General features: G+C 40.2%; 2 protein-coding genes across 3 annotated transcripts; both read left to right on the forward strand.

Moving 5' to 3' along the window:
• The first annotated feature begins 13,556 nt into the window (after positions 1–13,556).
• LOC114457986 (homeodomain-interacting protein kinase 2-like) lies at positions 13,557–15,857 on the forward strand. Its single transcript, XM_028440191.1, has 6 exons — positions 13,557–13,630; positions 14,326–14,449; positions 14,588–14,707; positions 14,796–14,888; positions 15,082–15,251; positions 15,354–15,857. Exons 1-6 carry the CDS (start codon positions 13,605–13,607, stop codon positions 15,805–15,807), a joined length of 987 nt encoding a protein of 328 aa, XP_028295992.1. The 5' UTR covers positions 13,557–13,604; the 3' UTR covers positions 15,808–15,857.
• A 14,952-nt stretch (positions 15,858–30,809) lies between these two features.
• On the forward strand, positions 30,810–46,667 carry LOC114457988 (uncharacterized). 2 transcript variants are annotated; one of them, XM_028440196.1, is made up of 7 exons: positions 30,810–30,883; positions 38,613–38,927; positions 41,302–41,583; positions 41,654–41,797; positions 42,010–42,035; positions 45,112–45,178; positions 46,222–46,667. In XM_028440196.1, the coding sequence occupies exons 1-7, from the start codon at positions 30,838–30,840 to the stop codon at positions 46,299–46,301; spliced, it is 960 nt and encodes a 319-aa protein (XP_028295997.1). In that variant the 5' UTR covers positions 30,810–30,837; the 3' UTR covers positions 46,302–46,667. The 2 variants fall into 2 exon arrangements, with proteins under 2 accessions (XP_028295997.1, XP_028295998.1); XM_028440197.1 differs by lacking the exons at positions 45,112–45,178; positions 46,222–46,667 and adding an exon at positions 43,022–43,240.
• Positions 46,668–52,758: the final 6,091 nt, after the last annotated feature.

The following is a 52,758-nucleotide window of genomic DNA, read 5'->3' on the forward strand; positions in this document are numbered from 1 at the left end:
TTTTTTTTTTTTTTGTCCCTTTTTTTTTTTTTTTTGTGATGTGTTCTCGTCTGCAGTCATTGTTCCTGTTGTTACTCTTCCTCACAGTCTTTTTCTTCCGTATTTCCTCGGGCTTTCTTTTCCAGTCGTTGTTTACGTTCCTCCAACTCTCCAAATGTGAAGTTCTTCTTCTCTCTGAGAACCTTCATATCCTCTGAAAGTCGCCTCTGCTTACGATCCATCCGGAAGGCACATGCACAGACACATACCCCCATCATTAGCAGGCCAAAGATCATGACTCCTAGCAGATAGATGTCCTCCACATCTTCCACTGTCAGCAGGGAGAGACAGAGCATCTGGCTTCTCCCTCGTGCGTCCACGACATATCCACTTGGGTATGTGTCCTTTGGACACGGTATTTCGTGCTGAAGCAATTGCCTCCTTGAGAAGATTTTGTCAATGGTGCTCAATGACCAGTTGATGAGTTCCATGTCGTTGCTGTAGCTTTCAATGAAGAGTTGACTTGAGATCTGTATGTGTGTAAAAATCTCCTCCTCGTTTTCTCCTTAAATTGTTTCAGATTATCTGACTGTTGTGTCTCTGCGTCAAGGCTGTTCCAGAGGTTCATGGCTCTATACACAGTACTATGTTTGCCAACGTTTGATATGATCCTATTTGGTCTAAACACATTATTATGTCTGAATTCATAGGGATTTTGATTGTAAGTGAAACGTTTTTGTATTCGATGTGGTAGTTTTTTAGATGCAGCCCTAAATGCGTGTATTTGTGTGTTATAGTGTATTATTTCTTGCAGTTTTAGGTATTTTGACTTCTCAAATAAATCGTTTGTGTGTGTGTTGTATGGTACTTTATGTAAAATTCTTATAGCTTTTTTTTGTTGTTTAAATAGTGGTTCAAGATACGTTTTGTAGTTATTACCCCATATTTCGGAGCAGTAGTTTAAGTGCGATGCTATGAGTGAAAATAGATTGTTTTAAGTGATTTGGTATGTAGGATTTGTTGAAGCTTCCATAGGATGTAACTGCTTTTGGCAACTTTGTTTTTAACTATTTGTATATGTTTTTTCCAGGTCAACTTGTCGTCCATCCACACTCCTAGTACCCTATATTCTTTTACTTCTTCTATTATTTCCATGTTTAGTTTCAGTCTTATATCTACCATTTTATTTCTCTTTTCGAAATTAATGAATTTTGTTTTACTGACGTTTAGGGCTAATTTGTTTACATCTAACCAAGTTTGAATTTTTAATAGTTCCTCATTTGTTGACTCTATTAGAGTTTTAATGTCTTTGCCTGTGCATAGAATGGTTGTGTCATCTGCAAACAACGTTAGTTTGAGGCTATGTGAGACTTTGAAAATGTCGTTTATGTATAGAATGAACAGTTTTGGCCCTAAAATTGAACCCTGTGGAACACCACATTGTATAGTTTGGCATTTTGATATGTGTTCTTCAAAGTCAACATATTGTTTCCTATTTGTCATATAGCCTTTAATCCATTTTAAGGCATTGTACTTTATTCCGTAATTTTGAAGTTTTTGTTCAAGAATATCGTGATTAATTGTGTCAAAGGCTTTTTTTAGGTCCAGAAAAATTCCGAATACAAATAGTTTTTTTTCCAATGCTTCTCTTATATTCTCCGTGATGTCAATTATAGCCATTGCTGTTGAACGTCCTTTTCTAAATCCATATTGTCCTTCATGTAGTATATTATTGTCTTCTATAAATTTATCGAGTCTGTTCATGAACAGTTTTTCCAGAATTTTTGATAATTGTGGTAATATTGATATAGGTCGATAATTAGTAAAATTCCATTTTTCTCCACCCTTGTAAATCGGTTTGATTTTTGCAATTTTCATCTTTTCTGGGAAAACACCATTCTTGAATGAGAGATTACTTATATGTGTTAATGGCGGGGTTATTTCAGCTGTTATGGTTTTTATTAGACTCATAGTTAGATTATTAACGTCTCTGGATTTTTTTGAGGTACAGGTTGTGATTATTCTGTCCACCTCTGCTTCTGTTACTTCTTCAAGTACAAGATACTTATCAATGTCTTTCTTCTCATTGTCAAAATGATTCCATTTAAGTGTTGGGTGTTTATTTATTCCTTTCTCTGTGTTTTTTCCAGTATTTATGAAAAAACTGTTGAGTTCTTGTGCTATTATGTTTTTATTGTATTCTTTCACATTGTTTATTATAAAGTGGTCTGCATTTTTTTCTTTGCATTTGCGCATGGTTATATTGTTTATTATTTCCCACAATTTTTTGTTTTTGTTTTTATTCTCTTTTAATTGTTTTTCATAATATTCTCTTTTTTTTTCTCTTAGTAAATTATTAACTTTGTTTCTGTATTTTTTGTAACGTAGTTCTGCTTTTGATGTTTTTTCTGTTATATATTTTTTATATAATATGTTTTTCTTTTTGCATACGTTGGCTATTTTTTTTATTAATCCATGGTACATTGTTTATTTTACTTTTGGTTGTTATGTGTTTCAAAGGGCAGCATTTATCGTATATTGTCGTTATTGTGTCTGTAAATGTGTCACATGCTACGTTCACGTCTTCTTCCTTGAAAACACTCTGCCACGTCTCTCTTTTTATCTGTTGTTTAAAGTTTTCTAGTTGTTTTTCTCCTTCCAGTCTCCTGTATGTCTGTGTGTTATGATTTTCACGGTTCATCTTCTCTTTTGTGTTTAGTATCATAAATATTGGTAAATGATCTGAAATGTCATTTATTAATATACCACTCTTTACATCTGTGTTTTGTATGTTTGTGAAGATGTTATCTATCAGTGTTGAGCTGTGTTTATTAATTCTGGTTGGTTGCGTTATGAGAGGTTTTAATCCATTTGTGTACATGTAGTTAGTAAAGTCTTCAATGTGTGTATTTTTTAAAGGATTTAAAATGTTTATATTGAAGTCTCCACATATCAGTAGTCTCTTATTTTTAATTTCTTCTATCATTTTAGTTAATTTCTCATTAAATATGTCTATTTTACAGTCAGGTGCACGATATAAACAACAGATTATTATCTTACGTCCCTCTGGACTTGTAATTTTCACTGTTATACATTCCATTACTTCTTCCACAGTTAACCTCAAAGACTCTATAATCTCCATCTCAATATTTTCTTTTATGAATAGTGCTACCCCTCCTCCTGGCTTATGTAATCTGTTCTTATAGAAAAATTTATATCCTTTTATCATAAAATCCATGCCTTTTTTTTCTGTCATCCAAGTTTCTGATAGTGCTATTATATCAAACCTATACAAAGTAGAGATGTAATCCTTAATGTCTTCAAAATTTGCATACATACTGCGACAATTACAGTGAACAAGTGACAGACCTTTTTCCTTCTTATTTTCCACTTTGAAGTCATTCTCTGTGTAGTAATGGCTGTTCGTGTATTGTTTCCAATGTGAAAAGTTATTTGGGTCCACTTCGTCTACTTGATTAATCTCCCGTTGTTGATGTTGATGATGTTGTGGATGATTTTTAGTGGTTCTGTCCATATCCATGATTTTTATCAGTGTTCTTGACTTTTAGGCACCTCATTCGTATTTTTCCAGGTCTTCCATCCTTTGGAGTAGAACGGGTTTTCCATTTTCTCCTCCTAGGGGTGTAATGTAAATCCTGCAGCCTCTGGTCCAAGTTTTCACAATTTTCCCTCCTTTCTTCAGTTGGCGTGCTTTCCATGTGATACTTGCATTCTGCTTCGTCAGGTTCTCGTTCATAAACACCATCGTTCCCGCCAGTTTTCTTCCTTGTTTCATTATTTCAGCTTTATATTTCACGTTGGTGAATGTAATTTTCACATCTCTGGTGTCTTTGCGTTTTGGCAGCAGCTGGCAGTAATTGATGTTGTCTGGGTTCACTTCAATACCTTTCGAGTCCAGGTAATCTGTTTTTACAGTCTAATTCCACTTCAGGGTTGTAGTACAAGACCCCATAGTGTGACCCAATAAATTCCAAGATCTCTCTCTACCTGCACAGATGACATTGTCTCATTTTTCATTTTCATTTTATTATTTATTTCATTCATTAAAAAAAAATGCAACAACAGCATTTACACGAATGAAAAGGAGCAGAAAGAAGTAAAAACTTATAATGTCTGCCCCCTATCAACACAAAATTATTTACAGTTCCATTTCCTTTGAGCTGTCTCATGCAGCCGTCTTATTAATTACAAGACATCGAAACACAAAATACAAAATGAAGTTGATCTGCTACTCTGCAGATCAACATACTTTTTAAACACATAAATGGACTTAGAAGTTTTAATTTTACAATCAGACTGTTCCACAGGGCGATTCCTTTGATTGAGATACATCTTTCCTTTACAAGCCGATTGAAACCTGGGTTTTGTAAAAACCTCAGTACCTTTTAGTTCATATCTACTTTTCTCTTGGTGATCTGTTTTGCAAATTGTTTGGTAAACTTTCCAGATGAGCTTTATAGATGGTTTTTAGAATATTATACTCTACTAGTTCATTAAATTTCAGTGTTTTTAGTTGTATGAATAAGGGATTAGTGTGGTCTCTGTATCCACTTCCACTGGTGACTCTAATCGCTCTTTTCTGTAAAAGAAAAATTGGATTGATGTATGTTTTGCAGGCACTTCCCCACACTTCAATGCAATAGCTCAGATGTGGGACAATCAATGAGTTATACAACAGAAAAAATGCATTATTATTTAGAGAATCTTTGACTTTATGCAGTACAGCTATTATTTGGGAGAAATTTACTTTGACATCATCAATATGTGATTTCCATGTCAAGTCTTCGTCAATCATAATAACTAGAAACTTAAACTCATGTGCCCTTTCAATTTCTAATCCGTTAATCAATAATGATGCTTTGGCATATTTCCTTTTACTACAAAAAATCATGAATTTAGTTTTGCTATAATTAAGGGACAATTTATTGGCACTGAACCACCTCATAATTTTCTGGAATTCATTCTCTACAATTTGTAGGACATCTTTTAAATGTTTTCCTGAATGTAATAAAGTGGTGTCATCCGCAAATAGAATACACCTAAGTAACTGAGACACAGACACAATGTCATTTACATATAGAAGAAAAAGTATAGGTCCTAGGACCGATCCTTGTGGTACCCCACAAGTTATGTTACAATTTTTAGACTTTACGTTGTTAATTTGGACAAACAGACTTCTGTTTTTTAAGTAGCTGGTAACCCATTGGTGTGCCACACCTCTTATACCATATTTATGTAATTTATGCAACAATATCTTGTGGTCCAGCGTATCAAACGCTTTTTGAAGATCTACAAAGATGCTTACTAAATATTGCCTTTTGTCTATAGCATTGGCGATTTCTTCATTTAGTTCCATAATTGCTGTAGCCGTTGAGTGATTAGGACGAAACCCATATTGGCTATTACTTAAAATCTTAAATTTAGAAATTTATTCAGTCTAATCGCAAATAACTTCTCCAGAATTTTAGAGGACTGTGGAAGTAATGATATTGGTCTATAATTAGAAAATTCAGATTTATTTCCTTTTTAAAGAGTGGAATAACTATTTTCATGTGGTCTGGAAATATCCCTGAAGTAAATGACAATTACAGATATAGGTAAAAGGCTCAATAATTACATCTATAATTGCTTTATCAATACCATCTTCATATAAGTATAATCATTTGATTTTTTGTTGGCATACTTCTGGACAATTGTCAATATGTCACTCGCTTGTACACTTTCAAGAAAAATAAACATTAGTTAACATTATCTGTACTGTTCCATCATTGATGTTTCCATCTGGAATTTGTTGTGACAAAGTAGGGCCAATATTTTACAAAATAATTATTGAATTCATTTACAATTTCAGTTTTATTGTAAATGTCAACATTATTCTTTGTCTAGATAAATAGGAAATTTGTTTTTATTTTGACTTTTTGCATGACAGTATTTATTACACTCCATGTGTCTTTGTACTATTTTTATTTTTGTCTAACAATTTAGTATAGTAATCCTTTTTTTGCCTTATGATTCCAAACTAATTTGTTTCTTATGTTTTATAGCTAACTTCATCATCTTTGGTTCTGTTCTTAGAAACGTCTATACAAATAGTTTTTTTTTCTTGCAGGCATTTTTCAGTCCATTGACATCCATGGATTGTTTAACAGCATTTTTCTTGGTATGAGCGCTCGTTTTGGACATTTTACAATTTTTATCATATAGATTAATTGGCGTTAAGGTGGCGGTTCCTCCATGAACCGCCACCTTAACGTGGTGGAGGGGTTTGAGTACCCGAATGATCCTGGGAGCTATGTTGTCGGGGCTTAATGTCCCTGGTAGGGTCTCCCAAGGCAAACAGGTCCCCAGGTGACGGGTCCGACTAAGAGCGTTCAATAGCCATATATGTACATGAAACAACAAAGGCAGTTCACGTCGCCCGGATTGGCGCTACCGGGGCCCCACCTTGGAGCCAGGCCGTGGTTGGGGCTCGAGTGTGAGCGCCTGGTGGCCGGGGCTTTGCCCACGGGCCCCGGCCGGGCAGAGCACCGAAGGACGACGTGGGCCCGCCCTCCCGTAGGCCCACCACCCGCAGGAGGGATCTATGAGGCTGGTGCAATGTGGATCGGGCAGTCGTCCAGGGCGGGGGCCTTGGCGATCTGATCCCGCTAAGAAGCTAGTGTTATGGACGTGGAATGTCACCTCTCTGGCGGGGAAGGAGCCTGAGCTTGTGTGCGTGGTGGAGAAGTTCGGACAGATATAGTCGGTCTCACCTCGACACATAACAAGGGCTCTGGAACAGCCTTCTCGACAGGGGTTTGGACTCTCTTCTACTCTGAGTCGCCAATGGTGAGAGGCGCCGGGCCAGGGGTGGCTATACTTGCCCCCCCGACTTAGTGCCTTTACGTTGGAGTTGTAACCCAGTAGACGAGAGGGTAGCCTCCCTCCGCCTCGGGTGGGGGGATGGATCATGAGTGTTGTTTGTGCCTATGGGACAAACAGCAGCTCGGAGTAATCCACCCTTCTTGGATTCCTTAGAGGGAGTACTGGAGAGTGGCTCCTTCTGGGATTCCCTCGTTCTGCTGGGGGACTTCAATGCGCACGTTGGCAGCGACAGTGAGACCTGGAGGGGCGTGATTGGGAGGAACGGCCCCCCTGATCGGAACCCGAGCGGTGTTTTGTTGTTGGACTTCTGTGCTCGTCACAGATTGTCCATAACAAACACCATGTTTCAAGCATAAGGGTGTCCATATGTGCACTTGGCAACAGGACACCCTAGGCCGCAGTTTGATGATCGACTTCATAGTCATGTCATCGGACTTGCGGCCGCATGTCTTGGACACTCGGGTAAAGAGAGGGGTCGGAGCTGTCAACTGATCACCACCTGGTGGTGAGTTGGCTCTGATGGCGAGGGAGGATGCCGGTTAGACCTGGCAGACCCAAACGTATTGTGAGGGTCTGCTGGGAACGCCTGGCAGAGTCTCCCGTCAGAAGGAGCTTCAACTCCCACCTCTGGGAAACTTCAACCATGTCTCAGATGAGGCGGGGGACATTGAGTCCGAGTACGCCATGTTCCGTGCCTCTGTTGCTGAGGCGGCTGATCGGTGCTGTGGCCGCAAGGTAGTCGGTGCCTGTCGTGGCGGCAATACCCGAACCCGTTGGTGGACACCGGGGGTGAGGGATGCCGTCAAGCTGAAGAAAGAGTCCTACCGGGCCTTTTTGGCCTGTGGGACTCCGGAGGCAGCAGACAGGTACCGACGGGCCAAGCGGAGTCGCCGAGGCAAAAGCCCGGACATGGGAGGAGTTTGGTGAGGCCATGGAGAACAACTTCCGGACGGCTTCGAAGGGATTCTGGACCACCATCCGGCGTCTCAGAAGGGGGAAGCAGTGCACCGTCAACACTATGTATGGTGCGGATGGTGCGCTGCTGACCTCGACTCGAGACGTTGTGGATCGGTGGGGGGAATACTTCGAAGACCTCCTCAATCCCACCGACACGCCTTCCAATCAGGAAGCAAGGCCCAGGGACCTGAGATTGGGCTCTCCTATCTCTGGGGCTGAGGTTGCCGAGGTGGTTAAAAAGCTCCTCGGTGGCAGGGCTCCAGGGGTGGATTAGATCCGCCCAGAGTTCCTCAAGGCCCTGGATGTTGTGGGGCTGTCATGGCTGACATGACTCTGCAACATCGCGTGGACATCGGGGACAGTGCCTCTGGATTGGCAGACCGGGGTGGTGGTCCCCTTTTTTAAGAAGGGGGACCGGAGGGTGTGTTCCAATTATAGAGGGATCACACTCCTCAGCCTCCCCGGTAAGGTCTATTGAGGGGTACTGGAGAGGAGGGTCCGCCGGATAGTTGAACCTCGGATTCAGGAGGAGCAATGTGGTTTTTGTCCTGGCCGTGGAACTGTGGACCAGCTCTACACCCTCAGCAGGTCCTTGAGGGGTCATGGGAATTTGCCCAACCAGTCCACATGTGTTTTGTGGACCTGGAAAAGGCATTTGACCGTGTCCATTGGGGATTCCTGTGGGGGGTCCTCCGGGAGTATGGGGTATCGAACCTCCTGATAGGAGCTGTTCGTTCCCTGTATGACCGAAGTCAGAGTCTGGTCCGCATTGCCGGCAGTAAGTCGAAACCGTTTTCGGTGAGGGTTGGACTCCGCCAGGGCTGCCCTTTGTCACCGATTCTGTTCATAACTTTTATGGACAGAATTTCTAGGCGCAGTCAGGGCGTTGAGGGGGTCCGGTTCGGGAGCCTCAGTATTGCATCACTGCTTTTTGCAGATGATGTGGTCCTGTTGGCTCCAACATACCGTGACCTTCAACTCTCACTGGATCGGTTCGCAGCCGAGTGTGAAGCGGCCGGAATGAGAATCAGCACCTCCAAATCCGAGTCCATGGTTCTCGACCGGAAAAAGGTGGAGTGCCTTCTCTGGGTTGGAGATGAGGTTCTGCCCCAGGTGGAGGAGTTCAAGTACCTCGGGGTCTTGTTCACGAGTGAGGGAAGGATGGAGCGAGAGATCGACAGGCGGATTGGTGCGGCGTCTGCAGTGATGCGGAGTCTGCACCGGTCCATCATTGTAAAAAGGGAGCTGAGCCAAAAAGCGAAGCTCTCGATTTACAGGTCGGTCTACGTTCCAACCCTCACCTATGGTCATGAACTTTGGGTCCTGACCGAAAGAACAAGATCACGGGTACAAGCGGCCGAAATGAGTTTCCTCAGTAAGGTGGCTGGGCTCTCCCTAGAGATAGGGTGAGAAGCTCAGTCATTCGGGAGGGGCTCAAAGTAGAGTCGCTGCTCCTCCGCATCGAGAAGAGCCAGATGAGGTGGCTCGGGCACCTAATTAGGATGACCCCTGAACACCTCGGCGTTCAGGGGTCATCCTAATTAGGTGCCCGCCTCCCTAGTGAGGCGTTCAGGGCACGTCCCTCCGGAAGGAGTCCCCGGGGAAGACCCAGGACATACTGGAGAGACTATGTCTCTCGGCTGGCCTGGGAACGTCTCGGGTTCCCCCCGGAAGAGCTGGAGGAAGTGGCCGGGGAGAGGGAAGTCTGGGCCTCCCTACTGAGGATGCTGCCCCCCGCGACCCGGAAACGGCTAAGCGGGAGAAAATGGTTGGATGGATGGATGGATTAATTAATGTTGTCATGAAAGCCTCATAGGCGGAATTAACATTATCTGTGTACACCCTATTCCAGTTCTGTTTCTTCAGATCTTCTCTGAAGGCCTCTATGTCTTACTTGATTTATCTCGAAAGAATGTTGTAATTTCATCTTGTACAATGTCATAACAGGTTTTCTCATAAATTATAAATATAGGGAGATGATCACTCACGTCTGTCATTAAGACACCACTAATTAATTTACCACGTACATTTGTAAATATATTGTCAATGATAGCTGCACTATGAGTGGTCACCCTTGTTGGTTTAGTTATCATTAGGTATAGGTCCGTACTTTTCATGTCATTCTTAAATTCATTTGATGCTGAAGGGTTTCCCAGATCTATATTGAAGTCACCACACAAAATTAATGATTTGTTATTAATTTTTTCAAACATCTCAAGGATTTTGTCTGTAAATAATTCAACACAAGGCCCTGGTGCTCTATACACACAACAGATCAACATATTTTTACCACTATCATTTGTTATTTCTACAGTAAGCATTTCCATCAAATTTTCCACAGCAACATGAACTAAGGGGTACTTGTAATGAGAAATAAAGGCTAGGGGGTACATGGGGCAATAAAGTTTGGGAAACAGTGTCATATACAAATTTCATGGTATATAATATCAGCCATTTTAATTAATTCTTAAAACTTTTCTAATCCTACCCACTTGTATTATCCATTTAATAGTGGAGTAAAAATGTATGCAATACAGTTTGATGTCATCATCAAGTATGGTTGCCGTGGCTCCAAGATGACCTGAGTGAGAAATGGCAGCTGTAGGTAAGAGACTGTACAGACAAAAGAAGAGGATGAACTCTCACTGCTAAGATGAAAAAAAACTTTAGTAAATCACAATATTTACTTAAAAAATGTTACAAATATTTTAGAAAAATGTTTTAATCTGGTTTAAGGGCCGATGGCGCACTACGGCAGCCTCGCTTCCATCAATATTCCCCAGGGCAGCTGTGGCCACAATAGTAGCTGACCACCACTTAGTGGGGAGTGAAAGAATAATGCCTTAATCCTGTAAAGCGCTTTGAGTGTCTATGATAAAGCGCTGTATAAAATCCAATGCATGAATATTACCATTATTAGAACAGTTTGAGAGTCTTTCAGAGCCAAAGTGTGTGTACATATAATATGTATTTATTTACATTTTTATCAGAAATAAAGCATGACAAAAAACCTAAGCTGACGGGATAGAAACAAGGTGTTGATTGAAATGTAGATCACAACTTATTTATTGAAAATATATATATATCAAAGGCAAAAAACCTCCTGCAAAATAATAAGTTTAAAATTTTTAAAGTCCTGCATCCTTATATCATTTATTCAATAGTGGAGTAAAAGTACAAAAAATGCAACCTAAGTACATTTACTTCATTATCAACACTTAATTTATGTATTTACAATACAGGAAACAGTTTGATGTCATCATCAACGGAACAATAACGAAACCAACTCCAGCTTCTCTCATTGCTAATGGTTCAATTAAATTTATTTAATCTGGTTTTATATATTTAAAATATTATTTCTTGAAGAAAAAAAACAGTTTGATTTTTTTTTGTAAAGATATTGTTTAGAACAGTTTGAGAGTCTTTCAGAGCCAATGTAATAAATAAAATAGAGTGTTTGACTTCAATGTTCACATAATGTATGTGATATAGCAGGAGGAGAATTTTTTATTACTATTTAATACCTGTAAGTAAAGTAACATGATACATACTGTGAGTGTATTAACAGAAGATCAAGATGTCCTACACATGCAGTCAGTGCAGAGTCAAGACTTCACATGTGAAGTGGATTTACGACTGTTTTTTGGGGGGGTTTTTAACCCCAATTTCAAAATGACAAGACAGGACAAGATTTCCTTGTTTATGTGAGTTTTAGTGTTGAAATACTGAATACTAACCTTGGTGTCCTTTCTATCCACTTTGACAGTGTCTCAACTATCAGTAGGGCAGGTTCTGTGCAGCAGCTCAACCGAATACACTATCATTGAGTTCATGGGAGAAGGTTCCTTGTAAAGTGGCCAAGTGCCAGTATTAACATCCACCTGTAAAATAGTGGCAGTGAAAATCCTGAGACGAGGTTGTGCAAAACGTGCAGCATGAGGTGAGTGTTTGGATCTCTCCTATAGTTTTGGTGCCTCCAACAGGACTGTAACTATGAACTGTTTAGAGAATAGTGACAGAAAGATGATCTAATTCTCCTTTTTTCCCCTCCAGCTGTCTATGTTGAGTAGAATCAGCACACTGGATCCAGACCACTTTAACGTGGTCAAATTCTACGAGAAGTTTGAATACTTTGGCTGTACCTGCCTCGTCTTTGAGCTGCTTGCCATGGACTTATTACAGTTCATCAGGACTGAGCTGCATTTTTGTTCCATGTATGTGCACCAAATCCGCCCCATTGCAAAGCAGGTATGATCCTCTGTATAATTTGACTAAAATGGCGGCGGTGCCGTGTGTTGAAGTCTAGTTTGTGTGTGACACAATGTGGTGCGCGGAGCTGCATGGATGTTGCTGATGTTTTGACCGTTAAACTCTCGTGTCGCGTTGATGGAAGGAGCATCAGGCCAGAATCAGCTGATCAGATGCGTAGTTTACACAGTGATGGCACAATGTTCACATATGAGAGTGTGGTGACACAGCGCTACTCAGGACCTCAGACCTGCTTGATGCTCAGTAGATCATTCTTCAAATGATGCTGATCGACTGATTGACAGACTGTGTTGCTGCATTAACTCAGATCAATGGCATCAACAGATCAATAGGACGGTTTCTGTCAAAATCTGCCTATTTTTCATGGACTGATCAGAGCAAAGTTACAGGACCTATCAGAGCAGCCACATTAAAATAGGGGAGAAAAAATCATCAGGTTTTAAAGTTGTTAAAGAGAATTAAAAAAACACTTTTTTATCTGTTTATTTAGTTTTCTACATTATTAAATGTTTGTGCAAAAGACAGAGAAGTCCATCTGCCTCCAATTTAACTTCCTCAAATGTCTGTGTGCGTCTGTGCACCTCACGTCTCCACACTGAATGAGAAAAATGCTCATTTAAATAGGGCGGTCTGCACCAGTTCTGCACGTGCACTAGTCATTGCTGCAATCTTAGTGAATTCCTCGCAACAGGTGAGGAAACTACGTCACCAAAGGATTTAGGGACGCAACTGATTTACCACCCTTTATTTCAGATCTTAGTGAATCCACCCCTGAGTGTTTACAAAGATGGTTTAAAGAAGATTTTACTTTTATTCTGAATTAAAAATGAATTAAAGCTCCCATGTAAATAATCCATGAAAAAGCTACTTAACCTCCCACTTTTCTGTAGCAAGACATACTTCCTACGTGCACTGCACTATTCTTTATAAAATAAAAGGTTTGTAAAAATGTACTATTCTTTCTTAAATAAAATATCACCAATGATTTAAATTCAAAATAAAATATATCAGACTGAAAACTCCGACATTCAATGCTGTTTTGGTGCGGTGCATTACGTTCAATCTGGTTGGTTGCATTTGATTGTTGTCTGGTTATTAAGTTTTTTTGTAGTTTTACAATCAAAAAATAGTAATTTACTCAATAACGGTTGGGTGTAGAAATCTAACAAATTACTGTACAAATGCCTCTAATTCTTTTAAAATGTACTTAAGTATAAGTAAAATGACTGATGTAGAAATATACTTAAAAAAAGTAAAAGTACCCATAAAGGCAACTAAATTACAGTAACGTGATTACTTGTGATCCCTTACTTTCACCTCTGATTATAATCCTGTCTTTTCTCATTGTGTTCCTGCAGATGTTGGTTGCATTACAGGGACTCCAATCTCATTGGATCATCCATACTGACATCAAGCTTGACAATGTCATGCTGGCAAACCATGAGAAGACTCCATACAAAGTCAAGCTTATTGACTTTGGACTGGCTATTCCATCCTCTGCTGCCAGGTGTGGGATGCAGCTTCAGCCCATCGGCTCCAGGTATGAGGGTGTCAGCCTGAATGACTTCTGTGTGACTGAAATAAATACCTGAATATTGTACAGTACAGGTAATTAGGATTTATTGATTCCTGGTGTTTATTGTTGGGGAATCATCTAAAAATTAATTATGGTCATTAACAAACAAGTAAACAACATTTCATGACAAATGTATTCACATTTAATTTGACTAAGGTCCAACCTACACTTCAGTTTATATTAACAGAATGTTAACTTTTCTGCTCTCATTTTCACTACTCAATATATTTTCAATAAAAACTACATATTAGGTTCATCAGACTTTTCTGGTTGTTTTTTTCAATGTAAAAACTACATAACATTGATATTAAAAATGAAGTGTAAACAAGATCTGTTCAGGATCAATGAGCAGTGGTTAAACCTGATACTTTTTATTTTACCTTAATGGTGAGCTCGAGGCTTTCTGCAGAGCTAATGCTAACGCTATGTTTCCTTGTATCGACACAACTGATTGATTACTTTTTAGAACAATTTTATATCAATTGATGTCATCCGGAAGGCCACTTGCCGAGCACCAAATCGATGTAGTTGGATCGTAGGAATATAAATCGATGAATTGATTCTAATGATGAATTGTTACATGTTTAGTCATTATAGTGTTGGCACTTAGTGCTAAGCAACAGATTTCTAAAGCGTATCTCATTCATTTTGCTTCACAGGGCCCCAGAGATTTGTCTTGGTCTACCATTCACAGAGGCCATTGACATGTGGGGGCTGGGCTGTATGCTGGCCGACCTGTACCTGGATCAGAGCCTCTTCCCTGTCAACTGTGAATATCTCATGGTAATTCACCTTTTTTTATACACCATCCCACCATCCATTTAGTGACCCACGTGCTCTTTCTCAGGCTGTTTTATATGCATGTATATAAAGTCTTGAAGAAATGCCCCTAATGTGTGTAATTGTGTGTTCTTTCTGCAGATGAAAGCCATGGTGGAGTTTCTTGGCATGCCGCCGGACTACCAGCTCTGTTGTGGCGTGTATACCAAGAAATTCTTCTGTCAGGAAGAGGATGAGTTTGGTTCAAGATGGAGGCTCCTGGTAAAAACATTATTTTTATTGTTGTTGAACCTTGATTGTTGTCTTAAACTTATCTTTAACCCTTGTCATTGTCGATGTGTTTCCTCAGACACCGGAAGAATATTCCGCTAATAATGACAAAAAAGCTGAAGAATGGCCCGCATGGCGCTGTCATTTCAAATCATGGGATGACCTGCTCTATGTAAGTGTTCTCTACAATATTTGAGTTCAAATACTTAGCAGCGGTCTCTTCTTTAAAATGTAACATACTTTATACATGCGTTTATAAGATGAAAATACTCACAGTTTATTTTTTGTTAACACTTATCATATGTTATGAGCTAGAGAGGTTTGAACTTGTGCGAGGACCTAACTCTTTTTTGTTTTAAATCCAGATCTTTAATGAAGAGGATGCTGAGGAGTTGGAGGACAGGAGGGCATTCATAGACTTCCTCAAGCAGGTACTGCATCAGGATGGGGGGAAGCGAATCTCTCCCACTGAGGCCCTTCAGCATCCATTCATAACAATGTCCCACCTGAGCCAGGATCCAGGCAGCAATGGCTAGTGAGTAACTGCACTGAGGAGACAATCATGCACATGGAGATCAGCTTGTTGTTTAATTGACTTTTTTTTAAATTAATCTTTGTTTTTTAATTTTTCCTCTAGTCTAACCGAGGCACAGAGTCTCATGTCAATGAAGTGTACCAATGAGGACATTGACGAGGAACATAAGGTTCAGCTGTCTCCTGGCCAGGTTCTTCTTGCAAATAGCTGGGAATCTGATGAGGTGCATGGACGTGAGCCATTTGATCAGATCCTGACTCCTGCATCCAGCCAAATCGAACCACTTTCTGATGTGAATAATGACAATGGAAGTGTTAAGGAGCCAAGTCTCGATTGGGGAGAAGAATTCAATCATAATTCATCAGTGGATGATTCAGGAATCTTCACCCTTCCTCATTGTGGTGATGAAAATCTTGAATCATTTTCCTCAGTGAATGGACCTGTGGTGGAAGACGTCCCCATCCCCGCCCCCAAGAGATTTAGGAATGTTCGGAAGTTCTTTTCCAGAATTCGTAAAACGTTTTTTGGCTGCTTCTGTTGCTCCGTGCAGGAGTAATTCCATGTATTCCATCAATTCTATTCTATCTATACACCCTCCCGTCCACTCAGGTCCTCTGTTCTCTCCATTCGTCTTGTTCTCCTATCCAATCCAACCAGGGACAACTGTCATTCAGTCACTCTGTTTATCTGTCTGTGTATGTGTAAATAAACACACTATATAACTTATCTGTTTTGTTAATGTTTTTGTAGTTTTGACTCCTTTTTCCAAAATATTTTGAAGCTTTTCGTGGAAGTCCCTGATATTGTAGTGTTCTAAAAGTTCTGCAGAGCTGCTGAATGTCCTGGATCAGAATGAAAAGAAACTGTGTTTATTTTTCATAAGTCAGTAGTGATGATGGCATTGCCCAATACCATGTCAGCACCTAAAACTAATACCAAACTCCTACTTGGCAGCATGATCTCAGTTTCCTCCTATGGTCATAAAAAATAATAATAAAAGTCATGCCACTGATACAATAATAGATAATATTTGGATATATACTTAGAATTGGGGAAACATTTGTGATGACAGATAATATGACAAAAATAATATTAATTTATTAATAGTGTAGGGAACCAAACCACATCAAGCCTAAAGACCATTTCTAACAGGAATTAACCAAGGAGCCTGTTTTTTTATCACAACTGTTTACAACATAACTGCCCCAGCAACTTTGAGGTGCATAGCTAACCCCACTATGCGGCCTTTTGAACCCAATAACGCAGTTGAAAAGGCTGGCCCAACACTTTGAAATGTTCAGTACAAACTTTTTTTACAACTCCACACGGAGGAAGAACATCCGTCTTCTCCCTCCTTTTCAAACAGATATATTTGGGATGCTGTAAGATCATAGCACTGTCCCACTGACCCCTGACCCCCTGTGTTGAGCTGTCACACAAGGACACTTTGCAGGCCCCTTCTCTGAGATGTGTCCACAGTGAAAAAGGGAGAACAAAGAAATTGCATTATGTTTGAAAAGTCACAAATGAAAACATTATTGGAATGGTTTCTGGAAAAATTGCAAATATTGTCTGTCCTATTCCACTCTTTTCAGATAATTTTATACCCACAGATTATTATAAATGTTTCATCATTTAAAAAGTGCTTAAGATATACTGTGGTCTGCCAAGTGGAACTTAACTGGAACAATAAACTAATTGTGGTGAGACAGGTTAGTGTTATTCTACTGATGATGTGGTGTTGCAGTAGCAGTGGTGGGCCGTCAGGGCCAGCAATGCCTTCTCTGCTGGCCTAAACATAATCAGAAAATAAATTTCATTTTAACATATTTTTTTTATAAATATGTATTAAATTATTCCTCATAGTCTTTTCTCTTCATTTCATAGCCTTCCTCTTGGTTGCGCTACTTCCAGGATTGTATATTTATCTTATAGCTTTCATCCAATCATATTTGAGCTATCACGTGTTGCCAGGCTCCACGAAATCTTCTCGAGGCCTTCAGAATTAAAAGTGGGGATGCCTGTACACTTAAATGAACTGAAACAGACAGATTGTGATAACCAATCAGATTTTGAGTTGGCGACATCAGGGCCAGCTAGCAGGTATCACGTTGAACGTGACACGTTCTGACGTTCACGTCCTCTGATTGGATACGCACTAGTGAGAGGCAGCGCTATGCAAAGTAGAGTGACGTTAACCAAATGGAAGCTGGTGTCCCGTTAGGTCGTCCAAACCCCCGCGCTAGCTAACCTATCCCAGCCGGGAAAAGGGTTTGTGCGCCACTTTCAAAGCAGCAGCTACGAGCAGTATCCCTGGCTCACAGGTTCAGAGAGACTCGGCTTTCAGCACTAGCCTCCATGTTGATAGAAAAGGACTTATTGGTGGAACTGAGACAGACAGATAAACTGTACAACAGTCATTGAAGTCTTCTTGAGGAAAGAAAGGAGGATGGATTTTGTGTTCAAATAAGCGGGGATAGTCGTTTGGTGAGTACAAAGCTTTTCTTTCTTCTTTTTTTTTCTTTATTTTGTGATTTTATTTCGCAAGCCCTGTCTTGACGGTCTGGCGGGGCGGTCCGCGCCGTGCCGCACCGGGCGCAGCCTGCGCTTTGCCGTCGAGACAGAGCCCATAATGTGCCGGTACCTGGCGCACCTGTGACTTCAGTAAAGGGACTGAATTGTTTCGCTTTCCGACAGTGGTGAAATGGTGTAGCCTACTCCTTGAACGTTTGATGGGTGGACACTAGCCACCATATCCACCACCACCACCTTTAAGCTCGCACCCGAGTGTAAAGCGAGGCAGTAGCAGTGAGAAGCTGCTGGAGAGACATTCTGAAAAGATAATATAGAATAAGTTACCATCATGTTTTTGACAAAAACAGAGACATATTTCAATTTTAATACATGGATAAAATCAGGGGGACAGCTGCAGAGAAATAGCTTTGAACCAGTGACTTGTAATGATGTCCATGACTGGTGAGGAAATGACTTCTCTGGAGTGGGATCTACACATTAATGGACCAAAATAGAAGCTTATATTTGTTTTTTGATCCTAATTGAAATATTTCATTGGAAGGTTTTAAAGTTTTAAAAATTACAATTTAATAAATTAATACTGTTCAACAATATACATAAGAACATTTAATATGAAGTGAAATATTTAAAATCAAATATACAGTAGAAGAGTGATTATTGCTGCATGCGTCAACATTCCAGGCATCAGAACCACAATGTACACCAGACGCCAGCCATCAAACTATTATCAGATGCACAGAAAGACCAGCACCAGTGCACAGTGGTTGTCCTTGTAAAATGGCTGAATAAGACACAATGAATGAGTGCCATCCTGAGCACAAAGCTCTCACCTTCAGGGAGAACTTATCTCCTGTCCACACCCTGTTGTATTATTCTACTGGATTAACACATAATGTAGCTAAATTAGGCGTGCAGTATAGAAGAACAGTGGTCTCTAACCTTTTCAAGCAGCAAATCCCTGACCTCCACCTTGGTGACGCCAACGAACAGTAAAAAAAAAAAAAAAAAGATTTTACTTCCACTTTACATTAAATGCTTTGGTCCAACATTAAAAAATTATGAACCCAAAATGCTATCTGTAACTAACATATTGAACGTATTGGTCAATTTAATGAGCCTGTTACGCTGAAAAAGGACTGGATCGACAGAAACATTAATCAGCCATAATGTATTTGTGTTTTATTTATTATTTTGCGATCATTATGAATTTCCTATGTTTCATTTGTGTGTTCAGGTGGATTTGTTCAGGCATCTAAATGGGCAGCTATTGTTTTTTGTACCGTTGTATTCTGGATCGACAGAAAAAGAGAGAAAAAGTGCGCTAGCAAAAGTGAATCAGCCATAATGTATTTGTGTGATTTTTTTAATTTATTTTTGCGAGTATTATAAATTTCCTGTTTCATTTGTGTTCTGGTGGTTTTGTTCAGGCATCTAAATGGGCAGCTATTGTTTTCATTAGATTCACAATCAGAATTTCTAATAAGTTTAAATTTACCAGTTTTAGACGGGACAACATGTGTTACATTTAATTATATTTGATCCTTGCTGTCCACTCCTTTTCTTGGAAGGATGGTAGCAGCAAATCAGCTGTGTGCTGTAGTACGCACGTCAGCTGCAACTTATGAAATGAAACTCTATCAGACGTCAAAATGACACTGTGTCCATTGTAAAGCCACAGTTTGATCACACTACAGAGTAAATAACAAGTGAAACACTGATGATGATGATGATGATGATGGCTTTCTACACAAACAAACATAATTCTGTCGTTAGTATGAGGAGAAAGAAGAGATAATTTAACTGTGGCACGGACAGAAAAATGAATCCTATCTTCACACTGCAAAACATTGTGACTTCTCTTTTGGAGCAGCACAACTACCAGCATGTTGAACAGCTCTTGTTCATACACAAAAACCTAGACACTCCAAAGCACGAGCTTGATGAACATTAAAAGTTTCAGTTGACTACCTTCAAAAAGTTATGTACACATTTGATTTTTTTGTACATGTTTACCTCAGTTCTAATGGAGGTTTAATTTTATTTATTTCAGTATAAATAATAAATCACTGAATAAATAATGATAAATCAGTGAATGACTTGATGTGATGTGTACAACAACTAACACTGAATACCTTTGAAATGGACCTTGAACCCTGTGGATGACCTGAAACATGACAATGTACCAGTAGAACCCTGTCTCTTATGGACCCCATAGGCCTCAGACATCCTGCATTGGTCAAGTAGTATAGCAAAGGTGTATTTGACTTCTAAACAGTTACTAATAACTTCTTGTGATGCTAGATATCTGAAAATGCAACTATTAGTATCTTATTAGTAAAAAAAACCCAGACACTAGTGGTCTGTACGTTACAGAATGTCTAGAGGTTCCCTAATAGTTCATGGCAGTGCAGGTTTTATTCCACACATTGTTCTGGACAGATTGTCAAAGGTTTTCTGAGGACCAATCAGGAGCTATTGGCTGCACCTGTGATGTTCTCCCTCAGCTGACTCCAATCAGTAGCTCAGAGTCTATATAAGGGGGTGGCAGGTCTTTTGCTCAGTTGAGTGTGTGCTATCAGAGAGTCAACACCATCAGTTCACTTTCTGTTCAGAGGGTATTCCATAAAGTGGGTTATGTTTAAACTCAAATGAGGGAAACTCTGAGTATCCCATTCCTAAACATGAGGTATGTTCTTCTCTGAGTATGTTACCCTGGCAACATTGTCAGTGAACTAAACCTGGTTGCTGGCAGGTTTTATCAAAGAAACCCTGGGTTTCTACCTGGCTCCGCCCACCTGGACAAGAGTGAAGTCATGGATTGTTTGTTCATTGCTAATCCCATTGACATAGAAGCTCAAATGATTAAAATGCTTTACGCTGCGAGAGCTTTTTCGGCCAAGACAGGATATGTTTTATTTTCCTGAGGAGTATCTTTGGGAATGCTACCAGTTTAGTTTATTCTTTATGATCATCTGGGACCACACATTAGGAACCTCATACCGTGGACGAGCGCTCACATCCAAACAAATCTTGTGTGACGCTTTACGTTTTTTCGCTAACGGTAGTTTCCTTTATAATATTGAGGATGCTGAGCACCTGGGAAAGGCAACTGTATGCAGATCAATAAGGAAGGTTGCTCTGGCATTAAAAGGCCGACTTCCTTCGTTTGTCACGTTCCCAGGATACAAGCCAGTGGCTAATATAAAGGCTGTATTCTACAGGATTGCAGGTGAGTGATGTACACATTATTTACTGTATTATTAAAATGACATGCATTGTGCTGCAACCACACAGGTGGGTGAGTAGTTTAATGTGCTCTAATTCAGCAGGAGTCCCAAATGTTTTAAGCTGAGTGGATGGGACACAAATCCCACAATTGCTCCAAAATGAGGCGGACTATGTGAATAGGAAATCATTTCACAGCATCAATGTCCAGGTCGAACAGCTATCACACTCGTACATAGAAATGTATTTGTAATTCATTGAACATGTCATCCTCTGAACTGTGAAGATCATGTGATCCCTCCTACCTCATCACCAATGTGGAAGCAAAGTGGCCTGGCTCTGTGCACGACTCCAGAATTTATGGGGAGTGTAGTCTGAGCAACAGATTTGCAAGTGTTAAGGAAGAACGTTTTTTGCACTGTTCATCTCCAGTTTAATTGAAGTTCTGTATATCCTCTTATTACAGGCCACTTTGATACCTATTGGGAGATCGAGGCTACCCATGCCTGCCAATGTTACTGACTCCATATCCTGACCCTGAGCCTGGTCCCCAACTACATTTTAATGTGGCCTACAGCAGGACTAGAGCCCGGGTTGAGAATACCATAGGCATTCTCAAAGCTCGGTTCCAGTGCCTGAAAAAGCTCAGGGTCACTCCAGCAAGGTCATGTGACATTATTGTGGCATGTGTTGTTCTCAATAATATTGCAATTATTAGAGGGGAGCCACACCCTGCTGTACAACTGATTCCTGAGGATGACCATCCCTTCATCCTGCTGCTGATGCCCAGGATGGAAGGGCCATAAGGGACATTGTCTGCAGGAATCTATGTTAAACTCTTTCCTTAACCCCCCCCATCAAAACATTATATAAAACAACATTGCTTTTGAAAAAAGCCCCAGAAATGTTTGTGAAAAAGAAATACAGAAATACAGAAACAAGTAATTTTGTGCTATTCTTATTCCCTAAAAGTTCAAAAGCATCTATTAAAATCTCTACAGATAGTACCATCATTCACATATACTATGCACCCACATTAACTATCGTTGAAGTAACAGGATTTCAAGATCCGTCTTTATCTTTTGTAGGTAAATTTGTTCCAGTTTATTTTGGTTATTTGTCTAATGAGGTTGATCCTGTATAATTCTTTGGCTGGTAACTGGGAAACAATGGCCAACATTTAATTATTGCTGTTGGTTAAGCAGAGATATTATTTCAACCTCATATGCACCTATTACACCTATTTTAAATAGGAGTAATGGTGGAAACTCTCCCCCCTGCAGCACACAATGCTGACCCTGAGGGGATCATAGAGCATGGGGGCCAGAGGCTCCCACAGGTCGGTGCCACGACAACATTTTCCGAGAGAATGTACTCCTCTTCCTCTGATGGCAGACAGGACAGTACCTCCACCTCCTGGGCTGCAGATATCACTGACTGTTAGGAGAAAGATGAATGAATATATACATAGGGGAAGAGAACCAATCATCCTATTGAAAACAAAAATGAATATTTACATGTACTGCAGTACTGTTAGTACTCTGCAGCTGAAAGCCATAGTGGTTAGTGACACCCTTTAGGTGGGTCACTTTAATCCTGCTGTGCTGCAGGATGGGGAACAGGACAGCTTCTCTCCAGAGGTTCATGATGACTCTGGTCCCATCCTATAAAAGAGGGTGACAGCAGTAGTAAATGTATTGGTCAGTTAATGATATTTTTTAAATTGTAAATGTACATTAAACACAGTTAGTTCCAAACAAGTCATTTGATTATCTCAGCACTCATGGAATGTGTTTGGTCCAGAGTAACAACAGCACTGGGACTTTTTACACACGTTATCACTCCTCTTTCAGGCTTTCTAATAGAAAATGTTTGTGTTGCCTGGCAACAGCCTCGTCTCCCTTCCAGTTGTGGATCTATTTTGTTTGGAGGAGCCAAATAAATGAGACCAAAACAACAGCTTCAATTTTTTGCTATCATTGTCGATTTTATTCACATTTAATTGTTCTATATCATTAAAAATTAAAGTACATGAGGTGTCAAAATCATTGTATCTCAGGGGCACCTAAGTGCAGCTTGATCTCAAGTGGGATAGACCTGTATAATACTGATCTACAAATTTAAATGTCTAAATTATATTTAGTGCAAGAATTTTGGTGCATTAAGATAATGACTTTTATGAACTGTCCTTTACCAATACAACTTGTAAAGAATACTAAGATTCTAATAAAATAACTGCAAATTCTTATGTCATAGTTTATAATTACAACCTTTCATTCCAACCGGACTAGTTTTACTTCATTTATTCAGACAATAAAATAAAAAATAAAATAACCAAGGGAAGTGATGTTATTCACTTCATGAACATTGTTTTATCACTACTCTCACTAACTGTGTGGCCCTTGGTCAAATGTTGTAGCCACTACACTTATAGTGCACCATCTGGTGTTTGAATAAAGACATTGCAGTTAATTTGTCATCTGGCAAATGTGATTTCAGCACAACAGCGCAACCTTTTTGTGTAATATTGCTAAGTAATAAATAAAACAAATAAATAAGGACAACTGTACTTTTAATCTTAACACACGAGAGCAGGACTGTGCTGGGTGGTGTGCATAATGTGTGGCTTTTGACCTAAAGGGTGAATGTTCTGTGATGTGGTCGAACATGCTTTGAATTTTTAGTTAATGCCTTGCTTTTGGTGTCTAACAGTGAGTGTTGATATAGGCATTAAATATACAATCTAATTTGGACCTCCTACAAAGTCAAGCAGAAGATCTCACCTGCTCCAGGTCAGCTTTTGATGAGGCACTCCTCATCTCACCTCATCCTCCAGTGCTCTTGAAACCTGCATCTGAGGAGCAGTGAAGCCGTGTTCCTCTCACTATCCTAAGGTGGCAGGGGGCCTCATTCCCCACTGTGCTGTGGCCCTTCATGTAGAAGGTATTCTCAGCAGTTACCTGCTGGGAATATTCTTCAAAAAGGTGGTCTTCACCACTGTCACTCCATCGCTGATGCTACACTCTGTTTTTCTTTTGGTCCAAGGGGACCACATTATCATTGTCTTTCTTTCCAAGAATTACCCTGACCTCCTCCTTTAATTTCACCACCTTCACCTTCAGGGGCAGCAGCCATTAAAGGGGCCAGAGCGTCGGCCCATTCAGACAAATCTTGCAAAGCCATTCTAAAATAAAAAAAGAAGGTAGTTGAGTTGTAAAAGTTACAAGTTCATGATTTACCCAATTACACAGTCATAAAATAAAGTCACATCAATGAACTGACAGCTTAGTGCAGTGGTTCTCATTTTATATCATAAATTTCTGGTGAACCCAGAGACTTTTTCTCTAAAATTTTGTGTTTTAGTAATTTTTGTTTTACAAATACAGTAGCAAGTATCAGTGCACAAGTAATAATAAGTGTAGGATCAGATATTTATATACTGCATTTTATTTGAACTAATTTGACAGTGAAATATAGAAGTTGTTTGAGATTGTGTGTAAGGTGTTTTATATTTTGACTTTTTCTTGAATGAAAATGACACAGGTGGGTCTCACAGAAAAAAAAGACAATGTACAAGAGACATCATTGTGAAAAAAAAAAAAAAAAAAAAATCCTAGCTTTTATTTACATTTAAACAAAAGTTGTCTTTTTTCTAGCTAGTTTTCAGAGCAGTGTAAAAAGTCTGCGCTATTGTGCTTTCAGTTTCAGTCACTGCCCATCTTCTCATGGCCCCCAGCACAATTCCTCCTTCCTACTCCAGAGTCCACAAGATGGTCTTTCTGCTGCCTCACCCACCCTGTGGACAGTCGTCTTACTCCCAGAACTGTGAGTGTCTTCCACACAGACTGTGCCTTGAAACTCCTGCACCCAACCTCAACTAGGAATAGCCAGGCCTACAAACCCTTGTCCCTGCACTGCTCGACAAGGTCCTGGTAGTTAGAATCTTTCCTCTCTTATGCCTCCTCGCATCCCTCTTCCCACAGGATGGTCAGTTCTATCAGGATGATTTTTTTTTACTCCTCTGAGCACAAGAACAAGTCAAGCCTCAGTGGTGTTTGTATAAACTGGGGTTTAGATAAGTCTCCTGCCGAGGTCCACTCTCATCTCCCATGATTGTGCTGCTTGGAGAAGGCCCTTCTTGATTTTCTTGGAAACTGGTGGTTTCTGTTGGTGATGGAATGGTGTCGTACACTGCATGGAGCAGGAATGAGATGCAAAACAGCTCCAGCCTCCAAAATCCCACTGCCATCCTGGGTCGACAGCGCTGCAAAGTTTGCTGCAAGAGAACTCCTAGGAAGTGTTTGTGTTTGTGATGTAGGCCTTGTGTCTGCAGCCACACAGGAACTGCTTCCTTCAGTTCCATTGATGCCATTAGGGCCAAAAACGCCTGTAATTAGTTTCCATAAAATGCCCTGTTTTTGGAGATGTTAATATTACAGGTGTTAAAGGGTTAAAACTCTGATTAAATTACAAGGGTGTGAAACACCATGAAGGTGGAGACAAATGCTTCCTTGTTGACATATGCTGCTATCCTCTTTTAAACACATACAATCAATCAAAACTCCCGTATTGTTTCCTGTAGGTCAGAAAAAAAGAGGAGGAAGAGGAAGAAGAAGTGATGTCTTCAACAGTCAAAGAAGCAGTGAAGAAGATAGTGTGTGAGGAGAGGACAGAGGAATTTTACACCAGCTTTAACTGTACATGAAAAGAAGCTGTAGCAGTAACACGCCTCCACTGATGTGTGTGCATTTCATAAGTTCTTGTTACGCAGTGACTCTTCTTTTTGTGGCTCATTTTTTTACAGTTTGGTTTGGTGGATCAGCTTTTTTCAAAGTGTAACAATGTGGAAACATCAAAGCAATCAGCAGACGCCTCTGATGTAGACTGGCAGTTGTCAGTCGAAACATGTCAGGAGATCAAAGTGGATTTATTAAAGAACAGTTGCTTGAAAAAAAGAAACCATAACATAACATTATCATCAGAAGTTTGAAAAGAACATCAAGATCTTTTGTCGGCTGTCAATGTTTATTTTCAGGGCTTTTTCTTTGTCTAATTACAACTTTATTCTAATAATATTAAATAGTTTTTTCTCATAATAGAATAAGTTTACTTTTGGAATATTATGACTTAATGACTGTTAAAAATGTCTTATACTAATACAACTTTACTCTTAAAGTCTAAAAAACGATGCTCACACAGATACTCTTTCTTCATTTCCGACCCAAGATAAGGTGTAAATATGTCTCAATGTACTTCCTATTTTCAGCTTCTTTTTTCTCACTGACTTCCTCTTTTCTGTTTGTTCCATTGCTTTCGTCTCTGTAATTATCTCTGCAAAGCGTGAGAGTCACAAAAACAAAACAACACCACAACTGAAGTCCTCAGTTTCTTTGCAGTTGTAGATTAAAATCTCACACAGCTCAGTTACAGTCAGTGTCTCAGGTACAACATGTTTAAGCAGAGCTGAAAGTAATGGATTACAAGTACTCACATTACTGTAATTGAGTAGCTTTTATGGGTACTTGTACTTTTTTGAGTATATTTCTAAATCAGTAATTGTACTTGTACTTAAGTACATTTAAAAGAAGTAAAGTAATTCATTACATTTCTACACCCAACCATTACTGAGTCAGTTATTTTTTTTTGTTTTAAAATGATCAACAGACACTGTGAAACTACAAAAAATGAAATAATGAGACAATCAAATGCATCACAATATAACAGATTAAATGTAATGCATCACATTATAGCCGACCAATCAGATTAAACGTAACGCACAACACCAAAACAGCATTGAATGGAGGTTATTTTCTCAGTTTTAGAGTTCATAAATGTATCTATACTTAGAGCCTGATAATTGAATTTAATTGAATTCATTGTTGTTTTATTAAAAAAATAACTGCACATTTGGACAAACTATTCTATGCAGAACTTAAATGAATGTAGTGTCATGTGCAGGTGTCGCTGCAGACCCAAATGCAGGAAAGGAGGTGGAGCTCAGGTGCATTAACCCAATAATTATAATCAAAAAATAATCAAAAACACTAAAAGACAAACCAAGCACACAGAGCTGGGCTAAAACAAGAAGAATGTCCAAAAGCAGGGAAGAAACACTTGTTATAGAATCCAGGAATTACTAGCATGAAACCAAGCTCAGAAAACAAGTGAAAAACCATTGTAGAAAATGTCCCAGCACTGAGCTGAAGCTAAGCCTCCCCATTTATACACAGCAGTTAAGTGTGTGTGTGTGTGACTCGCACACACGCACGCGCTTTAGCCGCGCACATGCACGCACACCAGTGACTCACATTAGGCCCAATAAGTGAGACTTGAGAGCTTTGCCAATACATCAGTGTGAGCGTGGCTGCTCAGAAGCCCCTCCCCCTTCTACGGTCTAACCTATTTTCCTCTCTCACTTGTGTGTTTGCAGTCCGTGTCTGCTTGACTGTGTGCGCAGCGATTGGCTCTGGCCGCACACGTGACTCTCGAGGAGCTGTACAGTGAAATAGATATAGATGGTGCGCTAGAGCCCCCTCACACACTGAGGTCAAAAACTGAATAGGTTTCACTCCTGGGTGAACATGAATGTGCCGTCAAGTTGAAATAAAATGAAAATAACCAACCTAAGCTGTGTTTTAGCCAAAGGAACCTATGATCACGTACAGTGCACTGTGTCTGTATTCTGACTGTTGTCAAAGCGTTGGATTAAAAGAAGTTTTCTGCTGACTTGTTTATTTTTTTTTTTTTTGCTGCATCTGGAAAAACATTTATTCCACAACAACATCTGTTTTCAGGCAGATCACACACAAAAGTAACATCTTCACTCAATGGTGATCCTAAAGGTCACCAACCCTGGTTTAGGTCCTCTTCTTCTCTCTCTCACATTAAATAAAGCATTAAACTGATTCTATGTAAATGTTGATGCTGTAACATGTTTCTCTCTCTGCAGTCTGTGTTTTCTCCTCTCTCTCCTCTTCCCTCTCTTTATTCTGACTTTTATTTATATTATTTCATAGAATTATTATATTGATTTATTTTTTTAACCAGATCTGTTTAAGGTTTTTTATTGAAAACATTTTTTTTTTTAAATTATATTTTGGAAATGAAACATTTTTTACAAGAATCATAAATGTAGTGAAATGAGTGTAGACTGTTGGAATAATGTGACTGTTCATTATTGTCAGTGTCTCTGCTGTGATGTTCTGTGTTCGCTATAGTCGACTTTGTAATTTCCTTTTTTGGTGATAAAGTTGAACTGTTTCATCCTGTTTGGCCTTGTGTGTGTAGCACATTATTTAAAGGAGACGTTAGTTTAGAATCACTGTATAATGTTTTTTTTTGTTTTTTTTGTGTTTTTTTATACCGATTTAAACTCCTCTTCCCTCTTTTTATGACATCACTGATATAAGATGATATTTTTGCATCATTTGGAAATGACTAATATACTTCAAATTTAAGGATGCTAAACTTGGGGTATTTGGAAGCCATCATGAAGTTTGACGTCCAACAAACGTGTGTTGGGAGAAATTCACTCCACACACACACTCACGCAGACCTTCTTGCTTTCATAGATAGATAGATAGATGATAGATAGTAGATAGATAGATAGATAGATAGATAGATATGAGACAGAAGTGTAACTGTATTGTTGACAATGACAGCATCAGAGAAAAGTGCTTCTGTCTGCACTGCTGCTCACCTCAGACAGGTTCAGCCTGTCTAATGGAGCAAACTGTTGGTTTAGACTGGAAACCAACCAGAAAACATAATGTGACTACTTCTATCTCTCTATTTATGGGAAATTTATCATTATAATGAGACTCGCTAATGAGTCCAGGTCAAACCACTGTGTTACAAATTTAACAAGATTTATCTAAAAATCTAAAGGAATTTATTTTATTAAAACTTGAACTATTTATAACTTGTCCCAACATGGAAAAGTGTACTTCATGTTTAGTTAAAAACGTTAGTGTTTAGTATAAAAGTGTAATGTAATTTCCTGTGAAATGTTACAGAAGAGATCTTTTGAAAAAGCAATAATTCTAAAGTAAAAAAGAAGGAGCAGCGTGAGGCAGCTAAGGGTAGTGGATCACTAACCAGCTGGGTTAAAAAATAGCAAACATAAGAACAACAATACATAGTTTTTCAAGGTTGTTTTGAGATGAAGATACACTAAGGATTTATTCATTGTTTACATTGTATATCAGTGGATCAGAGAATGGAGAACAACCACAAAGAAAAGGTCAGAGTAGAAGGCACTGGAAAAATACTTAAAAAAATGTTAAAAATGAAGAGAAGTATAGTTGCAAAGTTGTAAATATTTTGAGTAAAGAAGACCACGAAGGAAAAAGAATAGAAAAGGCCGGAAAACAAGAGAAGAGGGAAAAATAAACTGTATACAGGTGATGAAACGTAATAAAGTGGATCATAAATTGAGGTGATCAATAGAGGCTGATTAGGAATGTTAATATATCTTTATTAGGGCAAAAACATGTATTTAATCTGCTCTGTTCTTATTTTATGTCTGCAGTTTCCATGTTCCAGTTTGCTGCTAGTGTTAAGAATGTACTACTGTAAGTCTGGCAAAGCATTTGGTATTAATGGTTTATTACAGTATATTAAAATACCAACAGTGTGCTCATGTACGTTTGTTTTTTCTTTCCTTGTCATGACCCTCCCCAGTCCACAATCTTTCCATCATCTCCTCAGCCCAGCAGTGCCAGTAAGATCTTAGCCATAGATAATATTAGAATCAAAGGAGCTCTCACTTCATTTTGAATGAAAACATTTTGCTTAAAATAAGTGTGACACGTTTGTTTTATATATTCTGTTCAAATAAAATATCTTTAATTTTTCATGCCTACTACTTTTGTTATATATATGAAACTGTCTAATACTGGCCAAGATGCCATGATGTGTACTGGTAATATGTGCCCTTTTTATTTGAGCACCAGCTCCTTTGGAGGTCTCTGCACGGGCCTGAACTAAGTTATGTTTATCCAAAGGAACCTATGATCAACGTACAGTGCACTGTGTCTGTATTCTGACTGTTGTCAAGCGTTGCATTAAAAGAAAGTTTTCTGGCTGACTTGGTTTTTTTTTTTTTGCTGCATCTGGAAAAACATTTATTCCACAACAACATCTGTTTTCAGGCAGATCACACACAAAAGTAACATCTTCACTCAATGGCTGATCCTAAAGGTCACCAACCCCTGGTTTAGGTCCTCTTCTTCTCTCTCTCACATTAAATAAAGCATTAAACTGATTCTATGTAAATGTTGATGCTGTAAACATGTTTCTCTCTCTGCAGTCTGTGTTTTCTCCTCTTCCTACTCTCTTCATTCTGACTTTTATTTATATTAATTTTATTTCATAGAATTATTATATTGATTTATTTTTTTAACCAGATCTGTTAAGGTTTTTATTAAAACATTTTTTTTTTTTTATTATATTTTGGAAATGAAAACATTCTTACAAGAATCATAAATGTAGTGAAATGAGTGTAGACTGTTGGAATAATGTGACTGTTCATTATTGTCAGTGTCTCTGCTGTGATGTTCTGTGTTCGCTATAGTCGACTTTGTAATTTCCTTTTTTGGTGATAAAGTTGAACTGTTTCATCCTGTTTGGCCTTGTGTGTGTAGCACATTATTTAAAGGAGACGTTAGTTAGAATCACTGTATAATGTGTTTTTTTTTTTTTTTTTTTACCCTTTTAAACTCCTCTTCCTCTTTTTATGACATCACTGATATAAGATGATATTTTTGCTCAGTGCACTCACAGATCAGAGTGTGAGGAAACATTAGAAACATTGATCTACAGCAGAATGCTTCTCCTGCAGCTCACTCTGCTCTTTGTGCTCGTGCTTGGAGGTAAACTTCTTCTTCTGTTGATGTTGTTTTATCATTTAACAGAGTAGATGCTTTGGATTTCATTTGTTTGAATGATTTAGTGATAAAAAAAACTAGACCTGTGTTAAAAACATATGGATGGTTAGAGAATATTGACAAAATACCATTTCATATCAAGTTTAAAGGCAAATTGTTATATTTATTTTAAAACAGAGCTCATTTTGAAAAAAAAAAACTTAGTTTAAAGGGGACATATCATGCTAAATCCACTTTTTTAGCCCTTAAATGCATTTTGATGTCTATTTAGATTGTTTAGAAGCACAGAAAAGTTCAAATTAGTCTCTTCAGGTGCTCCGTTGATATCTTTATATTCTGTTTTGGTCATATTTTTCAATCTGTTTCGATTTTTCGATTCTCTATTACGTTTTTTGAACAATAACATCAGCGGAACTGCCAAATTAGGACATCGACTCCAGGCCCAACACTTCGAGCAATCCGCCATTTTTATTTCTCGCTTTTATTTTGTAGTGAAGCTCCAGGATGCAGAAGTTACGAGAGGATAAGTCAAAATGTTTGGTTGTTGGATGTAGTAACCCACACGCTTCATTACAACGTCTCCCAGCATCAGAACCTTTTCAAAGTGCCTGGTTGAGTTTTATAATTTTTTTTTTTTTGTTTTCACCTTGTCTGCACATGCTGTTGAAGGTTAACACTACAAGAAGTGCAATCTTTTAACAGCAATGCATATTTTATTATTGCAATTAAATAAATGAATTTATTTCATTGCATAATTGTGACCATCACCAGCCCCCCCTACGGAAGGGTAAATACTTTATTAAAGGTAGGATGTAAAGGGCAGTGTTACACCAGGGTGAGGGGGGTGGGGTGGGGGGAGTTAACAGGGAGGAGGGATACAAGATAGGAAAACGAATGGGTGGGGAATAGTCAATATTTCAAGTGATGCGATGTGAAATTGTGGTTGTGTATATTGTGCTTATGTTGTGTTATCAAGCCAGTCTGGTGACCAGTGTGCGGCTTAGGAATAATGGTGGTGGCTGTGAGCAGGAGGAAGTGAGTGGAAGTTACATAAAACAGGTATTTGGGAACAACGTGTCTATGGTTGAGCCCAGTATGAGTGTTATCCCACAGCCCGAGGCCAGTGCGTCCATGACAAATGTAATTCCAAGAACTGCTACTGCAAAACCCATGAGCCGCCCCCGGGCCCGAAAGCAGTCGGGCCAGCAGAAAGAGCGGGAAATCTAGGGGCCCCCGGCGACCCCCCCACGGCCAAGCAGCCCCCCGAACGCCCCCAAGATCCCAAGCCGAGAGGCAGCCATTGCCCCCCATACACACCCGAGAAGCCCCAAAGAGCCAAGGACCCAGCGCACCACGCCACCGATCCCAACCCCCAACCCCCAGGCCCCCCAGCCCCACACCCCCGCGCCCAGCCCCCCGAGGGGAGGGCCCAGAGAACTCCCCGCCGGAGACCCCAGCGGAGGAGCCGAAGCCCACGCCCAGCAGACGACCAGAGCCACGCCGAATCGGCAGCCGGCGGGCACCCGCCGGCGAGCCCAGAGCCAGCAGGGACCCGACCCCAGGCCAGGAAGACCCGGAAATGGATGCAGCACCAGGAGCAGCCTGCCCAGGGCGGACGACCACACCCCAAGCCGCATAAGGCACCAGGGGCCGCTGGAGTCCCCCCGCCGGTCCCCAGGCACCCCAACCTAGCCCCCCGGGCGCCCCAGATCGCCTTTTGTTGATGCCGCCTGTGCCACGAGCTTCAGTTCTTTAAAGCCAGGGCCCCCTCCATAGGCCAAGCCAGACCGCTCCGCCGGGATGTGGCCCCCTATTCTGGCCCCGACACCCTGCCTCACGGGGGATTGCCCAAGCAGGGGCCGCACCAGAAGGTGCGCAAGGGCGCGGCACGCACCACCCGCCCCGGAAGACCCCCGCCAGGACCGGCCCGGCCAGCCAGCCAGCCAAGCACCCGGGCCCCAGGAGCACCCCCCGGGACCAGGACCCCCCAAGGGCAAGCCCCGGGCCAAGCCCCCCGGGACGCGCCCCCACCCCGGCCCAGGACCCGGCCACAGCCCAGCAGGACCGCATAGCCCCAGACGGCACAAGGCCAGCAGCCCAGGGCCCGCCGCCCCCCGGACAGCGCAAGCCACGGGGCGGCGCCCCCCCGGCCCGCGAGCAACCGGCGCCCCCCATCGCGGGGACGGAGGCACCCCAACGGCACCATCCAGCGGGGAGCAGCCCCCAGCCAAAGATGCCCCGGACCCACCCACCAGTCCGCAGATGCAGGACATACCCACCAGGTGGCCGAAAGCAACCTCAACCACCGGAACAGCTAGCGCCGCCCCCCCCCAGTAAACAGCATCATCCCGAGGCGCCAAACAACCCTGCCCCAACCCCGGTGAGGACACCAGCACCCCCCAGCACACCCACCCCCCAAACCGGCGAGGCAGGCCGCCCGGGCCTGCACACCGCGGGGCCCGCCCCCAAGGCCAACCAGGAGACGAAACAAGCACCAAGCCACACCCAAGGGGGAGAGGCACCCCCCGCGCCCACCAGGCCGACACCGCCCGGAAAGACCCCGCAAGGAGAGACCCCGGCAAAGCCCCCAGAGACCCACCGCCACGACCCCCGCACCATCCTGATGTACTTTTACTCTATGCAGTGGCCCAGCCACCAACGGGGCCAGGCCCCCACCGGAGAGACCCAATTATGTGTACCAACCCACCACCCTGTTATGGTGCCTCTCCATTCCCCAATGGAGAGGCACTTCCCGATCCCCTGTGTGAATGTGTGTTTGGTGAATGTATGGGGTGTAATTAAAAGAAGGGGATGGAGGGGAGCGGTGCTCCCCATCCAGCCTCTTGGATTTGTGTGTATGTGTGTGTAATAGGCCGGAGGGTGTAAATGATGATACACCTCCGGGGGGTGGCATGTTGAGATGTGATTAAAATTGGAGGGATTAGTAGGGCAACTAGAGGTGGGAGTGCCGCCCCCACACCACTACATAGTAACACAGGTGGCGGCCCCCTCCACCCCCAGCCCCACCATCCAGCCCCCCAAGGGTTGGGTATGGGTGTGTGGTGCATTTTGTGAGTGAGCCAGACCAGCTGGGAGTGGGGTGAAGTGAACATGTAGGAGGCCTGTCCGGTGTGAGCCGGGCCCGTCCGCATGGCGGGCCACGCGAGAGGGTAGATGCGCAGACGGGCAAGTGCCACTGCGGGCCCCAGAGCAGCACAGCCGGAAACCCCCCCCCACGGCACCCCCAGACCGCGCCGGCCCCGCGGAGCAGGCGACACCCCCCATCCCTCGGTTTGCCCCAGGGGGCGACCCCCGCCGCCCGCCGGCCCGGAGCAACGCCCACCCCGCCGCCAAGGGGAGCGGCCGCGCAGGGGGAGGCCCGTGCCCGCACCAGGGCCAGCACAGGCCCACCCGGCGCCACGATACAACACTCTCCACCGGGAGGCGGCCCCGGCCCCCCCGACGAGAGGACGCCAGCCACGGACCGGCAAGCCAGAGTACCGAAGCACCCCCAGCCCGGAACCGCCCCCCCACACCACGGCGCCAAATAGCCCCCCCCCCCCACGGAGGCAATCCCGACGACCCACGCACCGGCACGAGACACCCCCCCGACGCCAGTACACCCCGGACGACACAGCGGGCCCGAGCCACCAGCCCCGCCCCGCCAAGGCTGCGCAGCGCCGCCACGAGCCGCGGCGGTCCCCGGGCAGATGGCAGGAGAGCACTCCCCCGGACACGTAGACCAAGGATCCGCCCCCGGGGCACCCCCCGGAATCGCGCCCACGGCGCCGGTGCACCCAGCCAGCAGACCAGCCAATCCCGACGCGGATTCACCAGGCCAAAAACCACGCGCCGCACCCCCGCACACCCACCCATACGACCCCGGGGAGGCCCCATAGCACCCCCCACCCCACCCCCCTAGCCGTAACGGCCACACCCCGGCCATTGCGGTCATACAAAAGCCCCGGAGGGGGCCCCGCCCGGCTCGTCGCGCAAGCGACATCCCTGGCAAAGGTGCGCCCCAGGGAGCCAAGCCCAGGACCCGCAAGGGCCGACGGAGCAACCCATAGCCACACCCCGCCACCCAGCGACCCAGGAGGCAATCGCCGACCCCGGGCAGCAGCCACCCCCAAAGCCACCCCCACCCCGGATCCCCCGGACCGGAGCCAAGGACCCCACGACCCCAGGCCCCCAACGAGACCACCCCCCAGCCAACCCACCCGGCACGGCACCGCCCGCCCCCCAGGCGGGAGCCACAGCCCCCCCACCAGTGCCCCAGGCCAACGGGAGCCCCCCAAACCCAACCCAACAGGATGGCGGGCGCAAGAGCAAAGGAGGAGGAGGGGGGGAGGACGAGACAGGGGGACAGGGAGCAAGGAGAAGGAGCGGCAGGGGAGCACGGCAGGGCCCCAGCCCCAGAGACCAACCAGATGCGCATACAAGGGGCAAACAGCGCCAAATCAAACAGCCCCGGGACCTCGTGAACACCCAGAAGGAATTGCACACCCGTGCTGAGGCAACAAGGCACCCCGGCAACCCACCCCAGCCATCCAATTTAAGTAATATTGTTTTTTTTGCTATGGATAGTGCCGCAAGGATTGATTGTGATTGGTTGCTGGAGGTTGAAGCATTGTCAGGTCTCCAATCAAACAAAGATTTGGAGATAAAGGAATCCTGCAGTCCAAAATGGAGGACAGTTTTTCAGTGATTAGAATCCAAAAGTGTTGAACTGGGGGAGCAAAGCCATAAGGCATGTAGATAGGAATCCGCTGTATTCTGGGTGCACTGAGAGCAGAAGTCTGTTGCTGAGAAGCCCATTTTATGCATTTTTCTGTTGGGTAATGTGGGATCTGTGGAGGACCTTGTATTGAATTAGCTGAAGGTTTGTGTTTTTTGTCATCTTAAAAGTATTACAACAAATTCTGCCCAGAAATCAGTGCTCGGGGTGATTGAGAGTTCGGCCTCCCACTTCGCGATTGGTAAGTAATTACAGTTAGTGTTCGAAAGCGCTCTGTATATTTTTGAGAGTGTTTTTGATTTTGTTGAGATTTTTTTCATATATATAGCCAGTTCTAGAGGTTGTACCGTAGTTAAGTCTAGTGGAGTGGTTTTCTTTATTGTCTCTGTTACTTGTAAGTACTGTAGAAAGTTACTTTTATTTATATCGAATGCTTGGGTTAGATTGTTATATGACCTGATCTTGTCATTTTTCAAAAAGGTCTTGGAGATGAGTGATTTCACTCTCTTCCCATGTCTTCAGATAGAGTGGTGTTTTTTTTATTTTTAAAGTCGGGGTTGTGGCCAGATTGGAGACAGTTATACTAGTTTTTAATTGGATATTGTGATGTCCAGGGCTTTCCACCATGCAGTCAGTGTGGAGGCAATTAGTGGGTTTTTAAAGCAGTTGTGATGTTTGAGTTTTATTTTTTATAGAAATGTACCCACATCTGTGGGTAAGGTCATTTTTGTGTGCGCGCAGCACTTCAAGGATGACTGCTTCTGCAACCTCCGCCAGTATAAAGAAGGATTTGCTGAAAGACTTTGTCTGATTGAGGGTTCAATTCCTTCTATCTTTGGAGACGACGAACAGAGCACTTTGGTAAGCTGTAAATAACGCTAAAAAGTGTGATGATAAGACGTCCCTGTCATTGTTTTGTTAGCATTAGCAGTTGCACCGTCTTCATAAGTTAGCGCTGTGTGCTCGTTTTAGATCCTTGATGATATGGCCTACGTGGTTTAATTTAAGTCTAAAGTTTTCATTAGTCATTCATTTTGCCGTTTTTGTCTCCGAAAAAGACTGTATTAAAATGCATTTTGTGACGTTAGCTTGGCGCTAGCGTTAGCTCGGTGAGGAATTCAGACTCAAGCATTGCAGTTCCGCTTTATATAGACCACAACTGTATGATTTATATGTAAAAAGGAACGATTTAAAACCATGATATGTCCCCTTTAAGTTAGTTTTATTTCAGTCAGATAATAATGGACCCAAAACCTGAAATACATCAGTTTTAAGTTAGAAAATTGAATCTACTCAAGTTGTGATTACTTTGATCAAATGAGTTTATTTCTTTGAACAAACAGTAGAAAATGATTAGGAGAACACAATGAAGGAGTATGGACCTAATTTAGGGCCACAGAATGAAAATTATAAATTTATGTTAAGAAGGTTTTTTATTTGGAGCTTCCTCTTCTTCTTTTAGTTTATGAAAAACTTTCAGTTTTTACATTTGTGGAAATCAAATGAAATAATGTATTTTAAAAACTTACAGAGATTAATCTGAAGGTATTGTGTGTAAGAGGAAATATGATTTTAAAATGATGAAAAAAATGCTGGTCGCTGTAATCATAATTGAGTTGTAATTGTAAATGACTTTCTTAGGATAAATAATAATTGTAATTGAATTGTAATTGGAAAAACTGCTTATGGTTGACTTTCTTTGTGTTTCTATGTTGTTCTGCCTGAACACCAGTTGATAGTTGAACAGTGTGAGTTTAAAAAGCCGAGAAATGTGATGAAATCCGGTGCTGACGTTCTGGGCGTGCTCAGTGAGATCACCACAAAGAGGAACATCACAGATCTGAGGCTGAGGAAACATTTGAAAGAAATGTGATAGATCTGCACAGCTGTAATGCTCACCAAAATGTCTTTCTCACCAGCAAAAGTAACGTTTCAGGCCTTAGCCCTTCATCAGACTTAGGAAACAGCTCTGACACACCTGCGATTAGGTCACATGATCAGAGGGGGTCACATGATTCAATAAAAAACTATGAGACTTGTGAGATATATAGTATAGATGTTTTACATAATCGATCACATTTATAAATGCAGAGACTGTAAAACAGGTGTGAATTGGCACATCTAAAAAAGCAGTGAACCAGTGCAACCACAACATAGTGCAAAAATACCAGAATTACAAATATATTATGAATTATATAAATAGAAATATAAATACATTCATAAATATCAGAATTATAGATATATTATAATAGATTATATAAATAAAAGGCCAGCAATTTTTCCAATTACAAATAAATTCCAATTATTTATTATCCTCAGAAAGTCAATTACAATTACGTTCTCAATGACTAAATCTAATTACAAAGAATCAAAATGACTGAGTCTGAAATAAATAAGCTAATAAAAGTTAACCTTCCTCTTGTGTTAGCTTTCTGTTAGCATCTCTAATGATAACTGGTCCTAAATCAGCTGTAAGATACATTAAAAACAATTATCTATCATCTCATTTATTTCATATCTATTGGTTACCTTGTTAGGTTTTATAATCAATGAAAATATAGGTTTTAATATTTTTAGTGTGGGCGTCTGAGACTTTTATGTGTCAGTTTACCTTTAGATTTATATATTTTTTAATGGTAAAATGTGGTAAAGCTTGATATGAAACATATTTTAATAATTGTTAACTACATATGTGTAGAACTGTACATAGAACTGTAACATGGTTCCCCAGTTTTGTGTTAAATTATAATTGATCATTTTTATAGATTTTTCATGGCAATTACAATTACAAAGTCAATTATCTAAACTCAATTACAAATTAATTACATTTACGTCAGCAACAGATTTTTTAAAGTAAAATTACAATTATAATTGTGCCATAATCATAAATTATCAATTACGCAATTACAATTATAATTGACCCCATCCCTGTTTTATTTTATAACTTTATAACGACTGCTCTGTGTTTCTTTGCAGCAGGCAGCAGTGACTACATCTTTATCTTTCACAGACCTGGAGATGAGGTCATCATGCCCTGTAACAGTGTGGATTCATCTGAAACATCATGTTCTAGCATTAAATGGCTGTACGACAGAGACATATTTACTACTGATACCATTGTTAGTGATGGACAGATTAATGAAGATTCACCTCAAGCTGATAAACTGAGTCTGGGCCGTAGATGTTCTTTGACCATCACAAACATCTCCTCTAAGGACGCAGGAGTTTACAAATGTTACTATGGGAACACAAATGAACCCGACACTAAAGTGTATCTAAACATTTTAACAAGTGAGTAACATGACATTTTTGCAGCTGTTCATAAATTTACTACAACAATGAACAATGCAGAGAAAGTCACATTCAGACCCAAACAGATAAATATGATCTATGACTGAAGCTTTGAGGAATCACATGTAGAAACTCCACCAGTTCAACACACTCCAATGTAGGCTTTTTCCTCTACTTCCTAATCAGTGATATCATAGGTTTTATTATTTTTGGTGTGGGCGTCTGAGACTTTTCTGTGTTACTATACCTCTTTTTTAAAATGCTAAAATGTGCTAAAGCTTGATATGAAACATATTGTTTACTACATATGTGTAGAACTGTACATAGAACTGTAACAAATGTTAAATTATAATTGATAATTTTATAGAACTTTCATGGTAATTAGGGAGGGTTTTTCCTCTATTTTCTCACTAATTCTTTAGTTGAACAGCTCTAGGACAGATGACAAGAGTAGTTATTTTTTAAGTTTTAGTCACAAGTAAAGATTTAGCAGTCCTGTTTCTGTTTGTTCCTGAAACTAAGCCCTCACGCAGGTGGCGTAGCAGAAGAAATTATGTTCAGATGTTTGAGAGTCCTACATTTTTCTTCTTGAGCTGCTGAGATTGGCCCAGAACAAAGAGTGAAGCTGGTGTAAGACGTGATTGGCCGATTTAATCACAAGGCATTCCAGCCCCGCCCTGTAGGCCATTTAAGAGGGGATGAGGGGAGATGGTGTCTCAGTTATCATCAAAATGACCAAGATGTGTCTCTTTTGTCAACCTGTCATCCCTCCCTCAGCCTGGGCAAAGCAGTAGATGTTAAAGCTGCAGTATGTAGAATAGTGAGACACTCCCCTCTCCCCCCTCCTTTTCTCAGCATCAAGCTCCTGTATTTCTGAAGCTCATTTACAGCCAGGAGAAAGAGCAGAGATTCACTGTCTACTCTGAGCATATTGTAATCCAAAGTGTTCTATGATGATTATAGATTTTTGACCAAATGACGCCATAAAAAATACTTACATACTGCAGCTTTAAAGACCATCAGTTCTGGCCAGGGTTGGGGTCATTTATAGTTGTAATTGCATAATTGATCATTAATTACAAATATGGCATAATTATGGATGTAATTTTAAAAAAAATGTTGCTGTTGTAATTGTAATTACATTGTAGTTGAGTTCAGATAATTGACTTTGTATTTGTAATTGCCATGAAAAATCAATAAAAATGATCAATTATAATTTAACACAAAACTGGGGAACCATGTTACAGTTCTATGTACAGTTCTACACATATGTAGTTAACATTTATTAAAATATGTTTCATATCAAGCTTTACCACATTTTACCATTAAAAAATATATAAATCTAAAGGTAAACTGACACATAAAAGTCTCAGACGCCCACACTAAAAATATTAAAACCTATATTTTCATTGATTATAAAACCTAACAAGGTAACCAATAGATATGAAATAAATGAGATGATAGATATTTGTTTTTAGTGTAATTTACGGCTGATTTAGGACCAGTTATCATTAGAGATGCTAACAGAAAGCTAACACAAGAGGAAGGTTAACTTTTAGTAGCTTATTTATTTCAGACTCAGTCATTTTCATTCTTTGTAATTGGAATTTAGTAATTGAGAACGTAATTGTAATTGACTTTCTGAGGATAATAAATAATTGGAATTTATTTGTAATTGGAAAAATTCCTGGCCACTGTAATTGTAATTGACAACATTTACAACCATGACAACACACTACTCTCTAATTTATTGTAAAAATCTATATATATGTGTTATGTGTATATGTACATATGTGTAAATACATTTTCATTTCTGGGATTTATAAGTATATCTGTGGTTCTGGTATTGTTAAATGTATTCAGAATTCTATTTATATAATCTATTCATAATACTGTATATCTGTAATTCTGATATATATGAATGTATTTATAATTCTATTTATATAATTCATAATATATTTGTAATTCTGGTATTTGTATGTTGTGGTTGCACTGGTTCACTGCTTTTTTTGATGTGCCAATAACTGGTCCTAAACCAGTTATCATTAGAGATGCTAACAGGAAGCTAACACAAGAGGAAGGTTAACTTTTATTAACTTATTTATTACAGGATCAGTAATTGTGATTAATTGTAATTGAACTTTAGTCATTGAGAACATAATTGTAATTGACTTTATGAGGATAAAAAATAAATGTAATTCCATTGTAATTGGAAAAATGCTTGACACTGTATTTGTAAATGAATTGTAATTGAACATGGGTAATAAAAACTTACAGTAATTGTAACTAAAAAATGTAATTGACACCAACCCTGGTACTGACCACAAATATCACTGTTCATTTAATTCTTTGGATTCTTTCACATTTTCCTCAGTCTCAGCAAATCAAAGCACTGATCCAGTGGGAGGAGTCACACTGACGTGCTCTCTGTGGGTGGTCGGATACATCAGTTGTGTAAAAGGCATCCTGAGATGGCTGGATGAGGAGAGAGATGAAATGAAGCAAGATGATGATGAAGTCTATTATATTAAACAGAAGACATGTGGTTCTGATCTGATAATAACACATCAGATTAACCACAGCAGAAGATACACCTGCCAGTTTGTTATGAACAATGAAGTGAAGATTTCTGCTGACTACACACTTGTGTCTACAGGTAGGACGACCAATCAAATCTCACCTTTAACATGTAAACACTGTCTTTATATGTTCTTCATTGTTTTCAGCTCCAGTTGATTTAACGTCTGATTCGACTCCAAACAAGATCATCTTCATCCTCAACATTGCAAAGATTTGCCTGCTGATCATCCTGGTTGTTATTGTTACTACTGTTCAGATTAAATACAGGAGGAGGACTGGAGCAGCAGAAGGTGTGTATCTCTACAAAGATTTAGTTAAAAACCTATGACAACAGAACATAAAGGTCTGTGACTCAGAGAGGACAAACTATGAAAGGATAAACTCTTCTTTTCTGTTTGTTTGCTGCTGAGAATCATATCAACACTGTACGACTTTAGTTATAACATCAATAACCAGTTTTTGATTCAATTCCAATGACAGAAATGTCTTTTTTTTGTTACAGATGCTCAAGATCAAGATTGTGTTCCTGTGAGTATATTTATAACCAACCAGCTTCTTACTAAACACACGTCAGCTCTCAGGAACTATTTAGGTTCTCAAATGTGGTCCAACAGCAGCAAAAGTAACCAGTGATTGTTTCCCAATACACAGAGTGGTTGATATGTGACTGCTCTAGGTTTAGACCTAAAGAAAAGAATCTGAATTATTAAACACAGGTGTTATGTACGTGGTTAGGAATATTAAAAGAGACAGCAGACTCGTGTATGAAAACATGAACTTTTTACTTTCTTCTTCTTCTCTGCTATACAGTCAGCAACACAGCATCATTCAACCACAGCGACCCCTGTGGTGTAGCAACTGAAGACACAACATATTTCCCCTTTGTTTAAGAATGTTACTGATAACTAGGAAATAATCAATACCTGAAATCAAATAAGACTGACTGTAAATTAGTGTTAACTTCAATCTTCATAATTGTTTTTTCACTGCAATCACTTGTTAATATTAACAACATTACTCAGTAGTACAAAATAATTATAAAGTAGCAACATAACCTTACAACTACAATTACAGTATCTCTTCCACTTGTAATTCACATCATGACAAAGTCATTTCACATTGTCTGGAATGTTTTTCCCTTTTTTTTTTTTTACATCATTTTCTATTTCAATATTCCCCCCAAAGGCCATGAGAACAAATAATGTTTGTAATTGTTAAGCCAAGCAGGCTTATTTCTGAACCTCGTGGGTCTAGGCACGTTATCAAACAGTGGTGGTGCAAGTTCTGGCTCAGGGGCTGGGGCAGCAGTCATGGTTTTAATGATGTTCTTTGAGCTGTCTGGGACCAGAGAGAGATGAGATGCATTCCATGTACGACCATCCTACTTTCTTGGCTTTGCTTGCACGACGTGCACAGGAGATTGGGACTCAGCTGAAAGAGTCTGTACATGCACGATCGCAGCTTCCATATTAACTGCTAAATCCATCCATATTTCCCTCTGTTTGCACCAACAGCTTCTCCCGTATTCTTGGGCTGCTGGCATGCTCAATGAGTTGGTCCTGGATCATCTCATCAGTATTCTCAGTAAACGCACACGTCACCGCCAGCTCTCGTAGCGTGTCAACATACTCAGCAACAGTCTCATGCGGCCTCTGCACTCGTTGTTTCTCCACCACGACATTTATTGCAGGTCTGAAGTGTGTACACAACACGGTCAAGGTGGACTGATAGCTCGTACCTCCATCCGTGAGTGTGTAGAAGATATGTTGTCCTTTGGTGCTCAAGCAGTGCAGTAGGAGCGCACGTTTCCTCTTGTCAGCCCACTCGTCTTCCTCCACGTGAATAGCAAGCAGGTAGTTGGTGAACATCTTCATCCACATATCAGAAGGAATTGTGGGTTGTCCGGCAGATGCAAGAAATAACGCAGGTCGAGGCAAAACACTCGCCATCCTCGTCGTCAATTTGTTATGTGTGTGGTTAAAAGAGGCAGCAGACTTGTGACTGAAAACGTGAACTTTTTACTTCTTTGTTATACAGTAGGGGTTGACCGACTTCATAATTTTAAAAGTCGACTTTATGTGCATACTAGTCAAGTCGACGTTTACTAGTCGATGACGTCACAGCCGAGTGGCAACCGAGTGCAGGTGTTGTGCCAAAATCCGTGACCCAAATAAATTTGTGACAACAGGTGGCAACAGTTCCAACCCCTGCGGCTTCTCGGCGAACATTTACTTCCCCTAAACACGATTGTAATTCTTCCCCAGTCTGCATTTACTTCACCCGCCAGAGCGTCATGTTTAAGGGTGTGTAAATAGCTCCTTAATAGCTACGGAGAGGTTTAGTCAGTTGACGAAGCACTCTTCTTCTCTACCGCAGAGAAGCTGCAGCGGTCACAGATTCTTAAGAGTCACAGACTTTGGCACAACACCGCCAGCCCCTGGGATACGGGACATGCTATAGAAGCTAAGTAAACCCAGGAAGTGCTGCTTCGCCTACCATGAGCCTATGGTAACTGTTAAGCCCCAAGGTTTCCTCAAAACCAGGCATTTAGACTTTGTTTGGGCTGTTTTTAAATTAGCTTCGACTTCCTTCACCAAAGCCGGTGTTGTCAAACCTCTTTGGAGCTATTTACATTTAAATGTCTGCCGAGAAACCACAGGGGTTGGAACTGTTGACACCTCCAGTCACAGATTATTATGGGTCACAGATTTTGGCATAACAGCAGTCTTACCCCACTAACAAAGCCTCCGTCCTGCTCTGCTGTTTTTCAGATCTGCTTAATACACAGACATGTTACCACTACAGCTAACGTTAGCATGTATATTAGCCATAGTATCTGCCTACCAGCTGCAGTTTGAGCACAAACCAGGAAGGAGCGAGAATTGCTTGATTTTATACTAGGACCCTCGTTTGCTGTGTTGTGCCGCCATCTTGGGCTAAAGTCAGGTACTGCGACAAGTCGACATCACGTAGACAGATTTGCGAGACAACACTAAAGTCGACTAGTTTGTTCAACCCCTACTATGCAGTCAGCTGCACAGCATCAATCAACCATAGCAACCCCTGTGGTGTAGCAACTGAAGACACAACAACATTGGAGAGTGGCGTGAGAGCTGTGTTTCAGATTTAGAAAGGATGTAAATTTGGGATGCATCATCTGTAGTGTTCCTTTGAATCAAGGGGTGTTTCTGCCTTTTTAACACTGAACACCCTCATCAAAGGTGACCAGCTACAGGGTGATCAAGCCTGAGCTTGCGTCCCATAACTGTTTCCCACTCTCTCCTATCTGCAGTTTTAGGCCACCTCACACACACTTGAAAAACACCAAGAATGTAATCAATGAACTCTTTATAATTCAGGGTCTTCCTAGATTTAACTTTAGAGTCTTTATCAAAACCAAGATCATGAGTTTTGTGCTAAAGTTAAAAAGTGTATCATTAGTTGTATCTAGTTTGTGTGGACTGTCTGAGAAAGTAATTTCAGAAATGCTTTATAGCATTTGTTACTATTTTTACACATTTTACACAACTAAAGAGTTGTGATTGTGGATTGTTACTTGTTATCACTATAGTTTCTACTTCTGAAGTACTTTGTTTGCACTCAGGATGAGCAGGACAGCAGAGTGATCTATGATAATGTAGAGAATCACCAAGGCCCTGCCCAGCACCACGGTAAGTGACTCATATACGTCCCAGCATTCAAGGATCTGTAACCTACGCAATATTTGAGCTGTTGAACTGTTACACATTATAACAATAACACAGATACACAAAGAATTCTCCCAAAATATTGATGGGATAGGTTTATTGTAATCAGAATAAGTGTTTGTTTTCATACTTTTTTTTAATAAATGGTATTGTGCTCTGCAGCACTGTGTGGTCTTACCCCTGTAGACATAATTTACAGGGGTCCTTTAACTCTATTAACAGCATCTGCCTTTATTGTCGCTTCTGTGGAAACATCCTTATCCTTAACCCTTGCAACACATCCTGGTATGTGCGCATTAAAATGACCGTAACTGTTAAAATTTGCTCTATTTGAAAAACTCCAAATGTTTCTATAAGCTAAGATGTTGTGCTTTATGGACAACCTACAAACATTACAGTAATCACGTTTCCTCCTTTGTAAAAACCCTGCAAAGAAGTCGCTTCGGCTTGCGGGTGGTGCTGGGGAAGGGGTGCTGCACGTGCAAACATGGAGATTCAAAAAAAGAGCAAATTATTTCATATTTGTAGCAAAAAATAGAATCTGGAAGACCTTCAAGGATGAGGAAACTTCCACAGAGGTGTTTTACATTCTCCTGAATGTTTTTATATTTGTTGAAAAATCTGTTATTCGTGTGTTTTCATTGTTTTATTCCTACTAAATCTAAAAAAAAATATTTAGTTTTTGTGTTTTTCTTAATTTCAAAATGGTATTACACTGTTGGAACAATAATAAATAGTGATAAATTGCCATTTATTGGAAGGTCTAAAGTGTTATGGAAAACACTTCATCATAGGACATTTTTATGACCATTTTATATGGACAAAATATGCAAGAAAACCCATGCAGAGATGTTAATATTACAGGTGTTAAAGGGTTAAAACTCTGATTAAATTACAAGGGTGTGAAACACCATGAAGGTGGAGACAAATGCTTCCTTGTTGACATATGCTGCTATCCTCTTTTAAAGACATACAATCAATCAAAACTCCCGTATTGTTTCCTGTAGGTCAGAAAAAAAGAGGAGGAAGAGGAAGAAGAAGTGATGTCTTCAACAGTCAAAGAAGCAGTGAAGAAGATAGTGTGTGAGGAGAGGACAGAGGAATTTTACACCAGCTTTAACTGTACATGAAAAGAAGCTGTAGCAGTAACACGCCTCCACTGATGTGTGTGCATTTCATAAGTTCTTGTTACGCAGTGACTCTTCTTTTTGTGGCTCATTGTTTTACAGTTTGGTTTGGTGGATCAGCTTTTTTCAAAGTGTAACAATGTGGAAACATCAAAGCGATCAGCAGACGCCTCTGATGTAGACTGGCAGTTGTCAGTCGAAACATGTCAGGAGATCAAAGTGGATTTATTAAAGAACAGTTGCTTGAATAAATGAAACCATAACATAACATTATCATCAGAAGTTTGAAAAGAACATCAAGATCTTTTGTCGACTGTCAATGTTTATTTCCATAGTAGAGCTTTTTTGTCTTTTAATTACAAATTTATTCTAAGACATTTTTTCTCGTAATAGAATAAGTTTACTTTTGTAATATTACGACTTACTGTATATTTAAAAAATGTCTTATACTAATACAACTTTACTCTTAAAGTCTATAAAAACGATGCTCACACAGATACTCTTTCTTCATCTCTGACCCAAGATAAGCTGTAAATATGTCTAAATTTACTTTCTATTATCAGCTTCTTTTTTCTCACTGTCTTCTTCTTTTCTGTTTGTTCCTCCTAGAAAATTTCCACTTCACATTGTCTGCTTTGATCTCTGTAATTATCTCTGCAAAGAGTGAGAGTCACATTGTGAAAAAACAAAACAAAACAAAAAAACACCACAAATGAAGCCCTCAGTTTCTTTGCAGTTGTAGTTTAGAATCTCACACAGCTCAGTTACAGTCAGTGTCTCAGGTACAACATGTTTAAGCAGAGGTGAAAGTAATGGATTACAAGTACTCACATTACTGTAATTGAGTAGCTTTTATGGGTACTTGTACTTTTTTGAGTATATTTCTAAATCAGTAATTTTACTTGTGCTTAAGTACATTTAAAAGAAATAAAGTAATTCATTACATTTCTACACCAGCATTATGTACAATTAAATGATACAAAATCGAACCAGTGTAACGTAAATCGGGGAGTACCCCAAGGCTCCATACTTGGGCCATTACTGTTCATATTATACATTAATGACTTTACAAAAGCATCAGATAGATTACAGAGTATTTATTTGCAGATGACACAACCTTATTTTACTCACGTAAAGAAATACAGGAGACAATGGAAGTAATAAATGAAGAACTCAAAAAAATAAAACATTGTTTTGATCAAAATAAATTAGTTCTCAATGTTAACAAAACAAAACATATAATATTCAATGACAAAAGAAACACTGTTGATTTATCAATACAAATAAATGGGATGGACATTCAAAAGGTTAAAAAATAAAATTAATTCACCAATAACTGGACAGGCTGATTATATAATTATTATAATATATTAAATTTTCTCTACTCACTTTATATAACACAATGATTGTACCATATTTAACTTACTATGTGGAAATTTGAGGTTTGACCTGTAAAACTTACATACAGCCACTGTTCAGGGCTCTGAACACTATATATAACATTAGACATAGAGATCCATCAAACCCACTATTTATCAAATGTAAGTCACTAAATTTTAATGATATTGTTGATTTTAATATTCTTCAGATTTTGTATGAAGCCAATAATAAAAAAAAATTGCCAAAGAACATCTGATAAAGGTTTGAAAAAAGATAAATGACATGAAAAAATGTATTGTGCTGAAGAAGAGATATGAGACAGAAGTGTAACTGTATTGTTGACAATGACTTTGTTGCAGCTTGACTTTGTTTAATGCAATTATTCTTTTTTTTCAAGGAGGGGTCAGATGTTATAAGTTTTTACTTCTTTCTGCTCTTTTTTATTCATATTTTTTTCTTTTTTCAATGTGGAGAAGAAATAATATTTTTAATGTCTTGAATGAAATAAATAAACAAACCAAAGGAAATGATTGTGCAACTAAGTTATGTTTATCCAAAGGAACCTATGATCAACGTACAGTGCACTGTGTCTGTATTCTGACTGTTGTCAAAGTGTTGGATTAAAATAAAGTTTTAATGGCTGCCAAAGAAAACTACAAAAACATTTATTCCACAACAACATCTGTTTTCAGGCAGATCACACACAAAAGTAACATCTTCACTCAATGGCTGATCCTAAAGGTCACCAACCCCTGGTTTAGGTCCTCTTCTTCTCTCTCTCACATTAAATAAAGCATTAAACTGATTCTATGTAAATGTTGATGCTGTAACATGTTTCTCTCTCTGCAGTCTGTGTTTTCTCCTCTCTCTCCTCTTCCTCTCTTCATTCTGACTTTTATTTTTATTTATATTATTTCATAGAATTAGGAGAATTTCTTTTTTTTTAACCACATTTGTTTAAGTTTTTTATTTTCAAAAAAATTATTAAATTAAAATTTTAAAAATTCTAAAAATAAAAATATGTAAAAATAAATTGGAAAAAATTTCAGGGTTTTTTTTGTTTTGTTTTTTTTTAGATTTTGGAGATTAAATGTTCTGTGTCCGCTATAGTCGACTTTGTCATTTTCTTTTTTGGTGATAAAGTTGAACTGTTTCATCCTATTTGGCCTTGTGTGTGTAGATATGGTTAGAAAATATTGACAAAAATACAATTAAAAAAAAAAAAACAGCAGAAAATGTCTCTGTTTAGGGTTGAATGTTAAAATAAGGTGAATAAAATAAATAAAGAACATCCTGTATTTGTGTTTTTTCTCTTCTTTATCTTTTTAAATATTATAGAAGTATCAGATCGGGACTCGGTATCGGCCAATTCTCAAAATCAAAGGACTCAGAGGCAAAAAAAACTGATCGGGACATCCCTAGATAGAACATCACAGTGTCCCAGACTAGTTGAGCTGTGAACTGTTAGCTCCAGCATCAAGAACCTGAAACAGAAAAGAGAGAGAAGGGCGAGGAGAAGGCACTGACTGCAGAAAAACATGATACAGTATTATCAGGTCTACCTGCATGGAAACATCTGGTGCTAGACTATGTGTGAGTGGAATGAGAATGAGTATGGGTGGACATCAGTGTAAATGGTGTGTAAGCAGTGTGCAGTGTTGGGAACGTTACTTTAAAAAAGTAATTAGTTATAGTTATTCACTACTTGTTCAAAAAAGTAACTGCCTTAGTAACTAAAATACTCTATAATAAAAGTAACTCATTACCATGGAAAGTAACTATTTGCGTTACTATTAAAAAAAAAAAGTTGCTCTATGTCAAAGAATTCACATTTTTTAGATGCGTGTATCGTGAGGTGCTTCATTAAATTTGAGTTGCTTACAACAGATGTGGACAAAGTCTTCACTCCTGGATATAATGAACACTTCACACACACGTTCTTGTCTTTGACCACAATTAATTTAAAGTAGTGTTTGTATCGTCACCTTAAAAATGTCAACTTTTCATCAGATTGCTCCACGCTCACCATCTCTGCTGCTTCATCTAATCTGCAGTGTGTGTGTGTGTGTGTGTGTGTGTGTGTGTGTGTGTCGCGGGTGCTGGCACGTCGCCTTAGCCAATCATAATCGCTCACCTTGTTTTTAACCTGCCTCCTCTTGCTGGCACATGTGTAAAAACACTGGCTGTGATTGGCTACCATGAAACATGACGCCGCCTTAGCCAATCATAATCGCTCACCTTGTTTTTAACCCACCTCCTCACAACAGTCGAGTCAGAAGCCGGGGATGCTTTCGGATAACATTTTATTTAATCAATGCATGTAACGCACCGCATTTAACGTTCAGTAACGATAACGGCGTTGTAACGGCGTAAAAAGTAATTAGTTAGATTACCCCGTTACTGAAAAACAAACGCCGTTACCTAACGCCGTTACTTTAAACGCCGTTATTCCAAACACTGGCAGTGTGGTGGGTATACGAGGTTCAGAACTGGGGGAGGAGTTGTCTACAACCCTGCACGACTGTGTCTGACTGGACTTCACCCATTGCAGCCCATTAGAGCTATGTGTAGATAGTGGATTGTGTTTGAATTTAATGTTGCTGTTCTACTACATAATTTTGGTTTTAGTTTCTATTTTTAGGTTCAGGGCTTTGTTCCTAGAGGTTAACACTATTATACGATATATGCTTTTGCAAATAAGTAGGTTTTTAGTTTAGCCAGGGCGGGCTCACTCAATAGGCAGTATTGACAAATGCTAAGGGCGCCGTGGCGCCAGAAAATTATGGAAAAAGTACGTTACTTGAACTGCTTTTATTTTGAAAACCTTCCGGCCGCACCACTGTTTTCCGCCTCCAAGATGGGGTCATGGTTGTTCTAAGTTCTGGGTGATCTGCAACCGAGCCACACTTGTGTTAAGTTCCTACGTGAACCGGCTCAAAAGTCCTGAATTAAATCAATGGATGGACGTGAATTAGCCTTTAATCGGATTCAACGGTGAGTTTATCAATCAGTTTGGTTTTTAAGAATAGAATCTTTAAAAAAAGATATCTTTAATTTTCCTGTTTTTCTTCTAACAAAGTTATGTCAAGGTATAGAAAACTATTATTTCTTTTTGAAAGTTAATAAAGCCAAAGTATAGGTTTGATATACGCTTTTCATGTATTGTTTACACCTTTTTTTTCCTTGATGAACTTACGTTTGTATATTTTGTAAACCAACCTTGGTTTTGTATGGGCCCAATTATGAAAATAAATGATTATGTTGTCCAACTTAAAATAACGATTGTGAACAATCTGAACATTGCAATGATTTTATGAATATACTTTTGGTTATTATAAGTGCACTTAATTTGAATTGATGATTGTAAATATGAAAAATGTATTTCTCATGTAATGATAGATTACGTGATTCCTAATTTATGTTTTGACCTTCTTTAGGTCAGTTTTTTTTTTTTTTTTGTACATAGTTTGCAAATAGTTGTATACAAGTATTTTGTACAGCTTTTGTATATAGTTATTGCGTATTATAAATGTATAGATTTTATTTGTTGCAAAATGTGGTTATTTAAATTTGATGTTAATTGTTGTATGTATAATATTTTATTGCTATTATTATTTATTCACAGGATTTTTATTTTGTGGTAAAGATATTGATATTCCTTTCAAAAGTCCTGGAAAAAACAGTCGCATCACAAGTCCACTCCCACCTCTCCAATAACAACCTGCATGAGCAGTTCCAGTCCGGTTTCCGGCCCCATCACAGCACTGAAACTGCACTACTCAAAATAACCAACGACCTCCTTATGTCAGCAGACTCTGGACTCCTATCCATCCTCATCCTCCTCGACCTGAGTGCAGCTTTTGACACCATCTCCCATTCCATCCTCCTCCATAGACTTGCATCCATTGGTTTATCAGGCAGACCCCTGGACTGGTTTTCTTCATATCTCTCCGGCCGCGCCCAGTTCATTCAGTTAAAAACATCCCAGCCTTCTCCACTCTCCTCCGGCGTTCCCCAAGGTTCTGTCCTTGGTCCAATCCTCTTCATCATCTATCTTCTTCCCCTCGGCCATATATTACGGAAACACAACATTCACTTTCATTGTTATGCGGATGACACCCAGCTCTACCTCTCCACCAAACCCATCTCCACCCTTCCTCCCCCCTCCCTCTGTGATTGTCTACAGGAAATCAAATCCTGGTTCTCCTCCAACTTTCTCAAACTCAACAGTGACAAAACTGAGGTTCTCCTCATTGGTTCCAAATCCACTCAATCCAATAACATAACTCGGTCTGCATACTTTCATCTTCAAAACATCAACCGCCTCCGTCCCTCCCCCACCTCATCCAGCACTGCCATCCTGGTCCACTCTCTGGTCACTTCCCATCTTGATTACTGTAACTCCCTTCTCTCAGGTCTCCCCCAAAAGTCCTTACATAAACTACAACTGGTTCAGAATGCTGCAGCCCGGATCATCACCAGAACACCTTTCATCCACCACATCACCCCTGTTCTCCAACAACTCCACCGGCTCCCAATCACACACCGCATTGCTTACAAAACTCTCCTCCTAACCTTCAAGGCCCTCCATAATCTCGCTCCTCCGTATCTCACTGAACTCCTCCACATAAACATACCCAATCGGACCCTCAGATCATCTTCCTCTCTCAGCCTTCTCATCCCTCCGGTCCGCATGATCACCATGGGGTCCAGAGCCTTCAGCCGCTCTGCCCCCCACCTCTGGAACTCCCTCCCACCTGACATCCGAAACATTGACACTCTGACCATCTTCAAATCACGTCTCAAAACCCACATGTTCAAACAAGCCTACTCACTCTGATTTCCATCCACCACACTGCAAAACTTCTGTTTTTTTTTATAATTGGTTTTTAGTAAAAGTGTTACCTACCTCCTTTTTAAATCTCAAATTTTTATGTTTTATATTTACTGCTTTGTAATTCTATGTTTTTATTGTTGCTATTTTAACTCTGCTTGTAAGGTGTCCTTGGGTTTTTGAAAGGCGCCCACAAATAAAAT

The sequence above is a fragment of the Gouania willdenowi genome, chromosome 24 (assembly GCF_900634775.1).
Source record: "Gouania willdenowi chromosome 24, fGouWil2.1, whole genome shotgun sequence".
Taxonomy (NCBI): Eukaryota; Metazoa; Chordata; class Actinopteri; order Blenniiformes; family Gobiesocidae; genus Gouania; species Gouania willdenowi.

What these genes read in the sequence shown, in the direction of transcription:
- LOC114457988 (XM_028440196.1), top strand. Translation starts at nt 30,838, where the DNA reads ATGCTTCTCCTGCAGCTCACTCTGCTCTTTGTGCTCGTGCTTGGAG. An exon ending in GTATCTAAACATTTTAACAA is followed by an intron (nt 38,928 to 41,301) that starts GTGAGTAACATG and finishes CATTTTCCTCAG; the next exon opens with TCTCAGCAAATCAAAGCACT. An exon ending in AAGATCAAGATTGTGTTCCT is followed by an intron (nt 42,036 to 45,111) that starts GTGAGTATATTT and finishes GTTTGCACTCAG; the next exon opens with GATGAGCAGGACAGCAGAGT.
- LOC114457986 (XM_028440191.1), top strand. Translation starts at nt 13,605, where the DNA reads ATGCAGCTTCAGCCCATCGGCTCCAG. An exon ending in GTTCAAGATGGAGGCTCCTG is followed by an intron (nt 14,708 to 14,795) that starts GTAAAAACATTA and finishes GTGTTTCCTCAG; the next exon opens with ACACCGGAAGAATATTCCGC. An exon ending in CATGGGATGACCTGCTCTAT is followed by an intron (nt 14,889 to 15,081) that starts GTAAGTGTTCTC and finishes TTTTAAATCCAG; the next exon opens with ATCTTTAATGAAGAGGATGC.